At 36.7% G+C, this 72089-nt stretch overlaps 1 protein-coding gene and 2 pseudogenes across 6 annotated transcripts; 2 read left to right on the forward strand and 1 right to left on the reverse strand.

Annotated features, from left to right (window-relative positions):
• Nucleotides 1-4430: 4430 nt before the first annotated feature.
• Nucleotides 4431-12777, forward strand: LOC145805387 (expansin-like B1 pseudogene; annotated as a pseudogene).
• Nucleotides 12778-26804: 14027 nt separating this feature from the next.
• On the reverse strand, nucleotides 26805-28569 carry LOC145789271 (histone-lysine N-methyltransferase, H3 lysine-9 specific SUVH5 pseudogene; annotated as a pseudogene).
• Nucleotides 28570-36974: 8405 nt separating this feature from the next.
• LOC114272436 (homeobox-leucine zipper protein ATHB-15-like) lies at nucleotides 36975-43623 on the forward strand. Of its 6 annotated transcripts, none has more exons than XR_014348869.1 (9): nucleotides 36975-38250; nucleotides 38541-38669; nucleotides 39396-39494; nucleotides 40253-40432; nucleotides 40528-40553; nucleotides 41001-41096; nucleotides 41186-41299; nucleotides 41396-41479; nucleotides 43376-43623. XR_014348869.1 is itself a non-coding variant. In XM_082902238.1 (9 exons), the coding sequence occupies exons 5-9, from the start codon at nucleotides 40531-40533 to the stop codon at nucleotides 43406-43408; spliced, it is 354 nt and encodes a 117-aa protein (XP_082758364.1). In that variant the 5' UTR covers nucleotides 36975-38250; nucleotides 38541-38669; nucleotides 39396-39494; nucleotides 40253-40432; nucleotides 40528-40530; the 3' UTR covers nucleotides 43409-43623. The 6 variants fall into 6 exon arrangements, 3 of the variants coding, with proteins under 3 accessions (XP_082758364.1, XP_082758365.1, XP_082758366.1); XM_082902238.1 differs by having other exon boundaries at nucleotides 40528-40557; XR_014348867.1 differs by having other exon boundaries at nucleotides 39396-40432.
• Nucleotides 43624-72089: the final 28466 nt, after the last annotated feature.

Consider the following 72089-nt stretch of genomic DNA (forward strand, 5'->3'; position numbering starts at 1 on the left):
AGTATATGTATAAACATAATTATTTTATTGAACATAATTTATGTAAAATAAACTATTTACTACCAAAATAAAAAAAAAAGACCACTTTTGGCGACTAAAAATATTTTTTAGTCGTCAATTCTATACTTTTGGCTACTAATTATTTTTTAGTTACTAAAAAACTTAACTTTTGTCGACCAAAATCGAATTTGGTCGCCGAAGATGCACTTTCAGCTACTAAAATTTTGGTCACCAAAAAATTTTATTCCCGCCTTAGGATTTTAGTTCTCCCGCGCTAAAAATGACCACTTTTGGTGACTAAACTTATTTTTTAGTCGCCAATTGTAGACTTTTGGCTACTAAATTTTTTTTTGGCACCAAAAAGCTTTACTTTTGGCTACTAAAATTTTTTTAGTTGGTAAAATCCATATAATCAGCGACCAAACTTATTTTTAGTCGCCAATTGTAGACTTTTGGCTACTAAATTTTTTTAGTCGCCAAAAAGCTTTACTTTGGGCTACTAAAAATTTTTTTCACTAAAACCCATATAATCAGCGACCAAACTTAGTTTTAGTCGCCAATTGTAGACTTTTGGCTACTAAAATTGTTTAGTCACCAAAAAGCTTTACTTTTGGTGACTAATGCTGTTTTGGTCGCTGAAAGCTATACTTTCAGCGATCAAGTTTTTTTGGTCAGAAAATTTAGTCGCCGAATATGCTTTTTCCTGTAGTGTATATTGAGTTTAATTCATTTATTTTTAATCATTTACTGCATTTTAAAAATTTAGAAAATATATTGGCATTTTTTGTTTTTTGAAAAATGTCATTATAAGCTTGGAAAGTTTTTGGCTTAGTGCCATTTCTCAAAATGTCATAAAATATTTGTTTATGACACTTCTCACCTAAGTGCCATAAAAAGTAATTTGCACCTACCTAGTGTCCTGACATTTTTTAAAAAATGTCATTGCAACTAAAGTTTAGTGGCATCTGTTGGTAAATGTCACGAACATAATTTTTTGTGTCATTATTTTATAAAATGTCATAAAATTGATGTGACATTTCTTTATTAAAATGTCACTAGAGCCTTATATGTTTTGTGGTTCTATGGCATTTTTCTAAAACATTTAATGCCAATTTTTATTTTTGTGGCATTTTCTAAAAACATTCTACTAGTGTAGTGTCACTAAAGCGTAAATTTGTTGTAGTGACATTTTTGTTGTAGTGAAGTGACACTTTTTTTTAATTGAAATGCCACTAGAACCTTGTATGTTTGTGGCTCTATGACATTTTTCTAAAAAATGCCACCAAATATTCTTTTTGTGACATTTTTTAAGAACATGCCACTAGTATGGTGTCACTAAAATATGTTTTTGTTGTAGTGTTGTGACACTTGTTCATTAAAATGTCACTAGAGCCTTTTATGTTTGTCGTTTTGTGGCATTTTTCAAAAATGTGCCACTAAATATCATTTTTGTGGCATTTTCTAAAAATATGCCACTAGTGTAGTGCCACTAAAGTATGTTTTTGTTGTACTTTTGTGACATTTGTTCATTGAAATGTCACTGGAGCCTTTTATGTTTGTCGTTTTGTGGCATTTTTCAAAAACGTGCCACTAAATATCATTTTTTGTGGCATTTTCTGAAAATATGCCACTAGTGTAGTGCCACTAAAGTATGTTTTTGTTGTAGTGAAGCTAATAATAAAAAAAATAATAAATTAAAAAGGGTAAGCTATCATTAGATCCTGATAGTTAGACTTAATTCCTTTCATGTCCTATCGAAAATAAGTCTTGCTAAAATTGTCGCTAAAAATAATTTTTGTGACAATTTTTTACATATGTCGCTAAAAATTGACAATTAGTGACTTTTTTTTGTTATGATTTTTATAAATTATCGCTAAAAATTATAATTAATGACTTTTTATGACAAATTTTTCCTATAGGATCTATTAGATAATAAGTCCACTTATTAGGACTTACATGTAAATATCCCAATTAAAAACACCTCATTTTACTTCTCAATAATGAGAAGATACTGAGAAGATATATAAGCAAAAACTACATCAAAAAAATATATATATATCATAACTTGTATCAAATAGCCCAATGAACTGCATTAAACAAGCTTTGTATTAAATGGCTAATACACTTGATATTTTTCCTAATTTGAATACACCACCTGCCGACGGCTAGTTAATAGTAAATTACAAATTCTTGGAATTGATAACACCAGACAACTTTGGATATCATTATGTGTGTGTGTGTGTGTGTGTGTGTGTTTACAATAGTCAAATGGAGGGCTTAAAATCAACCTAGTTAATTATATATGAAAAGATGAAAAGTTAATCCTATTGTTTAACAATTTTACATAGAACCTGCATAACAAACTATTGTTTAACGATTTTACATAGGACCTGCATAACAATTAACAGGACTTCAGTCCAAAAGGAGAGGCAAAGATAAAATTTGCAAAGTGGGCCATTCCAGTAAAAAAAAAAAAATAAAAATAAATAAAATAAAGCAATCGCCCTTCAGTGCCATTCCCACCACACATTATGCAAACTCCAAATGAGACGTCCATAGAAAGTTGGAAGATAAAATCATATCATACACATATATTAGAGAGAGAGAGAGAGAGAGAGAGAGGAGGTTGATATATATATATATATATGTATATATCGATGAAATATTTTATTAGAATTATTCACACTAAAACATATAAGAGTTTTAGAAATCAAATATTTGTTGGGTATACCTCCTTATTAACGTGTGGGACCCAATGGTTTGGAAAAAGAGTTTAATTTAATTTAGTATTAATTGTAATATATTTTTATATATTATATTTAATTTGTGGAGAGCCAATCTAATTTGGAAACAACTAAAGTTTTGATAAAAAAAACCCTAGATTTACAATATAATTTTTGGTGTATTGTTTTTTCCAAGAGACAAGTACGACAGCAGCATATACTTTTTCTTGGTGAGATAGTGCTTTGGGTCGATTGATTTGTGTAGCAGAAACAAATTGATTTGGTGCATCTTTGTTTGGGTGTTTTGGTGAAGCTGATTTGGGTTGTTATTTTGGGTCTTCTACAACTTTGGTTCTGAAGATTTTGTTCATCTATTTGGTGAGGTCTTTCCTCTTATTTATTTGTGATTCACCTAAGGGTGGTTTTGTGAGACCATTAGTGTCTCGTTTGTAATCGTTTGGAACTTCTTTGGTTGATAGTGGAATCGGATTTCGACCCCGTGAACGTACCTTACATTGAGGGAACCACGTAAAAATTCTTGTGTTGCCTTTGATTTAATTTTTCCGCATTAGTTTTTATTCTCATTGATTGATTTACTTGTGGGAAATCACATATTTTCCATAACAATATTTTGGTCTCTAAAAGTGAAATTTTGTTGCAAAAGACATTTAGGAATCAATTTCTATCGTCATGAGGATAGTCGCTAAAAAGTCGTTCTAAAAAGTCAAAAATAAGGCTTTTAGCGACAAAATATTGAAAATGTCATTAATAAATAGACTTTTAGGGACAAAATAATTTGGCCTAAAAAAAAATTTTTTGAGACAAAATTTGATCCCAAAATGATAATAATTCATTACTAATATCTAATTTTTGTTGCTAAAAAAATAATAATGACACTTTTCGCTACAAAATTTTTTAGTCTCTAACAAATAATTTTATCTCTAAATTTTAATTTTTAAAATCTTAATTTTTTTTTTTTTTTGTAGTGTCACATCCTACTTGGCTTTTTATGGGGCATGCCTAGTCCTCTTTTTTTTTTTAAATATTACAGGTCCTATACATAGATATGACACTATTATATAGTACATAAGGAAAATGCATAAGACCCCAGTGGGTGCTGGGGTCCCTTCTGATTGATTCAAAAAATACAAAAACTGTTTTTTTTTTTTTTTTCATTAACAGCCCCCACGTGGAGGTGGTGGTGTTGGGGGTCACCCCCACTGGGGTTCCCCAGCATTACCGAGTACATAAATAAGGGAATCCATCTCTTGGAAATACAGAGAATTTGGACACACAATGATTCAAGCATCTTTTGTGCCATCCGACAATGTCAATTGTTAATGGGTTCGCTAGCCATTAATCTGCTGTCACACCAATTTATTTTAGGTTTGCGTTTAAATTTTATGATTTGGATAGAAATTGAGGAAAAAGTGAGAAATAAAGAAAAAAATTTGAATTCATATTTCATTCATATTATTCTTACCCTTTACTTATCTCTTCACAAATCTCAATCTAAATGTCAAATCCAACACAATCTTAACATCACCATGCTAAAAATAAAATAAATGCTCAATTTTTTATCAAAAATATACCATTAAAAAAGGTACAACATTTTAAATATGTGATTTCATATGTGAGCTTCCCATCCCCAAAATCTTTCCCTTATTCATCATCTTCTGAAATAATAGATCTTATTAAGAATAAGAAATGGGTTTTGCAGCTAAGAGCTATTGCTCTCTTCTGTGTGTCATGGTGCTTTTGCCTCTAGTTTGTTACTCCCAAGATGCTTATGTGTGCTCTAGAGCAACCTATTATGGTAGCCCTGATTGCTTAGGGACTCCAAGTATGTATTCTCTCCTATATATACACACATGGTACTGATGCATATGTGTATTAGCAAATATATATATATATATGTACATTTCTACATTGATGATTTATCTTCGATGATTAAAATGTGTTTAATGATGTTAAATTAGCTGGAGCCTGCGGGTTTGGTGAATATGGAAGAACCGTCTATGATGGAGGCGTGAGCGGGGTTTCTAGGCTGTACAGGAATGGAACTAGCTGTGGTGCATGCTATCAGGTAATTCAATTAAAAAACAACTTAATCTTTTTGAGTTTATTTGAGCTTGAAAGTAACAAAAAATTAAGTGTTGGGACACTTCTAAAGTATATTGGAAGGATATGCATAAATACTCTTAGGTTCCTACGTATAATTGTTGGAAAATTGGTTTATATATAAGGCATATTTTGGGCCAACTTTGAGTCCAAAATTGAGTGGGCCCCAAACGTCTTTTGGGGTGGGTCCGAAGAGGTGACGTGTTCCTTGCCGCGTAGCAAGCCACACGGTGAAGACGGAACGTCAAAACCATTTATGAGTGAATGGGAAGTTGACGTCGTTTTCGGGTCTAACATTAATTTTTATTTAGATAAAATTCTTTTGAATTTTTTCAATAAAAATTATTGTGGGAATTTAATTTAATTCTAAAATTCAAATTTTGAGTTCCTAAGTGGTTTCCTAAAATTTGTAATTGTGAGAATTTAATTTAATTCTAAATTTAAATTTTAGGTTCCTTAGAAGTTTCCTAAAGTTTGTACCTCTTTATTTATTTATTTATTTATTTAATTATTTCAATAGTTTAATATATATATATATATATTTAGTTTAATATATATATATATATATATTTATATTTATATTTGAAATAATTTAAATAATAAATGAACCTATAGTTCCAAACTGTGCGTTTGACCAACGGACATTTTTTGAATTTTGGTTCAACCGCTATAATTAATTGAATACAACTTTTGCACCTATTCTGCTTTGTCTAAAGGCATCTGTTCATTTAATTTGGTTGCACCTGTTCGGAGACTTGGTTTGCCTATAAATATAAATCCTTTTCTAGCAGTCCGAGAGGATCAAAAAAAATTCAGTCTGAAACTGTCTCATTTTGCTGTCCAAATTATTTTTGTTTGCATTATTCTACATTCTAGTTTTAGAATAAATTAAAAGAGAGTATAGATCACAGGTTTGGTTCACCAAACAAATTTATTTGAAGTGCTTCTATAAATTTGTGAAGATCATTGTATCTTGGGAGATAGACGAGATAGACGCCATTCAACCGTAAGCACCATAGCGGAGCGAATTTGTCTTAAGGGCAGAGTGTCACACACTCGTTTTGGTCTTAATTTTAATTCGGTTCGATAAATAAATCCGGTATGTTATTTATTTATTTTGTTTGAATTTATTTCAAGTTATTTTATTTACACAGAAGATTGTTCCAACAATCTTAAGACAAATCAATTATTCTGTTTACAGAATTTTTTGTTTGTTTCCCTTTTTCATTCTTCGTAAATAATTTCGGAAGAAAAATTATTTTCTGTGAATTTACAAAATAATATTCTGGTTGGAAAAACAAATAGTGATTATATGCTATTTGACAGATAGTAGTAATATACTGTCTCTTTTCTTTGACAACAACTAGTAGTACGATACTGGTGTCATTAACAATTCAGAATATATTTTTGTGGAATTTTGTCAGAAAACTAATATTGGTTTTTAGAAATTATTTTCTGAGTTTTCTTTAATTAAAATTCTGTTTCAGTATTTTAATTATTGAAGTGTTACAGAAATTTAATTTTCTGTGTGGAATTAATTTGGTTAAATAAAATTTTATTTTATTTCCAAATTAATTGAAAAATAAAAGTTATAATTTTTATTTCTTTTATTTTACAGAATTTACTTTCTATGTGGAATTAATTTGTTTAAATAAATTTTATTTTATTTTCAAATTAATTGGAAAATAAAAGTTACATTCTTATTTCTTTTATTTTTACAGAATTTAATTCTGTGAATTTGGTTTAATTTTCTGTGTAGTATAAATTCTAATTATAATTTTGTTTTATATATTAGAATTGATGGCTACTGAAACAAATACCCAAACAAGTACTACTGTGGTGGCTGCAATGACGCCAACCCCCTCTCCTGTTGTAACAGTACCGATAAATAACGGTGAAAAGCCAGAGAAGTTCTTAGGAACTGACTTTAAAAGATGGTAACAGAAAATGTTGTTCTATCTTACAACTCTGAACCTGGCTCGTTTCCTCCGTGAAGATGCTCCTATCCTGAAAGAGGATGAAACCGACCGACAAGTGGTTACTGCGGTTGATGCCTGGAAACATGCCGATTTCCTTTGCCGGAATTACGTCTTGAACGGACTTGACAACACATTATACAACGTCTACAGTCCAATCAAGACAGCAAAGGAACTTTGGGAATCGTTGGAGAAAAAGTACAAAACGGAAGATGCCGGCTCAAAGAAATTTGTGGTTGGCAGATTCTTGGATTTTGTAATGGTTGATTCAAAAACTGTGATCAGCCAAGCTCAAGATTTCCAACTCATTCTGCATGACATTCACGCAGAAGGTATGTCTCTCAGTGAATCCTTTCAAGTTGCAGCCTTAATTGAAAAATTACCAAAAGGCTGGAAGGAATTCAAGAACTACCTCAAACACAAGCGCAAAGAAATTTCTATGGACGAGTTAATTGTGCGTTTGAGGATTGAGGAGGACAACCGCAATTCTGAAAAGCGGGCTGGAAAGCTTCCTATGGAGTCTAAGGCAAATGTGGTGGAACATGCTTCAAAAACCAAGAAACGAAAGTCTTTTGGAGAAAGTTCATCATAAGGCTCTAAAGGGGGGGGGGGGGAAAATAAAAAGTACAAGTTTAATGGCAAATGTTACATCTGTGACAAAGAGGGACATCGGGCCAAAGATTGCCGTAGCAAAGGCAAAAGCAAAAGAAGAACAAGCAAGAAGCCTGCTCAAGCCCACATGACTGAAGTGGACAATATTTCCAATGGTGTCGATGACATCAATCTTTCTGCAGTTGTTTCCGAGGTAAATCTTGTCGGAAATCTTAAAGAATGGTGGGTGGACACTGGTGCTACTCGCCATATTTGTGCCGACAAAAAGATATTCACATCTTATTCTTCAGTGGACAATGGTGAACAACTTTTTATGGGCAACTCCTCAACTTCCAAAGTTGAAGGACAAGGAAAGATTATACTCAAAATGACATCTAGAAAGGAACTCACTCTCAACAATGTGTTGCATGTACCAGACATTCGCAAGAATTTAATTTCCGGATCTTTGTTGAGTAAGAATGGGTTTAGTCTAGTTTTTGAAAGTAATAAATTTGTACTTACTAAGAATGGGATGCATGTAGGAAAAGGTTACATGTCTGATGGCCTTTTCAAGTTAAATGTAATGACCGTTGTACCCTCAGTTATTAATAATACTACATCTTCTTCTTACTTGCTTAAGTTTTCAAATTTATGGCATGGTAGACTAGGACATGTTAATTATGGATCTTTACGTAGATTAATTAATATGAAATGTTTACCTAAATTTAACATTGATTCAAATCATAAATGTGAAATTTGCGTTGAGGCAAAATTATCTAAAACTCCTTTTCATTCAATTGAAAGAAGTACAGAACCACTTGAATTAATTCATAGTGACATTTGTGATTTTAAATCAATTCAAACTAGAGGTGGGAAAAAGTATTTTATCACTTTTATAGATGACTATACTAGATATAGTTATGTTTATTTAATTCGAACCAATGATGAAGCTTTGGAAACTTTCATTCAATATAAGAATGAAGTTGAAAATCAACTTGGTAAGAAAATCAAGAAATTTAGAAGTGATAGAGGTGGTGAATATGAATCACCTTTTGGTGAATTTTGTACAAAACATGGAATAATTCATCAAACCACCGCTCCTTTCTCACCTCAGCAAAATGGAATTGCTGAAAGGAAAAATAGGACATTAAAAGAAATGATGAATGCCATGTTAATTAGTTCTGGATTACCTCGGAACTTGTGGGGGGAAGCAATACTTTCTGCTAATTATATACTTAATAAAGTACCCCGAAAGAAAGTGAATCAAACACCTTATGAATTGTGGCATGGAAGAGTACCATCCTACAAATACGTAAAAGTGTGGGGGTGTTTGGCTAAAGTGGCTATTCCTAGTCCTAAAAAGACTAAGATAGGTCCTAAGACCATTGATTGCATTTTCATTGGTTATGCCAAGAATAGTAGTGCATATCGGTTTTTGATTCATAAATCTGAACATTCCGAAATGCATGTAAATACTATTATTGAATCTCGGAATGCATCTTTCTTTGAACATGTATTTCCAAATAAGACTGGACAAGAGACTAGTAATAATAAGAGATCTTTTGATGCTATTACTAGTAATGATCAAGAACATGATCAAGAGCAAGAGTTAGATCAAAATGAGAAAGAGGAACCTAGGCGTAGTAAACGTGCTAGAACTTCAAAATCTTTTGGTCCGGATTTCCTAACATTTTTGTTAGAAAATGAGCCTTTAACTTTTAAAGAGGCTATGTCCAGTCCTGAAGCTCCTTTATGGAAAGAAGCTGTCAACAGTGAAGTTGAATCCATCTTGCAAAATCATACTTGGGAATTAGTGGACTTACCACCAGGTTGTAAACCTCTTGGATATAAGTGGATTTTCAAAAGGAAAATGAAAGCGGATGGATCAATTGACAAATACAAGGCAAGCCTTGTAGTCAAAGGATTTAGACAAAAAGAAGGTCTTGATTACTTTGACACGTACTCACCGATTACTAGAATAACATCCATTAGAATGCTAATTGCCATTGCATCTCTATACAATCTAGAAATTCATCAAATGGATGTTAAAACCGCTTTCTTAAATGGTGAGTTAAATGAAGAAATTTACATGGAACAACCATAAGGGTTTTCTGTTCCAGGGAAAGAAAAGAAAGTGTGTAAATTGGTTAAATCATTATATGGTTTAAAATAAGCGCCAAAGCAATGGCATGAGAAATTTGACAAGGCAATGATGTCAAATGGATTTAAAATTAATGAGTGTGACAAATGTGTTTATATTAAAAACACAGATAAAGGTTATGTCATTGTATGTCTTTATGTAGATGATATGCTCATCATAGGTAGTAATAATGATATGATTAAAACTACCAAGAAAATGTTGAATAAACATTTTGACATGAAGGACATGGGCATTGCTGATGTAATTCTTGGTATGAAAATTACCAAAACATCAGAAGGATATGCTTTGTCACAATCTCATTACATTGAGAAAATACTTGACAAATTCAGCAAAGATGATGATCATCTAGCTAGAACACCTGTAGATGTTAATTTGTATCTTTCTAAAAATGAACAGGAAAGTATTTCTCAATTAGAGTATGCCCAAATTATTGGAAGCTTAATGTACTTGATGAACTGCACTCGCCCATATATAGCTTATGCAGTAAGTAAATTAAGTAGATATACGAGAAATCCGAGAGTAGAACACTGGAAAGCAATTATAAGGGTTCTAAGATATCTCCGATTTACTCGTAACATTGGGCTGAATTATACTAGATATCCAGCAGTACTTGAAGGATACTGTGATGCAAATTGGATATCGGATACAAGAGACTCGAAGTCCACCAGTGGGTATGTCTTTACTCTTGGTGGGGCGGCTGTATCTTGGAAATCTTCCAAACAGACTTGTATTGCTAGGTCTACTATGGAATCTGAATTCATAGCTTTAGACAAAGCTGGGGAAGAGGCAGAATGGCTTCGCCACTTCCTTGAAGATATTCCAATTTGGCCAAAACCGGTGCCTGCTATATGCATACATTGTGATAGTCAATCAGCAATAGGTAGAGCACAGAGTCATATGTATAACGGTAAGTCTCGACACATTCGTCGTCGACATAATACCGTAAGACAACTACTTTCTAATGGAATTATTTCCATAGAATATGTTAAGTCTAAAGACAACATAGCGGATCCACTAACCAAAGGGTTAGCAAGAGAGTTAGTTGAGAATTCATCGAGGGGAATGGGACTTAAGCCTATGAAATAAGAGTTACCACAACGGCAACCCAACCTAGTTGACTGGAGATCCCAAGATCTAGGTTCAAAGGGACAACCGAGTTGTGATTGACTCAGAAGGATCACTGTGGAGTCCAACTCCTACCCATTTCTATGATGAAATAAGTGATGTCTGCAGCGATTTAGGTTAAGTAATACTTTTAATGATTCTTATATCTAGGTAAACCTAGTGGAGTATGGCAAGATACTCTTCATAAGAATCACCTATGTGAATGTGAACTAGGCCGGTTCTATAAGATTTGTGAAGGGCTACAAGTCTTTAGAGCACTCATGAAGACCAGGTTGTTCAGGGCCAAAATGAACACAATAGTGAGAACTAAACTGTGTCTGGCGATATACTGTGTGAGTTCTATTGTCTTGGTTTACACAAACGGCTGAACAGTTCAAGACATCATGTTCACTGTTTAGCTAGTAAATCCGATAGTGTCTCACAAGGGAAGGTTCAAAGCCAAAAGCTACCTATCCTTTGCAGAATATTTCCAATTTCTGTACTCTCTGTAATAGATCATGTTGTTGCATTTTCTCTCCGTCAAATTCCATTCATGTGGGGGATTGTTGGAAAATTGGTTTATATATAAGGCATATTTTGGGCCAACTTTGAGCCCAAAATTGAGTAGACCCCAAACGTCTTTTGGGGTGGGTCCGAAGAGGTGACGTATTCCTTGCCGCGTAGCAAGTCACACAATGAAGACGGAACGTCAAAACCATTTATGAGTGAATGGGAAGTTGACGTCGTTTTCGGGTCTAACATTAATTTTTATTTAAATAAAATTCTTTTGAATTTTTTCAATAAAAATTATTGTGGGAATTTAATTTAATTCTAAAATTCAAATTTTGAGTTCCTAAGTGGTTTCCTAAAATTTGTAATTGTGAGAATTTAATTTAATTCTAAATTTAAATTTTAGGTTCCTTAGAAGTTTCCTAAAGTTTGTACCTCTTTATTTATTTATTTATTTATTTAATTATTTCAATAGTTTAATATATATATATATATATATTTATTTAGTTTAATATATATATATATATTTATATTTATATTTGAAATAATTTAAATAATAAATGAACCTATAGTTCCATACTGTGCGTTTGACCAACGGACATTTTTTGAATTTTGGTTCAACCGCTAGAATTAATTGAATACAACTTTTGCACCTATTCTGCTTTGTCTAAAGGCATCTGTTCATTTAATTTGGTTGCACCTGTTCGGAGACTTGGTTTGCCTATAAATATAAATCCTTTTCTAGCAGTCCGAGAGGATCAAAAAAAATTCAGTCTGAAACTGTCTCATTTTGCTGTCCAAATTATTTTTGTTTGCATTATTCTACATTCTAGTTTTAGAATAAATTAAAAGAGAGTATAGATCACAGGTTTGGTTCACCGAACAAATTTATTTGAGTGCTTCTTTAAATTTGTGAAGATCATTGTATCCTGGGAGATAGACGTCATTCAACCGTAAGCACCATAGCGGGGCGAATTTGTCTTAAAGACAGAGTGTCACACACTCGACTTGGTCTTAATTTTAATTCAGTTCGATAAATAAATCTGGTATGTTATTTATTTATTTTGTTTGAATTTATTTCAAGTTATTTTATTTACACAGAAGATTGTTCCAACAATAATTTCAAATAAAACAAAAAAATATTTGATTGTGAGGCTTGTGACTACGTTGAAGTGCTACAACTTTAAACTATATGCCTTTCTTGAAGGCAAGAAATAGGCAGCCAATTGAAGTTGCTTCAGAACAAATAAAAAAAGTAGCTCTCTTATTTTTGTGTCTACAATGGAAGTTATTTGTTTATTGACAACTAAAGGTTAGGTGCAAAGTACCACAACTTTGCACTGAAGATGGAGTGAGGGTAGTGGTGACAGACTATGGTGAAGGGGACAAGACTGACTTCATCCTAAGCACTCGGGCCTACTCGAGATTGGCTCGTCCCAACGTAGCCTTGGATTTGTTTGCCTATGGCATAGTTGACATAGAATACCAGAGAATTCCTTGCCAGTATCCAGGTTACAACCTCATGGTCAAGGTTCATGACGGCGTTTTTCGTCATCGACAGCAATGCGAAGTACAATGCTTTACTTGGTAGAGATTGGATCCACACTAATAAATGTGTGCCTTCCTCTTTGCGTCAGAAAATGATAATAGCTTTAGGCAATGGGGAGACGGAGGAAATTAATGCAGATCCTCAACCTTTCATAGCCTGTGCAGATTTCGCAGAAGCCAAGTTGTATATTGATGGCGTGGCACCGCTCAGTATACTGATGGAATTCGATGGCTCAGCCGAAGTACCGGCTGATGAGGAAGTAGCACACCTGAAGCATTTAGTCCAGGAGAGTGCTGATGAAGAGCTAGTTGTTAAAGATGACAATGATGTCTGGTTATAGGCGGCAAGATTAAGCACCAGAAGCCAGGTCTTTGGCTTTAATTAAGTTTTCAATATTGGATATAAAGTCAATAGTCCAGAAAGTACGAGAGCAAGAGAAAGAAGTCATGACAATTGGCTGCAAGCGGGAGCAACAACAAGCCAGAGTTTTGACCCTTGATAAATACTGTGCATTGGACATAGAAACGAAAGTCCAAGAAATACAGGAAGAAGAAACCTTGTGGACAGACTTTGTCTATGAGGAGGAGAATAAAGAGGAGGAATCAAAGAGCCTGGAAACAGAACACAGCAAGGAGACTTCTTCGAAGTCAGAAAGGATCAAAGAAGGAGTTCCAGTAAGTACTCAGATACAAGACCCCTTAGAAGAAATAAATTTAGGGGAGGATTCTGTACAACAACCCATTTATATAAGTGCTTGGTTGAATTCTCTTGATAGGGACCAGTTGTTGGTTATCCTGAGAAGATATAAAGATTGCTTTGCATGGTCATACAATGAACTACCAGGATTGGATAGGTCATTAGTGGAACATAGGCTTCCCATGAAGCCTAACTTCAAGCCATACAAACAAAAACCAAGAAGAATGGGTTCGTAAGTGATCCAGAAAGTTAAGGAAGAAATTCTTAGACTACTCAAGGCAGGCTTTATCAAGACAGCCAGGTATGTTGAGTGGCTATCTAATATTGTACCTGTAGTTAAGAAGAACGGCAAAATGAGGGTATGCATCGATTTTAGAAACCTAAATCTGGCGACTCCAAAAGATGAATATCCTATGCCTATAGTAGATTTGCTGGTGGATAGCTCAGCAGGACATCAGATTTTATCAATGATGGATGGGCACTCTAGTTATAACCAAATCTGCATTGCAGAGGAGGATGTTCACAAGACAGCATTCAGATGCCCTGGGAATATTGGGACCTTCGAATGGGTTAAAATGCCGTTTGGCCTAAAGAATGCCGGGGCCACGTATCAGAGGGCTATGAACACTATCTTTCATGACCTTATTGGTGGGTATTTAGAGTGTTATATTGACGACATTGTGGTCAAATCCCAATCCATGGAGGAACATCTGTTTCACCTAGAGGCAGCCTTTGAAAGAATGAGAAGGTTCAAATTGAAGCTTAATCCTCTTAAGTGTGCTTTTGGCGTATCATCTGGAAACTTCTTGGGCTATGTAGTACACAAGAAAGGAATACAGATCGACCAGAATAAAGCCAAAGCCATCATTGAAACCAGACCTCCATCAAGTAAGAAAGAATTACAAAAGTTCCTTGGACAGGTCAATTTTCTTCGAGGATTCATTTCTAACACTGTAGGGAAAACTGAAGTTTTTTCTTCCTTATTAAAGCTAAAAGATGAAGAGGAATTTGTGTAGACAACGGAGCATCAAAGTGCTTTCGATGGAATCAAAGCCTACTTGGCCAACCCTCCAGTACTGATGCCACCAAATGGCGTTAAGCCTTTGAAGTTGTACATAGCTGCAGTAGAAGATTCATTGGGAGCTTTCTTAGCCCAAGACAATGAGGAAGGCAGGGAGCAAGCTGTTTATTACCTTAGTAGGTTTTTAAATTCTTGTGAATGTAAATATTCAGCTGTAGAAAAGCTTTGCCTTGCGCTGTATTTTGCTGTAATGAAATTAAGATATTACCTTTTGCCTACGACTGTCTTGGTAATTGCAACCACAGATTTGGTTAAATATATGTTATCTAGACCTATGTTGAGGGGAAGAATTGGCAAATGGGTATTAGTCTTGTCAGAATTTCACTTAGAATATGTGCCCCAAAGGGCAGTGAAAGGACAAGTTTTAGCCAATTTTTTGGCAGACCATCCATCTCAAACAGAGAGTCAAGAGATAATGGAACTCAGTATGGCTAGTGTTGAGCCATGGCAAATGTGGTTCGATGGATCGAAAGCCAATGGCCTAACTGGAATTGGTATAGTGATCAAGTCACCGCAAGGAATAGAAACCACACATGGTTTCAGAGTGGATGAAACTGCTTGTTCTAATAATCAAGCTGAATATGAAGCTTTGATAGTGGGATTGGAAATTCTTATTGGATTACAAGTACATGCAGTTGACATATTTGGAGATTCCCAATTGGTCGTTAACCAAGTAAAAGGGATTTTCAAGTGTCAAAGTATAAGTATGCTGCCATATTATGTCGTCGCATTGCATTTGCTCTCTCAATTTGAAATAGCAAATGTAACTTATGTTCCGAGATTCTTGAATAATAAAGCTAATGATGTGGCTCAGAAAGCTTTGAATTTCAAGAGAAATGATGGTACCCAATGGAATGTAAGCCAAACAACATACCAAAAATCTATACCACCCTTAAATAAAAGGAACATGGTCCTGGAAATCAATCATAATGATCTACAGGAACAAGATTGGAGACATCCAATAATATGATACTTGGCTGGCCCATCCTCAAAAGCCAGCAAAAGAGTTAAATTGCAATCTGTGCAATACATCATATATAACAATGATCTCTACAAAAGAGGGGGAGATGGTCTATTGTTGGAATGTTTAGGGCCAAAAGAAGCATTAATAGCTATGGCTGAAGTTCACGAAGGCATCTGTGGTGCACATCAGCCTGGTGTAAAAATGAGATGGCTGCTTCGAAGACATTCCTATTATTGGCCAACTATCCTTAAAGACTGCATAGAATATGCAAAGGGCTGCCAGGCATGTCAAAAGCATGGTACAATAAGGCATGTGCCCATAACTGATCTACATGCAGTAGTAAAGCCTTGGTCGTTCAGAGGATGGGCCATGGATATGATGGGGAAAATACACCCTCCCTCTTCGAAGCATCATTGTTTCATTTTGGTAGCTACTGATTATTTCACCAAATGGGTTGAAGCTAAGCCATACAAAGCTGTAGATCAAACGGAGGTTATTGGGTTCATTAAAGATTTGATCCATAGATTTGGCATCCCACAAACGATAACGGTTGATAATGGGACTGTTTTTGATGGGAAGATGGTAAAGTCTTTTGTGGCTGAGTTTGGGATTAGCCTTGTTAATTCCACCCCATATTACGCACAAGCCAATGGTCAAGCTGAGTCATCTAACAAGTCCTTAAAAAAGGGAATATAAAAGGTTGTGGAAGATAATCCTAGAGATTGGCATAACTTATTGTTAGATGTATTGTGGGCTTATAGAACTTCCCCAAGGTCAAGCACATGAGTCACTCCTTATGCCTTAGTATATGGGCATGATGCAGTATTACCTGTGGAGATCAATGTTAAATCCTTAAAGGTAAGATGCCAAGACCAGTTGGATCCTGAGCAGTACTATCAGAGTATGTGCTTGGAGTTAGAAGACATAGATGAAGCTAGAATTTTGGCATTAAATAGCATTCTCTTTCAGAAGAAGAAAGCAGCCAAAAATTATAATAAGAAAGTCAAACACGTTGGCTTTGATGAAGGTGATTTGGTGTGGAAGACAATACTTCCAATAGGAATTAAAAGCCATAGACTTGGCAAATGGTCACCTAACTGGGAAGGACCATATCAAATTCATAGAGTTTTGCCTTTTGGAGCATACCATTTGAAAAATTTGAATGGTTATATGCATCCCAAAAAGATTAATGACAGATATTTAAAGCCTTATTTTCCAACTATTTGGGAAACACAAGGAATAAAATAAACACTGAGTACAAGAACATAAGATGATAAACGAGGAAATGTTTTATAAAGAGTCAAGTACATCGTGCCACAAATTGGCCCAAAAATCATTACAATGTTTTAGTTGTTTTTGTACAACAGATTTCCTATTGGTAAACGATGAAAATAGTTGAATAGCTGCAGCCATGTCTCTCTTTTGATCGGTCAGCCCTTGATTGGTGATTTGCAGTTTGATGTCAGTTCGGAGTAAGGCCTGATTCACTACAGAAAGCTCCTCTTCGAGTTGAGCTTTCCTCTCCAGTAGTTGAGTTCGAAAGTGAGAGGCAAAGGAGTGTTGTTCCTTAAGCTTCGATACTTCAGTATGCACTTGAGAAACAAAACTCTAGTCTCTAACCAATTTCTCATTTGCAGCCTTGGCAGCATGACAGATGCGGATGTAAAATTCGATAGTAGCTGCTGCCTGGGATAGGTGATTTGAGACATCCATACCAGACTGCTCAGCAAGTTTGCAGCATTGAAGAAACCCATTTTTAATTATAGGCCTTTGTAGAGCCTCGAAGGGAGTCCTCGAAAAAGAGATTAACAGGTCCAGACAGGCGTCTAAGTCTATCAAAGGCACAGAAGGCTGGCTGCTGGAGGAAGGAAAGCTATCAAAAATTTCCAGCAAAGAATCAGCCAAAACTAATGGCTCAGCCTCCTCATCGAATGTCGGAGAAGTAGAGGTGATGTCAAAAAGACTAGCTAATCTTGCTTCAAAGACATCAATCTCATCATTAGACATGGGGGGCGCAGAGAGAGTTGCCATGGGAGATACAGAAGATTGCATAGGGATAAGAGAGATGGGTGGAGCATCTTTAATGGTCTCCATGGTCCTAGCCACCAATGAATCAAGTGAAGGAGGGCTGGAGCTAGGTAAAAGTGATAAGTCACGAGTTGGAGAGCTGCCAGCACCCATCAGAGATAAGGTAGCAGTTGGAATCTCTTTGGAAGGAGAAAGAGGAGCAAGACTCGGCAAAGGAGTAAATTGAGGAAAGTCAAGAGTCAAGTAAGAAAGACGTGGAGTCAAACCAAGAGAAAGAAGTCCAGGAATGCTTGGCCTCAAGAAAAGTGCAGGAATTGTAGACCCTGGAAGTGGAAGTATGGTCTGAATCGTCCTTACATCCTGCATCTGATCAACCTCGAGTGAAACTGAGAGAGGTCTCATTGGAAAGATGAACTCAGAAGTTATTGCTGCAAGAGGAAGAAATGTAAGGCGATGTTAAACCTCAATACCAAAGACTGACAGAGGAAAAATCGCAGAAGCTTAAAAAATTACCTGCTCCAGAAGTGTCGGCAATAATGGGAGAACTACGAAGGGTGTAATATCTGGCAGTTTGTTCCCTTCTTGCGGTTTCCCTTTGTAGTATGTCAGCAGCGGCAGCTTTATCTCTCAGAAATTGTTGCTGCCGTCTCTTCTCAGCTCTCTCGAAGACAATCATGGCTTTAGAATGTTCTTGTTCTACTGTCTTGATGGCTGCTTCATGGATGGTATCTTCAACCAAGATAGGAGCGGAAGCAGACATCTTTTTTCTCTTTTCTATTGCTTTGGCAATTGTCTCAGAATCAGAGTCTTCGACCATATCAGAAGAAGAGACAGTCACCTTTCTTTTCTTTTTCCTCTGTATTGGCAGGGTCTGCTCCTTCTCAATTTCCTTCTCAACTTCTTCAAGCTGCGATCTGGATTCCGAAGAGATGAATTCATCTTCCATCTCTCTGGCAGTTGTCTCATCCCTAACCAAGTCAGATGAAAAGACAATCGCTTTCTTCTTTCTTTTCAAGGGTAACTCTTCCTCTTGATCTATTTCTTCTTTTTCTTCTCCTTGAATATCGGATGTTTCCTTCTCAAGTTCAAAGAACCTCCTTTTCTTTTGTGATTGGCCACCTCCACAAAAGAAGAATTAAAGATAAGGCAAAATGCATTATAAAAGACAAAAGGAGAAGGGACAAGGGTATACCTTTCTTCGAGGTAGCCCGAGTAACTCTAGGAGAAATTGAAGCAGCAGGAGCAGATTGTGTTGTAGCATGTGCTATATCTGAAACAGTGGAAGAAGTGACAACCCCAGCTTCTTTGCTCTTGGTCACATCTAACACCGTTAGTAGGTTTAAAGGTGAAATGGCCAAATAAATCTCCATGTTAGTCACCCACCAGTTTTGGTACCTCTTCAATACAGGTACCTTGAGGAATGAAAGGGGTATACTTGAAATTGGCCAAGTCATCTATAAATTTAAAAGTTGCCTCTTCTAGCCTGGACTTCCAAACTTTCAGATCCCTTCTAGTAAGGCTGAGATTTGTGTTGCTACAGAGAGGTATTGGGACCCCTTGTGTGAGGCCAAATTGTCTAGCAAATTGAGCAGGACAGTAAGGTTCAGCAATGCATTTGTAGGCCTTCGGGTTCAAAGTCCCAATAAATAACTCTCTGGGAATCAGAATGGAAGCCCATATATCTTTGTGAATAGGTGAAGTACACGACTGGTCACTTAGGAAATTCCTCAACCAAGATGGACCAATGGAGGGTTCGAAGGGACGAAAACGGTAAGTAGGAAGGGAGGCTGGGAGTTGGTGGAAGAAAGAGAAGTAAAAAGCAAAGGTAGAGGGGTAAAGTGAAGCATTGGCCAACCTTATGCCATGAGTAGGAGGGTTTGGCTCGGAAAATTTAAGGCATTTGGATTGTAACTCAGTAAAATAGGCGAAAAGCCAAAACTGAAGAATCCAGAATGGCCCCCCTTGATTAGCATCTAAGGGTTTCTCACAGAAAAGGGAGCAGACTCTATATACGTGACCTAGAACATGTGGGGCTAAGGCCACCTTTTTCTGTAAAACAAAGGCTTTGGCAAGAGGGGCAAATTCAGGCATGATTCTCTGAGATGAGGTGCAGAAAAGGAATTTGCAAAGCCAATACAATAAGAAAGAAAAGAATTCCCTATCAGTCACAGGGCCCTCTCTTTTTTTCTTAGCCCTAGCGAAATCACTATAAGATGAGTTAAGGGAGGGGAGAGAGAAAGGGACTGCTAAATCAGGATAATCCGGTCCAAAAGGGGTACCAATGGGGGATAGTCCCAGTAAATGGCAAATATCAAGAACAGTAGGGGCCATCATCCCACATCTAAATTGGAAAAAGTTAAAGACAGGATTCCAAAAACATAAGGCAGCAGGAATAAGGAAAGGGTCCTCTGAGATAGTTACCCTAGATAGTCTGAGAGCATCGAGAAAGCAGAGTTCTTGAAGGTCCAGAGTCCTAGCAGGAATAACCCGATCATACCATTCTTGCCACTCTGGTCTCACCATGGGCCAGCATCGGTGAGGGCGATTTATTCTCCAGTTCCTCCAGTCAAGACCACCTTCGTAAAGGAGACATTGGTTTTCCAGACGGGGATACAGGGCTGGGAGCTCAGTAAGGATCTCTTTGAATATGGGCCCGAGCACGTAGTCTAGCTGCACATGGTGACGAGGGACAAAGATGCGTCCATCAATAGCGCTTTTCTCTCCAACTTTGTACTTTTCACATTCTGCATCAATAATCCTCTTCAGGGCCACAGATGGGCTCGTACGCTCTACGACTGATACTAAAGGAGAAGCCATTGACAGTATGCTTTTCTTGAAAGTGGAACCGAGAAAGGAAGTAGAGAGAAGCCGAAGATCGGTAGAAAGAGGGGTTTGTGCGTTAGAAGAGCAAGTGATTTCAGAGCACAAAACAAAAGGGTTTTTAAAGCCCTCGTATCTGAAAATATATTACATGAGCTGTTAAGTATTAGAAGTGTGAATACAAAAGCTTCCTTCAATATTGATGCTTTTGGAGGGAAAAACAAAGCCCAGTTGTTGAGGCCAGCTTCGAAGTAAGATATTTTGCCTCGAAGCCAAGTCAAATGACTTCGAAACAGAGAAGCCGGTTTCGAAGCAGGTTGCCATACCCAAAATATAAAAATACTCGAATGTTTATTTCACTTAAAAGAGTTTAAAGACCTGTTTTTAGGTTTTTAACAAAGGTAATGTCCTTCGAGGCAAAACTTGAGATTCTTTAAACATGGGATTTGGTGTTTGAAACATCAAAAGCAATAATGACAATGACTAGATGTTGACTATGGTCAAAACAGACTTTAAGTATAAGATTACTAGATTCGAAGCACTGTTTCTAATTGAAAACCAGCTAAAACTGTCAACTTTTTTCCACAAATTGGAAAGGTTTATAATTGGCTCATTTAGTGTTTCATTTAAAACGATTAAGTCCAGATTCAAAGGATGAAATTGTTCGAAGTTCGAAGCTTTGAGTTGACTTTTAAAACACAAGTGAAAGCAGGGTCAAACAATGACAAATGAAGAAAGAATTTTGTTTATATTAAAACCAAAGCGATTACATTAGATGACCCTATCTCGGTATGAACTCGAGCTCATAAAAATAAGGAATGGAATAAATAACAAGATCATGAAATTTAGTCCAACAATGATCAATAAACTTTTGTTCTTTCCTTATTCTATCTCCCAAATTTTCTAGCATTGGCTGCATAAGTTGATGTGCTCTCACTTCATAGTAGAGCTCTTCAGCCTTTATTTCGAAAGCCACCTCTCTTAATCCTTGTTCCAATTCGTCAATGTCTAAGTCATCCCAATACGTAGAATCTTTATTCTTGAAATCACTGAATTCTTCAATGAAGTTCTCTGCTTCGTACTGAGCATGAATTCGAAGAGACGAAAGTTGGTCTAAAGATTGTGTAGTAGCCACATAATTTCGATGCCAGTAAAGGAGCAATGGAAGTTGGTCCGGAAACATATGAAGTTCTACCTGAGCAAGGGAATTAAGGACATGGCCCCTAATCAGAATATCACAAGCCCATCGAAGGTTCTTGAGAGGGACTTCGTCCTCAAGAACATTAAAAGGCAAGTGAGAGAAAGCTGCAAGCAGAAGTTGAGCTTGTTTCCGCTCAGCTGGAGTAGGAGAAGGTAGAGGTTTATAAGGTGGGAAGACATTTTCAATTTCGGATAGGTAGAGGTTTATAGGGCAAGCTTCAGTTTCTTTATCCAAGAAAGAATTGGTGGGGGAGAAGGTATGAATACTTCAATTTCGGAGACGAAGAAGAAGGTATGGACGCTTCTATTTTCGGAGATGACACGGGAGCAGAAGGAACAAAGGTATTAATATAATCAAGCCAGTCAGAAGAACAAATCTTCGCCTTCTGGGCTAAGAATGATGGGTTATACCCTTGTGCTTCTTCTGGGCGGGAGGCAGCGTGCACTATCTTTGTAGGCATGGAGGATGTATACCATGCTACAAGAAGATTCTCCTCCAGACTACGCCGATGGTCAATGGGCACATAGGGATAGACAACTGAACTTCGAGCATAGGAAGGAAACTCTAAAGGGTCAGTGAACTCAACAAAATGGTGGTTGATTCGTTCCTTCAAATCACAGGTCTCAGGTATTGACCAGCTTGTCCAGTCAGAACCCCCAGAAGAGGAAGAAGTTGCTTTATCCCATACAGAGATTTGTGAAGAAGAGTTTCTCAAGTCCATATTTGCAATTTTCCGAATCAAAGGTTTGAGAGAAGTTTGTTCGAACTGTAAAGGTAGGTCAGGGGAAGAACTTCTTATGTCTATATTTGTAGCTTTCTGAATCGAAGGATTAAGAGAAATGTGTTCGTAATCCAAAGGTTGGTAATTTGCAAAGGCATCCATGACCTGAATATAGAAAGGTGGGTAAAGGTGGCTAATAAATGCATTCTTTCGATGAGGAACAGCATCGACATATGACTCTTCGTGTGCTTGATCGCTGGAGGAAAGAATTAATTTGGCCATGAAATGTATCAAACTGTTCGAATACTAAGACAGTGAAAATACTTAAAGGATCAAAACGAGAGTATTAATACAGATGGTGAGTGACAGTTGCATTTCTGGGAAGATGCAAAACCCATGCACGTTCTAAGACGTGGGAAAAAGGACCCTGATCCACTAATATCACCAAGTCTTGGGCATATTAGTGCGGGGGGTAATGTTGGCTACATATTTTGTGCTAGCCAGTGACAATTCGATGCGTGGCAAAGTAAGGGTAATATGGGGAGACCAGTCAGGTCTTCGATCCTGATCATACACGTGGCAGTTAATATTAGTTGTTATAAGATCTGAGTAGTAGCGGATCAACAAAGAGATGTACGGTGACGTGGCTTCAACGGTTGCTCACATTCAAATTCAAATATAGGAGGGAAGCCTAACTGCAAGTGAAGGCGTAGTGGAACTACTTATAAGGTAGCATGATCAGCGATCACAGAGGAGCAATTCGACAGTTTGAAGTGCAGTTCGATGGTTATCTTTGGAGAGTATAAATAGCAGGAAGGACTTCAGAGTGGGGGACGGAAAAAATCTAAAAGAAAACCAGTCTTACTTTACATATTCCAGTTTTATTTCCTATTCTTTACATTTCTGTACTTTGAGTTCCTGCACTGCACTTCATTTGTAGGAGTAGTTTTCGAGTATATTGCCGCTGTAAATTTCTACGAGGCTGAGATCATTGTAAGTTTTTCATACTAATGAAATGCTTCAATTTATTTAACTGTTATTATGCTCAAATTCTCTTAAGTCAAGCTACCAGTAAGCCACCAGTAAAAGTCCTCTTTATTCGACGCGTGGTTATTGGTTGGTGGTTATTCATTCGATCCAAAAAGGATACTGCCCACCTTTCCATTGTGTTTATTAATTGCTGTCCCATAGCATCTACTAAGCCGCCCCACGGATTGACTGGCTGAGTAGATGGGACACTGGATGGTCCAATTCCTTGGTCTCGTCCACTATTACGAACAAATGGTATTTGCTCTGAAGTATTGGTCTGTTCGACCATGGGTTCCGATAAGATAGGAGTCTCCACAGGATGTGTTATCACATTATCCTCTGGATTGGATATCTCCACCTCTCCTTCCACGCCTTCTTCCAAAAGTTCATTTTCTCCTTGTCTCCTACGTCTAGCCATTTTTTAAAGTGTCCCACTGGGCGTGCCAAAAATATATGTTGGCTTTTTGGCTTTCGAAGGTTATTTTTGTAATTATGAGCATGCCAGCAAGGATCAATCAGTCCTTACAGAATTGTAATTGCCAACCAATTATTCAAACGATTGTGTTGTGGTTCTTTTGGCCACAATAAAGAGGACTTTTACTGGTGGCTTACTGGTAGCTTGACTTAAGAGAATTTGAGCATAAGAACAGTTAAATAAATTGAAGCATTTCATTAGTATGAAAAACTTACAATGATCTCAGCCTCGTAGAAATTTACAGCGGCAATATACTTGAAAACTACTCCTACAAATGAAGTGCAGTGCAGGAACTCAAAGTATAGAAATGTAAAGAACAAGAAATAAAACTGGAATATGTAAAGTAAGACTGGTTTTCTTTTAGATTTTTTCCGTCCCCCACTCTAAAGTCCTTCCTGCTATTTATACTCTCCAAAGATAACCATCGAACTGCACTTCAAACCGTCGAACTGCTCCTCCGTGATCGCTGATCATGCTACCTTATAAGTAGTTCCACTACGCCTTCACTTGCAGTTAGGCTTCCCTCCTATATTTGAATTTGAATGTGAGCAACCGTTGAAGCCACGTCACCGTACATCTCTTTGTTGATTCGCTGCTACTCAGATCTTATAACAACCAATATTAATTGCCACGTGTATGATCAGGATCGAAGACCTGATTGGTCTCCCCATATTACCCTTACTTTGCCACGCGTTGAATTGTCACTGGCTAGCACAAAATATGTAGCCAACAGTATTGTAAGCAAGTTGTCTTGTGTACATATCATTTTAAGGGCAACGTAGTGACGAGGTTCTTGCTAAAGCAGGGTCCAGAAAGTCTAATAGTCATATATTTTCTTGATGCAGGCGGATTGCCAGCAATGGAGGGGTATGCGAAAGGCCTACAGTGCAGTATGGGACATGGCTAACCCACCAGCAGGGGCACTTAACTTCAGGGTCCAAGTAAGTGGCGGTGCAGGGTTGAAATGGGTGCAGCTGAGTAGTGTGATTCCTAGTGAATGGAAAGCTGGGGCTATTTATGACAACCATTCAGCTTACTTAAGCCCTATTAAACTCCTAATCCCAATGAAGACAAATATATCTTAGTATATGCAGAGTAGGCACTGCTTATTAATTATTTCCTAGTAGTTTTGATTAAGTGATTAAGGTAATGTTTGTCTACGGTGTTAAAGCTAGTGCTCTTCACCTTTCTTAATAAAGAATCGGATTGTGTACTACGTTTATTTCACATGCAAATAATGCAGCTAAAAGAATGCGGACCCAACTAACTCTCAACCCTATCCAAACTCTTGGTGACAGTCTGAACACTACGATTTTATGGTTAAAAAATAAGAATTAACAACCTTTTAAATAAAAAGTTTCAAAGGCCAGCTCACAATCAAGCTAATTTGCAAAAGAAACTAAACAAAACGCCGATCGCGTGTAAGAGTAAAGGGTATTGATATTGCAAGCAATTTGTCACTCCTAAGTAACCATCACATTAAACAAATATGAGAAACATAAAGTTGCAATGCAGAAACACTACAAAAAAAAGTCACTTACGTCATAACTCTTCCACAAAATTCACATGTACAAATTCCAAATCATGCAAAATCAGAAAAACATGAAAAAAGTGTCATCATTCCAAACTACAGAAGGTTACCAGGTTAGTGCTTTAGAATTTTCTTCCCAAAATCACTAATTCAGCATGTGTTATCAGAAAACAACTTGACTACTTGAGAAACCACAGTCAAAAAATTGATGTACAGACTAACGTTTGAGCTGCCACTACCTCAGAATATGATACGAATGAACCAACCATTTTATCCTTCTTTCAATTCTCCTCTTGTCTGCTTCCATCAAAAGCAAGGTTTGCCCATCTAAACAAGAACCATAAACAAATCCCTAAAAATTAAGGGATGAGATGTAAAGTTTTTGCATTCATGAATTAGATTCTATATTACTTTAAGCACGAAGAAATTTTATGATTTGTGAGGGCAGCCAGTTCAAGCAAATAGAGCTGAAGTTATTTCTGTACCATGTCCTCCCCAGAGGTTTACGCCACTTTGTGAATTGGCCAGAAGTAATATCATTTTATATCTATAAAGTATGATCATAAATAAAAACCAGTGACAACATGATTTTGGGAAACTATCATAATGATAATGACATAGTTAGATAACTGTTCAAAGTGTTTACATCAAGAAAACATGATCACAGATGAGAGACAAAAATGTTGGAAGAAAGACCCTCAAAGTTACAACATGCAAAAATCAAGACATAATCATATGTTTTAGTTTGATTGAAATAACTAATAATTTCAGAAACAAGAAAGAGGAAGATGATGCACACAGCCAAGCCCCATGGCAAAGTTACAATGCTGCAGGTGTACAGTAGCCTGTAGCCAGTGACAAACACCCATAGTAACCTCTCTGTCAAGGTTGCCTCCAACCCAAATGACAATTTGGAGGTGCAAAGTATTGAGTTACATGTAACTCAATCACAGCTCACATACATACCAACAAGCACAAGGAGATATTGTAAAACATTGTATATTGTAATCTGTTAAGGTCCTGCAATCTTTGTTTATGTAACTGTATGTCATCTTGAAAAGTTTAGTAGTGTTGGGGTGTGTTTCAGTTCATGAAAATGATATTTGTCTGTATGTGTGCATCCATATCTTCTTGTTTCTGTTGAGGCATCCCAAGTACATGCTGAAACTAATTCAATATACAGCCTAGCACAGAGAGTAGATAATAAATCAAGTTCCACAACAAAGTGCCTATTTGGCAGAAATTATAATCAGCTTATTTCAACTTTTAGCTTAATTTAAGCTATTTTGATGTGTTTGGTTTAGCTTATAGCTTATAGCTTATAGCTTTTTGGAAGTCAGAAGTCAGAAATCAGCTTATTCTTTGAGTAGGGCAGGAGATGCTTTAAGAATAAGTCAGAAATCAGCTTATGTTCATAGTTATAAGCTATAAGCTGTTTAGGCATAAGCTATAAGCACTTTCCCACAGCTCTACCAAACAGGGCTAAAGTAGTCAATGAGAACTTACATTCAGACACAAGGAATCTGTACTTCTGGAAAACCCCAAACTTTGTTCCCTGTATCAATACATCCTGCCAATGCACTCTGCAGCACCACAATAGCAGCTCTTCATCTTAATATTTGCATTCAAATCTCGAACCTGATCGACAAAGTAATTATAGTGGTAAGTCAGCTCCTTCAAGGGAGGAATATTTTCTACAGCAAAGAGCATTATGTGGGGTTTACTCTTGTCCCCGTGATCATAGAGGGCATTCTGAGCATAAAGGTTAGGGGAACAACTATGGTTGATGAACCTCCCCACATTCCCACACTGTGCTGCATCGATTGTGAAACGCTCATCCTCCACAACTTCACTAGAACTTAACTGTACAACAAGCTTGAGAGTCAAACGTCCACCAATGAGAGAACAATCACTGAAATTGTGTCCAATATCAAACAAGTATTCTTCATTTTGTCTTTTTTCAGCTTCCTTGTCTTCAAGAAGCTCCCAAATATACTCGCATATAAAACTTCCTGAAGGAATAGAAGTTAGGGATCTAACACCCCAGCCCCTTGACTTCCTTTTAAAGATTTCAAGCTGTATTTTCATGCCATGCTGGCTGACTTTATTATAGCAACAAGGAGGGCATTTGCAAGAAGGACCACACTCATATACCAGAGGCTTTGCTTCAACGATAGCCCCATTGCAGTTGTATGGAATCTTTCCTCCATTATTGAACATACATCAGCATTTTTTAGAGTCCAAGCATCCATCGATACAATCACAACCCTTGGGGAGCAGTAGGGCAGTACCAATCAGCATATTTCATCTCAGTTATATAATTGAATTTGGGTGGTCTCTTATTGTCTATGGTGTTCACAGCACAAATGGGAAGTAACTCTTTCCCTCCTGATATATCACCAACACAAAGACCCTCCTGAATTTTAAATCTTTTTGATTTCTTCACTTATTTCCAAGCAAGCTCTGGTTGGCCTGGAATTCTCTTCAACTTGAACTTAAAAACCAGCTTACCATGTGGCCCTACATCATGCATGTATCTCTCCACTGTATACAAGCCATCATAAGTATATGTTAGAACAATCTTGGCTCTTGCATCTAAGGTAGATAATTTTGTCTCTTTAGAACCACGGATTACCCGAACAAGATTCTTTGCTGATATACTATTTTTCAGAGCCAAGTTCCTCTTTCAAGTTTCTGGTCTTCAGGTTGTTGTTTATCCCAACCAATTATATTTCCTCCATGACCAGTGTATATTAAAACATCAGGGTTGTCCAAATCATCTGCATAACCACCTGAGGCAACAATGCTTGTTGCAATGATCATCCCGTCATGTTTCATATAATCAATACCAGCCTGATAGAGACGATGAATGCCAACAAGAGCAAGCTCCACCTTGTATTGAAACTCATCACCTACATCGACTCCCGGCACTGATCCTATTATCTGTTTGCCTGTGTTTCCTTTAGCCCTGATAATCTGTGTTGCTTTCAAATCAGGCATTCTGCTCAAGTATCCTTGTTTCTTCAAATTTGTTTCTTCTCCTTGAAAGAGCTTCCTACAAATAGCTTGGAATAGATGTTGTGTTTCCCTCACTTTGTTACGAACATTACCATGACTCAAGCTATCAGGACCAAAAGGAGGCAGGCTCACCTGAAAATCATGTGGTCTCTGACCTGCAGGAGAATCTTCATCTTGCTCACATATGGAAAAATCTCCCTTATCCTTGACAACCCGTGCACTTTTATTTTCATATGAACCCTTTCCAGAAGGAAGCAATTTCTTCTTCATATCCCTCTTTTTGGCATTTGTATCTCAAACATCCCTGTCCAATTCTCCAATGCCAATCCTTGCTGTCTTTCTCACCAGACTGCATTCCTCTGTAGTCCTCACTGTCTCTCTTGACAGTGTACCTTGCACAACAGCCTCAACTGGAGCAACTGAAGTCTTGTTTCCCAAGACAATTCTCAAGCACTTTTCCTCAGTCGGACAAATAGCATTCATTCCACAAAAAAGAGGGAATTCACGAATAGTTCTAACCCTTCTCCTAAAATATTTAGCTTTCAGGTTAGTCTCCTTCGAAACATTGCCATCACTAATAGGCCACTCTAGAGGAAACCATGTTTTTGCACCACCTGATGGAACCACTCCATCATCCATAGAAACAATCTCCAACACAATTTTGCTTTCTGGTGCACCCTCACTCTTCACCACAGCCTGAACTTCCACTTCGTGCAACTCCTTTGACAATTCTAGTGCATTATTTTCTAAAGCTTTTGGCAAGCCACTTCCTAGAGGCACAACAACAGGGGACAATTCAGCCCCATTGACCTTCCCAACCGTAACCACTACCTTCCCCAACAAATCATTCAATATGTTGGGCAATTCCAACTTCACCGGACTTTCCACCAATTGATGAGATGATGATTCATTCCCAATTTCAGAAGCTTTGACACAATCACCCTCTGCAACTTTCACCATCTTTTCATCAGCCACCAAAGTCTCTTTATGACCTAATGATGCTACTACCTCAATATCCTGGGGCATCAGATTGATAAATGAAGCATTTTGTCCACACCCAGGTGGAAAATGGCGAACAGCATAAACCTTTCGCTTCTTGTACTTAAGAGAAACACCAGAAGAGGTGCAATAACCATTGTACAATGACCAATTGTTAGAACTCCCATAAAAAAAATCACCATTTGATAAGGAACCCATCCTCCTCAATAACTAGCAAGCAAACTGGCTCTTTGTTGTCGTCAAGAAAAAATGCAGCAAATAGAAGAATATGTGACGAAAAAAATACAACAAATGGAAATCAGTGCAGACAAGCCAATGAATATGGACAGATATGAACGGGAAAGAGAAAATAGACAAAATTCATGAGATGTATCTATACATTAAAGGTACGAGAAGCTGTGAAACTAAACAAATTAGAGTTGAAATGTAACCAACAATAAATTTAGAACACCTAATATGTTAGAAGTTGCAGTTCTGGTCAAGAGAACACTTAGAAAGGACACCAATCAACACAAACTGATTTGTCTTCATGACGGTACTTGAATGGAAAGAGTTCTTGCATACCCATTATTTTTGGTAATAGTGGAAATTTCAAATTTGCCTCGTGGTTTTCCTCTCGTTCATTGAAGGTTTTCCACATAATGTTTGGTGTTCTATGTGGTTATGTGTTTTTTCTTGTCTCCTTAATCCATTGTTGCATTCTTCAGTTCACACTTGATAGTGGTTGGAAGCGTATTTTCCTTAGAGCTAGCCAAACCCAGAACCGAACTGATCTTGGTTGGTTCTCAGTTTTAGACCCAAAACCGAACCAACCCAACCCGAGGAAATTCCAGTTGGATCGGATTGGCCTCGTACGTCTAATTGTGTTGTATAAAGCTTGACCTATTCATTGTTTTATTTTGTTACTATAATGCAAAACAATAGAGACCTATCTAGTATCCACATGAGACTTAGCGATAACCAATAACATTCTATTATATAAAGCATACAACTCATTTGGTGTGAACTTTTGTCATACAATTTTGATTACCAAAAAACTATAACCCTATATTTCGTTCCAAATATTTACTTTTTCCTAGCGGTTATTGTATCGACTAAAAAGTAAAATCAATTACTACCCACTACACAAACACAGACTCTCTCTTCACTCTTACCCACCCATAATCTCCATATTGACAGTTTCAAGTGCATGCGGTGTGCCCAACTAAACTATAAAACTTAAAAAAATTTGTAAAAGCTTTTCAAGGATCGGTTCACGGGTTAGTTCGGGTTACTAGTCACCAACCCCACATAGAGCCAAACCGAATTGGCTGAATTTGAAATTTTCTTGTATATAACTGAACAGAAACCAATGCTAGAATTGTAGAACTAAATCAAGCCAACCAGGCAGGACAGGTTCGGTTCACAGTTTATTTGGTTCTTTTGTGCATCCTTACTTTTCCCAAATGTGAAATAAAACCAATTAGGGTTCAAATGCAACAAAATAAATTACGCTTGGAATTTACCAAACAATAAAAAGATGCCTACCCATTCTGAGAAACAGTTGAAATGCTTTCTAAGGAGAATAAAATACTGTCAGCTAAAATACCATTTGACATTGACAGCATTCCCAACAATTAAAGACAGAAAATTGATTGTTTGGGTAGGGGTGTAAATGAGTCGAGTGGAGCCAAACAATAAGTTGTTCAAGTTTGACTTGAACTTAAAAATTTTCAAAAATTGTTCTAACTTGACTTGCTTACCTTCGAGCTTTTAATTGAATTGGTAATGAGCTAAGTATGAATAGCTTGGGTTTTGTAGTATATAACTAAGGCATCGTTTAGGAAGTTGGCTATTTTAGTTGGCTAGAATACTTGCGTTTGGAAAGATGATTAAAATTTTTTTAGTTGGATGTCATGTTTGTAAGAGAAAAAGTGAAATGGCTATAGATTTGATGTAACATTTTGTCTTATTGGTTATTTTAGCCTATTTTATCTTTTTGTAGATTTTAGCCCAAAAAGCAAAAAATAGCATTTGCCAAACAAAGCCTAAGCCAAGACTGTTAGTAAGTAATTCAAGCTCGATTTAAAAACTTGATGAGTTTTAAAATATATTCCAAATAGACTTGCTTCCGTAAGGAGTCAATCTGAAATGGCATTTGACAAACCGAATATGAGTCGAGCTCAGAGTAGCTTGATTCATATTATGGCCTACGTTTTGGTGGCTAAAAAACGTGTGTAAATTATTATTTTTTTAAATGAAAATGGAAATTTATATATAAAAATTATATTTTTTAAAAAATAAATAAATAAAAGAAGGAAAATGGTGCTGAGAAACAAGTGATTTACGTGAAAACAACAATGGCAAAGAGAACCGAGACAATTCATGCCCAGTATTGATGCATCCTAAGTAAGCGAAGACACAAATTTAACAATATCCAGTTCCAACCTAATTTGAAATGACTCATAACCCATCAAATAGACCACCAATCAACAATAAACATGAGAAATTAATTGTTTGGAAGCTGAGAAAGTAAAGAAAGCTTAAACTACACTACAAAAATCTGCACTTTTAGCGATCACTTTCCGCGACCAATATAAAAGTTGGTAGCTAAAAGTTACCTTTTGGCGACCAAATATTTGTTAGTCGCGAATGATCATTATTTTTAGCGACCAATATGAGTTGGTCGCAGAAGGTCATATTTTGGCGACCAAAAAATGAGTTGGTTGCAGAAAGTGATATGCTTTTGGCGACCAACTATAAATTTGGTCGCGGAAGGTCACATTTTGGCGACCAAAAAATAAGTTGGTCACGGAAGATCAAAAATACGTTGGTTGTGGAATTGGCGACCAAAATTTTAATCCCCAAAAACTTATTTTCACAAACCAAAAAATACTTAGTTGCCGTTTATTGAGTTTTGGCTACTAAAATAATTTAGTCGCTGAATGGAAAATAAAAAAAAAAATAAAAAAATTTCTTTGGCGACCAAAGCCAAAAACTTATTTCAGCAACTAAAAACAATCAGTCGCCAAATTAATACTTTTAGCGACTAATATTTTAGTCGCCGTTGATTGAGATTTGGCGACTAAAAAGGTTTGTTGGCGAAGGTACCTTTTCTGTGACTAATCTAGTCTTTTCGTTGCCAAATATTAATGAAATTCTTTTACTTTTGATCTTTGCCGACCAAAAATGTGGTCGGCAAATACTTATTTTTAGTGACCAAAAAACAGTTAGTCAACAATAAAGTTAAACAATTTCAAAAGACACAGATTTATTTTTTTTTTGTGGGAATACTCTCACATCACCGCCCAATTTATTAGTTATGATTTATTTTATTTTTTTCATATATTCTATCAATATGTACATACACCCAAACAAGTTCAGTCTCTTGCTCTCTCTGTCTCTCTCTCTCTTCACAAACTCACCATCGTTGATTCACCGTTCACAGTCACCGTCGGTCTTCCACCATCGTTCACCCTCGAGCTTCCACTGTCGCGCATTATTACATCGCCACTGCCGCTCGCATTGCTTCGCTTCAACATTGAGGTTTTTCTCTTCCTCTCTCTATTTCTCTTCTTTTCTTTATCTTTGTCCCTCTCTCTCTCTGTTTCTCTATTTCCCCATTTCCCTCCACCTTATTTTCAGTGAAACTGGGCTGAAGCCCGTCTGGACGCTCAGCAAGATTCAACTTAGCCAACTCTAAACCTCTCAACTCACACACATTCACCTCGTTCACCATATATATTTATCATCTTCTCCAAAACAGCTCTCACAGGTCTGGGGTTTCTTGCAGCTATGCAACAATGGTAATCTCTCTCTCTCTCTCTCTCTCTCTCTCTCTCTATCTCTATCTCTATCTCTATCTCTATCTCTATCTCTATCTCTATATATACAAATATATGTGTAGGGGCTTATAGAAATGGATGAATGGAAACAGGGGAAGGGAACATGGAGTTTTGGTAAGAGAAGGAACAAGATCCACATCCTCTATGTGAGGTGTGGCCGCCGTAGCTTTCATCTCCGGAAGAGCCGATGCTCTACTTGTGCTTTCCCTGTTGCCCGTAAGAGGACATGTAAGCCCTTTCTATCTCTTTCTCTCTCTCTCTCTCTCTATATATATATATATATATACTCCACTACAAGAAAATACACAATTGGCGACCACTTTTTCCGACTAAAAATATTTTGGTTGCCAAAAGTAGTGGAATTGGCGACCAAAAATTATGTTAGTCGGTAAAAGTACAATATTTAGCTACTAAATTTTTTTAGTCGGGGTATATTAATTTTTGGCGACTAAAAAAAAAATAGTTGCTAAAAATCTCACAATTGGCGACTAAAAAAAATTTAGTCGCTAAATTTGTCACAATTGGCGACTAAAAAAATATTTTGGTCGCGGTATATATAGTTTTGGCAACTAAAATATTTTAGTCGCTGAAAGAAAAATAAAAAATTATTTTTTATCTTTCGCGACCAAAAGTTTGGTCGGCAAAACTTTAATTTCAGCGACTAAAAATTATTTTGGTCGCGGTATATATAGTTTTGGCAACTAAAATATTTTAGTCGCTGAAAGAAAAATAAAAAACTATTTTTTATCTTTCGTGACCAAAAGTTTGGTCGGCAAAACTTTAATTTCAGCCACTAAAAATTATTTTGGTCGCGGTATATATAGTTTTGGCAACTAAAATATTTTAGTCGCTGAAAGAAAAATAAAAAACTATTTTTTATCTTTCGCGACCAAAAGTTTGGTCGGCAAAACTTTAATTTCAGCGACTAAAAATTATTTTGGTCGCGGTATATATAGTTTTTGCAACTAAAATATTTTAGTTGCTGAAAGAAAAATAAAAAACTATTTTTTATCTTTCGCGACCAAAAGTTTGGTCGGCAAAACTTTAATTTCAGCGACTAAAAATTATTTTGGTCGCGGTATATATAGTTTTTGCAACTAAAATATTTTAGTCGCTGAAAGAAAAATAAAAAATTATTTTTTATCTTTCGCGACCAAAAGTTTTGTCGGCAAAACTTTAATTTCAGCGACTAAAAATTATTTTGGTCGCGGTATATATAGTTTTTGCAACTAAAATATTTTAGTCGCTGAAAGAAAAATAAAAAACTATTTTTTATCTTTCGCGACCAAAAGTTTGGTCGGCAAAACCTTAATTTCAGCGACTAAAAATTATTTTGGTCGCGGTATATATAGTTTTGGCAACTAAAATATTTTAGTCGCAGAAAGAAAAATAAAAAATTATTTTTTATCTTTCGCAACCAAAAGTTTGATCAGCAAAACCTTAATTTCAGTGACTAAAAATTATTTTGGTCGCGATATATATAGTTTTGGCAACTAAAATATTTTCGTCGCTGAAAGAAATATAAAAAATTATTTTTTATCTTTCGCGACCAAAAGTTTGGTCGGCAAAACCTTAATTTCAGCGACTAAAAATTATTTTGGTCGCGGTATATATAGTTTTGACATAAAAAATATTTTCCTCTCTGAAAGAAAAATAAAAATTTACTTTCACTCGTCACTCTTTCTCTCTCTTTCTATCTATCGTCTCTCTTTTTCTCTCTGTGTCTCTATCTCTGTCTCTCTTCTCTTTCTCTCTCTTTCACTCATCACTTTTCTCGGTCTGTCTGTCTCTCTCTGTGTCTCTATTTTTGTCTCTGTCTCTCTCTCTCTCTCTCTGTGTCTCTCGCTCATCTCTCTTTTCTCTATCTCTCTCATCTCTCGTCTCTCTTCTCTTTATCTCTCTCGCTCATCTCTCCCTGTATCTCTCTCGTTTATCTTTTTCACTTTTTTTTCTCTCTCTCTCTTTGTCTGTCTCTTTTCACCCATTTTTTCATCTTCCTCTCTCTATTCTCTTTCTCTCTCTTACTCATCACTCTTCTCTCTCTGTCTGTTTGTCTATCTGTCTGTCTCTCTCTTTCTGTGTCTCTCACCCATCTATCTCTTGTCTCCTTTCTGTATCTCTCTCTGTCTCTTTCGTTCATCTCTCTTGTCTCTATCTCTCTTGTTCTTCTCTCTTCTCTCGCTCTCTCTCATCTCTCTTTTCTCTCTGTCTCTACTGCTCATCTCTCTCTTATTTCTATCTCTCTCTCGTTCATCTCTCTTCTCTCTATGTCTCTCTCACTCATCTCTCTTATCTCTATCTCTCTCTCTGTCTATCTCGTTCATCTCTCCTCTCTCTCTGTCTCTTTTTATGACTCTCACTCTCTATCCCTTTCTCTCTTTGTCTCTCTCTCTTTATCTCTCTTCTTTTTCTCTCTCTCACTCATCTCTCTTCTCTATCTGTCTGTCTTTGTCTCTTTTTCTCTCTGTCTCTCGCTCATCTCTCTTCTCTCTATCTCCCTCATCTTTTTTCTTTCTTTATCTCTCTCACTCATCTCCCTTCTCTTTATCTCTCTCTCTGTCTCTCTCACTCATCTTTTTTCTCTCTCTATCTCTCTCTTTTTCTATGTTTTTCTCTCGATCATCTGTTTTCGCTCTCCTTCTCTTTCTTTCTTTGTCTATTTGTTACTCATCTTTTGTTTCTCTCTGTCTCTGTCTCTATCTCTTTCTTTCCATGTCTCTCTCTCTCTCTCTCTCTCTCTCTTTCTCTCTATGTCTCTCTCTCACTCATCACTCTTCTCTATCTCTTTCTCTCTCTATTATTTATTATTATAATTTTACTTTTTATTTATTATCATTTTGGAGGGATTTTTAAATTAATTTGGCGAGGAACTCTAGAGGGATTTCAAACACACTAAAATGAGTTAGGGCTTAAACACGTCTCTCTCTCTACCATCGATTCTCTCGCGCCTCTGTCTCTCTCATTCCATCACTCTCTCTTTCTTTTCACCCATTTTGTCATCTTCCTCTCTCTCTTCTATTTCTCTCTCTTACTCATCACTCTTCTCTGTCTGTCTGTCTCTCTCTCTCTCTCTCTCCCTGTGTCTCTCACTTATCTATGTCTTTTCTCATATATTTTCTCTCTCTGTCTGTTTTGTTCATCTCTCTTCTCTCTATCTCTCTTGTTCATCTCTCTCCTCTCGCTTTCTCTTATCTCTCTTTCTCTCTCTGTCTCTCTCGCTCATCTCACTTCTCTCTATCTCTCTCTCTCTGTCTCTCTCGTTCATCTCTCTTCTTTCTATGTCTCTCTCGCTCATCTCTCTTCTCTCTATCTCTCTATCTGTCTCTCTCGTTCATCTCTCATCTCTCTATGTCTCTCTCGCTCATCTCTCTTCTCTCGGTCTCTCTCTCTGTCTCTCTCATTCATCTCTCCTCTCTCTTTGTCTCTTTTTCTGTCTCTCACTCTCTATCTCTTTCTCTCTTTGTCTCTCTATCTCTCTCTCACTATCTACTACTACTATTACCTCTCATCTACCATCGCCACTCTATCTCCTTTACCACTACCACAACTTTACCACTAATCTCCTTCGCCATCACCACCACCACCACCACCACCAGCACCTCATATCCACCACATTCACCACTACTGTCGCTTCCTCTCATCTACTACAAAAAATTAGTTCTTGATTTTTAGTATAAAAAAAAAATCGGCCACAAAAAAATATTTTTAATTGACCATAAAAAATAATTTTATTTTAACAAAAAATATTTTTCATTGAAATATTACCCCTACTTCTACCAAATAAAAAAAAATTCATTAAAAAAAATGAAAAAAAATTTCCCCATTTTTTTCACTGACCCGCCTGCCCAAACTAATTTCCCCCCCTTTTACCGTCTTTCCCCCCCTCCCCTTTTTCATTTCCTTTCAGGTTTGCAGAGCCCCTATTTCGAAATAACACGTCTCTCTCTCTCTCTCTCACGGAGGCGAGCGACGAGCGGCGAATTTTGGTTCGAGTTATGAGCTCCGAAGCTGCTTCTTCAAAGCTTCTTCACCAATTGCTGGGACCAGAAAATGTGCAGCGTTGATGTCTGGGTTGTCCTCTGTTACTTCACCAACGATTTCATCGTTCAACAAGGTTCCAATCAGCTCAATCTCTGTTTTTCTTTGTTAAAAAATGGTTTTGATTTTTCGGTTTTTGTTTTTTTGTGCGATTCTAATTTCTATCTATGTGGGTTTTGACTGTTACTTTGTTGGGTATGGTTGGGTTTGGCTGATCATCACTGGCCGAGCTCCTGCTTTGCCTTTGTGGGCTGTGAGTATCATCATCCATTCGATTCGGTTCTATCTTTGCATCTATCTTCTTTCTTTTTTGATGACTTTTTTTTTTGTTCTTCTTTTCACTTTTCACTTCACTTTTCCTATTTGTCTTCTTTCAGATCATGTTAGGTAGAATAGCGATTTGGGTTGTTGCTAGTCTTGCAAGATTCAATATTGTTATTTGTTTTTTTATCTGAATCTTCAAAGCACGTTTTGTGATTACTGTGTGGAATATTCATGTTCATGATTCCTAGTTATCCCAACTATTTGGAATTGATCATGGTCTAGTGATCTGTTCTGAATTGAATCAGATTCTGTAATTGATCTTAATTTTTGAATCTATGCATCTGTTGCACAAGTTGCTGTATTTATTGATTCAGATTCCTAGTTATCCCAAAATTGTAATATTGTAGAGAGTTTCACAAATGATTCAACATTAGGGTGAAAAGGGTTTAACAATTTATTGGTAAACTTTTTTCTGTATTTTCTGAGGTGAGCTAGCTTGCCATATCATGAACCTATTGGTTGTTCTGTTGGCTTGTCTATTCATCATGATCTGAACTTGCTGATTGCAAGACTAAGTGAGTTTAATTTGCAGGACCACGTGATTCTGCTATATCAATGTGTTCCACATGTATATGTATCTTTTCTACCTCTTTTGTATTTTTGTGTTAATTCAATATATATATGTAATATGCACCTCAATTAGGAGAACAGATGCGCAAGCTTTTTTTTGTGTGTGTGTGATAGTATTGTACTTACTGTTTTGGATTTTCACTATCAAAAACTCAGATTTTTCCCAAGAGTACTGGATGCAAATATGATATCACAGGTTTGTTTGTTATCTCTCTTGACATTTTGTTCTCATTTTTTTTTTTTCGTGCTGGACGAAACTAAAATATTATATATATATATATATATATATTTCCTTCTCTCTAGGTCCTAGAAACCCTTCTCACATTGCTTTTACCCTTCCATTGTGTTATGAGAGTGTTTAATTAGGCACTTCATTCTTAATTTTCTTAACATACAGAATCATTCTTGTAATGGTATGATACAAGAGTACTGCAGCTCCCTTGAGATGTTTTTCCGTTAAATAATCCTTTGAATTTGTTATGTCAGTGTGCATCTGCAGTTGATAATTTGGCTACTTATTATTTCAAGCACATAACGGTTGGAGAGCCCCCCACTACACCAGCTGCTCTTAATCTTGCTCGGCATGTTGCAGGTCGCCCTGGTGTGTTTCCTGAAGTAAGTTGCTTCTTCTTTTTCTTCTTTTTTTATAAGTAGTTAATTGATTTCTCTTCATTTGAAATGCATATTATCAGCTTAAATATTCTAATGACAATTGAGAACCATAGGGTTTGGTTTGTCATAATGCCGACAGTGAATGGTGTCATATCAAATATAATTATGATAAATGATAATAAATTGGAGGTGATGCAATATTGTTTACATTGGTGACATTTTATTTATAATTTTCAATACTTTTGTATAATGTGCTTGGCTCACTTTATGCGAGATGATCCTTTGTGAAATGAGAAATTGTTCTTATTTTTCCTTCTCTTTTTCTTGGCACAATAATTTTCAGAACAATATCATGAGGGATTACACACATCAGTTTGACCTTTGGTAGAATGCATTAGATGGGCATTCTTTATGGAGGAACGATATTTTATGGTTTTTAAATGTAACAAAAAACCATTGATTCATCTCATCTGATCACACAAATTTCTTTCATAAATGTGTGATTTGGATCCAAATTTCCTTTGATACATCTCATCTGATCACACAAAAATTTAGAAGCACTTCATTTTGTTCACTGATGAGTGAAAAATTGTATGTGTCTTGCTTTTAATATTTTTTGTTCTTCTTTGTTAATATTCATGCCATATTTATCTAAATTCTTGATATACATGCCATCTCTCTCTCTCTCCTTTTTGTTATTGCTGATTATTTATTTTGTTACTTAACTAGATATTGAATACCCTCTTTGAGATTGTCCTATTTGAGGACTGTGGCAACCAGTGGAGCCTTAGCAGACCAATGTTGAGCTTGATACTTATAAGTGAAGAGGTAATAGTTGAAACTGCAAATTTTGAACAAACTAAACAGTAGTCTTAAAAGGGGTTGGAATCTAAATTGTGGGATTTGTCAAACTGCAAATTTTGGAGCTGATTTTATGTGAGTTTGAAATATAGAATGAGATCATGTAGAAGCAAGATGAACCTGACATCATCAATTGAGTATATTGGAAGCACACCCATTTGACTGGCACAGCAACTATGTGTGACTAAATATATGCTCTCATGTGCACAAAAACTTGTGGAAAGGTTACCTACTTTTGCTGCTAAAAAGTGTATAATTGATGTGTGAAGCCATAATGAACATTGAATTTAAATTATGCTTTGAACATAACCTCACGCCTCTATCATCAGTCGTGCATGAAGTGTTTATGTTCATAGTGCAATGAACCATTTGGTTTGGACGAGAATCAACGTGTAACCTTTCCTCTAGTGATTTGACTGGGGAAATAGCTCCTGCTCTGTTTGGTCTCAAATCATTGAAGTATTTGTAAGTATTTTCTTCTTCACCAATGCAACTCTAACTATCTAAGCATTTTAAAATTACATGTTCCAGTTTTGGCAACAACAGGAGGAAAACTTATGGCATTCCCTAAAAGAAAAAATAAATTAACTTATACTTTATTTCTCATTTCTCTTTCATTTTCTTTGCCCTCTACAAAAACATCCCAATAGGAACAAAAAGATTTATATGGGAAGGATTCCCTCTCATGATATTGGTAACCAGCAATATAGCTTGTTTGTTTGTAGGGATTTATCATACAAGACCTCAAACAAGTCATTCTTGGAAACAAATGCTAATGGGGGCGATGAGGCCGGAACAGAGGAAGAGCAAGCAGCATTCATGAAGGAGCTGGAAACTTTCCACAAAGTGAGGTGCTTGGAATTCAAACCCCCAAGATTTTATGGAGAGCCATTAAATTGCCTCAAGTGAGTTATGAGTGACCCTAATTGTCAAATTTGCTTGCTTTAATTTTTTGGGTGCTTCCTAATTTGCACTAATGTTTCTTGTATATGTGAGTTAGGTTATGGAGAGCAGTCATCAGACTTGGTGGGTATGATACCGCTATATATCAATATATAGGTTGATAGTATTTGGTATTAATTGATATATAACCGTATCACCGATATTGATATATATTTCAATACTGTTATTTAAAACCATGCTCTTGTCTGGTTTTACAAGAAAATTTGATTTGCCCTTTTTAATTTTGTATTCAATAATATTACAAACCCAGATTTAACTATCCAAAAATTACCCATAATTATCAGTTTGTGGTTGAAATTTATTCTATACATGAACCCTACCCTAAAAAAATTTAATTTCCCCCACACAATCACTCATTCATAATTTTCTAGGTGGATATATCTGGGTCCCTAGCTTTTTTGTTTTGTATTTACTCATGGTATTGACAGGGTTAATAATGCCATTTGTTATGTTAAAAACCGAGTTGATGATTGGTCTCTTTCTGAACAAACTGCTTTCTCTTATGCTTAGCCTGGTCCGGATTCCATTGGAATCGTTGCTATTTCTCATGGTTGCACTGGTGTGGCAGCGCGTGCTTGCGACCTGGTGGGTTTAGAGCCTACAAGGGTACGATAGTCTCCCCCTTTTTTCTTCTTTTTTGTAGTAGTTGTGGAGTTTATGTGAAGCATTTATCGGTTATGCTTCGCTACTTCCAGGTTGCAGAAATCCTTAAGGATCGGCCTTCGTGGTATCGCGATTGCCGAGCTGTGGATGTTCTAAATGTGCTGCCTACCGCTAATGGTGGAACCATTGAGCTGCTTTACATGCAGGTAGTATTAATTGTTCTATTCTCATATTGTATGATGGAGTACTTGTGTTATGATATAACTGCTTAATGGAATTTGAAATATTTGCTGATTTCTTAGCTCTACGCGCCAACAACTTTGGCACCTGCTCGTGATTTCTGCTTGTTACGCTATACTTCTGTTATGGAGGATGGCAGTCTCGTGGTAAGTGGTTCTTCAAGTTTATTAATTCAATGTTTATTCAATTGTAGTCCATCTAGCTATTGTTCCTAGTCTGCTGCTTGGGTCTCCAACCAATCACCTTTTTGTTGTTGAATGGCCCTAATGAAATACTCAGGTGTGTGAAAGATCACTTAGTATGGTTTGGTCTATCCCTTGTAGTTTGACGAAACAGGTTTCCCAGAAATTTTAGTTTGACGAACTTATTTCCATTTTATCATGTGCACTATCTTTTACTATGGTCTGGTCTATCCCTTGTAGTTTATCTACTAGTTACATACATTAACCCTGATGCTGAATGGAATCTTAGAATATTATAACTACTGGCTCCATTTCATAAATTTATTGGGAAAAATTCCAAGTACTTGGATTTGTGCACTTATTTTTGATGGGGGGAATAAACTATTATTTTATTGACACATTTTGCCTATAGTATCAAGTTTGATGAAGTCAATAATATTAACAACTTTCATTTTATCATTTTCATTATCTTTTACCATGGTGTGGAATGAGAGTAGTTTTTGTTTTATTACATCAATTGATTGGTCCATGGACATGAGCAGTATAATTTTGTCATCTAAGCTTCTCCACTATCAAAAATTTATTTGTAAATGATATGGAGCATGATTTGTTGTCATCTGGCCTGCTTTGGTATCGCACACTTGTTGAGATATTTCTCTCAATATCAAATCTGTGACAATCTAAATTGAACTGATGGTAAAAACAATAGTAACCAATGTTTTATTGGTCAATACTTCAAGTAAGGATATTGTGGTGCATGGTAAACTAGGAAATCTGCTAATATGCAGTAGCGAGATGGTGCATTTAACACTAAAATTTGCTTCATCAATTTCTGTAAGTCAATGGATAAGTGTGCTTTTGTGACCTAATTTGATGGCAAAATCTTTTTAGGTTGACATTTTTATAGGACCTGCAGATGTGCATGTGATAGCATATTTTTAATAGAAAAAAATTGTATGATAGAACAAATCCACATATACATGGCATAAATATGATTGTCCAACCAACTTTCTTTTTGTTCTGTGCTCAGGGTCAAATATTTTGGATTCTATTGTTAATTCAATAGTAACTTTGCTTTTTATTTATTTATTTATTTATTATTAATTTTTAATACACTCTTCCCCACTGCATGCACACACAACATATAAAAAAGGACAAAAGTCAGCAATCCTAATTGTTGAGAAGGAACTAAAAGGACAGAGTAACATATTAGGGCTTGTTTTTTGTTGGTAAATATGCAATATATTGTTTGAGAAGGAACTAAAAGGACAGAGTAACGTAAAAGGACAGAGTAACGAATCATGTATATTAATTAGGTGGTAGTAAACATATATTGTTGACAAGAAACACATTGAAAACATAATGAGAAACAAGATCTTGAAAACTATATATGTTTCTCATTATGTTTTCAATGTGTTTCTGAATTTGAAGGCAATCACCTAATTAACTGTGATGATTCAAATTTGTTCATTTCAGCTTTAGCTTTCTTTTTATTCCCACTTATTTTTTCCTACTTTTCTTAGGTGTTATATCTTTGTTGGAGGTTATAATAGTAAAGTGATGATATTGTTTTAAGTTGTGTGTAATGTTGGTTATCTCACCAAACAAATCGATGTTCAGTGTCCACAGCATTAAGGGAACAATATGGCGAAGGGTCATGTTGTGCATTTATTTTATATATAGGATCTGAATTGCCTCTAGTTTAGATTTGAATTGGAGGATATTAATTGTGGTATAGTCATCATCAAATGTTTGTAATGTAATCATATAAATTTTTTGCCATATGGTTAATTTTTTTTTATGAGAATACTTCATTTTGGATATGTTTCTAGATTCTAACTTTTCTTATTTTATTTGTAGGTGACTTCCAAAAACGATCAAGCACAAGGCTGATGCTTCAAAACCATATATATTCCTTCCTGTTGTAGAATTTTTTTTGGATTCCTTCATTGATTTTCCTTTTAATTTTTGTTCAATTACTTACTGGTTTTCAATGGGTCGATGTTTAAAACTTGTCTCAATTAATGTTTTGAATGGAATGATTGTAAAGTTTGGGATTGAGTAGGAAAATATGATGAATTTTAATGTTATATTTAGGTTGGGTTGAATGAATTTTGTTCAATATTGGATTGAATGTTTATAAACAAAAATTGATTGTTCAAAAAAAAAAATTTGGATTGAATGTTGGATTGTGTCGAATGTTAATGAATTATGTATTGTGTCGAATGTTAATGATTCAGTTGATTTGTATGATGCTTTAAAATTATAGGTTTATTATGGATTGAATGAATTATTAGGAATTACAGGTGTATTGTTTTCTTGCTTTTGGCGACCAATTTATTAATCGCGACAAATAAATAATTTTTTTTCGTAAAAAATGACAATTGCCGACCAAGAGTTTTGGTCGCAAAAAATACATCTATTGCCGACCAAAACAACACTTGGTCGTGGAATCTCACTTTTGCCAACCAAAAGTTTTGGTCACGAAAAGTAACAAATAGCGACCAAATTTTTTGGTCGTAGAAACTATTATTTAGCGACGAAGAAGTTTTGGTCGTGGAATGTAATTTTTGCCGACCAATTTTGTTGGTCGTTGAAAGTAATTTTTGCCGACCAATTTTGTTGGTAGTTGAAAGTAATTTTTGCCGACCAAATTAGCGACTAACATGTATGGTCGTTGAATGTAATTTTTGCCGACCAAAGTCTTTTCACGACTAAATAGGTTAGTCGCGATAATTATATGTTTAGCGACCAACAATTTAGTCGCCAAATAGAACGTTTTGCGGACTAAAAATCTTTTTAGTCGCTAATTACTTTCCGCGACCCTCAATTGCCGACCAACTTGGTGACCAAAAAAATTGGTCGGGAATATGTTTTGCCGACCAAAAATGGACTTTTAGCGACCAATTTTTTGGTCGGCAAATGTGTTAATTCTTGTAGTTCTCGTTGGTTGTATTGATCTAATGTGGGCATATTTTCAGATCACCGGAGTATGAAGGCGATCCAAAGGAAGACGCCTGGGATAGGTCAGATGAGGTACCTCCGTAACGTACCTCGCAGATTCAAGAGTAGGTTCAGAGAAGGTGATACCTCCCACCCCCTTACATTTTTCAATAGGGTTAATTTCATTTTTATATGTATGGTGTGGTTAATTTTTGTATTCATCTTTAAACTATTAATTAATTTCATTCATTTTGTTCTTAAAGTTTCTAATTTTAGATAATATGATCAATTCGAGATTGTTGATACTGTTTTCTAAATGTTATTGTTTCTTTTCTCTTTGTTTTCAATTTCTAAGTAGCTAATTTCGAATTAGATTTCGATTTCGATTTAGATTTCTTTCAATCTTGTTTCAATTCTCTTGTTTTGTTTTCATCAATAACTTCCATTCATTTCAATGGAATCTTCGTCGTCAAATATAATCATATCTCCTTCTGTTTGCTTCATGATCCAGGAATCATGGTTTTTGTTTTGCTACAGTTTTGGCTCTTGAGGCTACAAGTTTCCAATTATGTAGTGAGGTGTTTGTGGCAAGGTCTTAGAAAAGGATTTTGGGGTATCATTTTGTTTTGTGTGTGCTTACCTTTGGAAGTGTTAAATAGATTGTCCTTTTAAAGCTGCTATGTTGTGTCATTTTGTATTATGTTATTTACATTTTCCTGTGTGTGTTGCATTTTTTTATATCAATTTTTTAGTTAATTTTGATGATTGAACATATGATTAAGCTTGTGCTTGTTGAAAACCCTAATGAGTGAATGTTTGAAGGGATGGCCTTAAATCATGCTCTCCAGACAATGAAAAAAATGAAAACTGATATACATATATATATATATATTGTTGTTTGTTCTGTGTGGATGATGGAAAAGTTGTAACCATTTGAAGGAGAATTTTGGTTGGATGCGTGCTTTAAATTTTTCTTGGAGGCAATTAGATATGGGGTATGGGGAAAGTTGAAGGACACAATGTTGATGGACCAGCGTTTGTGTCCATTGATGGTATTGTTAGTGTTGAGCATCACAATTACTCTGTCTGGTGTTTGGGGAGGAGGTAGGATGTAACCTTGTCGGGCCTTGACCTTTACGCTTTGATTCACCTTGGCTTCTACATCGTTTCAAAGAGGGCCGGTGGGTGGAATTGTTGGGAGAGATCTTTTAGGATGGTTAGGGTAGTAATTGAGAATGGCTAAACCATTTGGAGTTCTGCTATTCTGGCTAACCACTTTTGAACTTGCCCAGTAATTTCTTAAAGGGTCTTGATCGGCTTTTATTAAAACAGAGTATTAAGAATATAATCTGATTTTTCAAATTTAATCAGCAAAAGAATATTAAGAATATAATCTGACGTTCTCTGTCCTTCCTAGCTAAAATGCTTCCATTTGTCATTTGATTCTCCTGTATTCTTGTTCAATATCATGGGATTTTATTGAACCTGACTTCTGTGTATTAGAACCTGTTGTTGAATAAGGGATTGAGATCTCCTTGAATGGTTGTTGACTGGCTGATTCTATTCATGGTTTTTATGTTTTTGTGTGCAACAAATGGAAACGATTCTTCTCTCAAATTTTCATAAACAGTGTGCCTCTTCTAATTTGATAGTTTCTTAGTTTCTTTTCCCCATGGTAAGCAATAAATTAGATTTTGACATTAACTTTTATAAATGTTATAATTTCTCATTCCAATTGGACCAAATTTTGACATTAACTTATATATATAAAGAAAGCCCGGTAATCCAAGAAGACATTCGGCCCAAACTCCACATATAAAATTTGATGAAACTCCTTTAATTTGATAAAAAATTTAACTCTCCGTTCATTTGATATCGATTTGCCGAAATGGTTGGAGCTGGGTATAAGGTAATATACCCACTTGTCTGCTTTTTGTTATGGGTATAAGGTAATATATTGGAAAGCTTTCAAGGAGCTACATTGCTTTATATTTTTTTAACATGCTCATACCACAAAGATTAGCAGAAGAATGTAATCTATTATTGTGCTCCTATTGGAAGAATTGCAGTGGATGGCATGGAAAAGATTTCTAGCATTCAAAAAGTAAGAACCATAACCAATCTCCCTTTTATTGGCATAATATTACACTTGAACTAGATGAATTTTAGGCTTTGAATATATTTGGAGGTAATGCCTTTCACTCATGCATTATCTAGTAAGAGTTCTTGAAATTAAGAAAGTTGTATCCCTCAGAAATAAGGGGGTTCTTGGAAAGTTTGGTGGGGAAAATTTTCATATTAAGCGATTTTTTCTTTCAATGCATTTTTCTTTTTGGGCACTTACAAATCAATCCCATTAATTAGATTTATTTATTTACAAGTCCTAACTGATAAATTTATTACTGTAAATTTATTCATAAAAATAAGAGAAACTGATAAATTTATCAATAAAACTTAATGGGTAATAAGTTCTAAAAGTAGGACATATTGGTAATTTATCCTTTTTTATTAAGAATTGGGGAAATTATTTTAGATCTTGCCAGAATATATGTTTCCTATAAAAAAGTGGGAATGAAAAAATGTTTAGCGACTAAAATATTTTGATCACAAATAATAACATATACCGACCAAAAATTAATTTTGTCGCCAAAGGGGTGAAAATTTTAGAGGGAAGAGCCATGATAGAAACCCCTCCATTCACCACCCCCACAACCCCCCCCCACAGACACGTGGCGGGTGGTGATTGGAGGAGTAGGAAAAAAAGAAAAAAAAAGAAAAAGAAAATGTAACCAATAAGAGAGAGAGGGGGGGTCAAAGGGGGTGGGAGAAAAAGGGGGCATGAAACATTTTTGAACCATTTAATTGCCCCCACATGTTCTATGTTTAAACCAGTCAGATTGTTCTCTCTCATACAGATTCTCCTTCACCACCAAACCTCACCCCATCTCACCTCACTCTGTGACTTAGGGCTTAAAAACATGTTCGTCTCTCTCTTGCTCTGTGACTTTCTCAGTCGGCGACTGTCTCTGTCTCTCGCATCTACCCAGCTCCGATTCTCTCTCTCTCTCTCTCTCTCTCGCTTTTGTCTCCATCGCTGTTGGTACAGGAGCACCATCGGCATCGACGCCCGTCGCACATGAGGACCATCGCAAACCAACAGCCTATATCATCTTATCTCATTGTCAAGATCCATCATTGGGGCACTAGCCAAGGTATGTCCTCTCGGTTTCTCTCTCTCTCTCTCTCTATATATATATATATATATATATCTCTATATCTCTATCTTTGTTCCCCTAATTTCGGCCTCTAGGGTTTTTTTTCTTCTTTCATCTGCATACCTTCTTCACGCAAACCTACCCCTAAATCAACCCAGCCACCGCCATTCATATAGTGGGCAAATGGTTTCCTTCACTCTTCCCGTCTTTACCTCCATATCTGCAAAATCCATTCTTGAAACCCCTCCTCAAACCTTCATTTCCTAAACAATTGAAAGCACCAAATATTTATTTTAAATGTGGTATTAAAAGCATGATCTGAGATTAAACATTTTGATTTAATTGCCTTGTATTTGTATGAAGTTGGGTTTGCTTTGAAACTGTGTAACAAAGCTGATGCTAAGATTTAGAGCCCTCAGAGTCAATAATTAAGCTAAGCATGTTAACCTTAATTTTCCCAAATGGTGATGGTTTCCTAACAATCAGAGTCAATAATTAAGCTAAGCACTTGTCTTGTGAACAACTTAACATTGCTTGCTTTGTTTCATCTATTTATGTTTTGGAAACAGGGCTGTGAACTGGCCCAAGTAAAAAAAGGAAAAAAAAAAGAAAAAGAAAAAAAAGAGAGAAGAAAGTAATGAAACATTCTAACATTAACTACCTAAATCTTGTAGGGTTCTTGCACTGTATCCGTTTCAACGCACCAATACTATAGCGATCCCGGATTTACCCTTGTTGTATAGTGATCCGGACATGTGTCCGTGGATGTTGGTAGTTGTTCATTATCTTGTTTACATCCTTTCTTACGTTGTATTTGAGTTATAGGATGTGTTGAGCGGGTTTGTTACAGGTTGGTTGAGTTTAGAAACCAAAACTAGTTGCCCAGATTTTTGGCCTGTACGCTCGAGCGGAGGTGTTGGCGCTCGAGCGTAGATTACGTCCATCCAGTATCTTGTTGTGCAGTGTTGTGAGCTCGAGCGTAGGGTTGGGAGCTCGAGCGGAGTCCTGGTTCTGCAAAAGTGCTGGGCGAGTGCATTCTGCGCTCGAGCGGGAGGTTGGCCGCTCGAGCGGACGTCTGTGAGTGGACGCTCGAGCGGGGTGTTTTACGCTCGAGCGGAAGACTGGGTTTAAGTCCCGAAATTGTGACTTTTCAAATCACTTTTGCTTTCTCTTCTCTCTCTTACTTTTCCAAAATCACCATTGTTGAGCCTCTCACTCTAGATACTACCTTCTCTCTAGGTTTTGATCTAGTAGGAGTGATTTACTCACCTTTGGCCTTTACAAAAAGGTTGTTGATCGTCGAGGGCTTCTTTTTAATCTGAAAATCTCGGGTTTTGGAGCACGTTGGGTTTTGTCGTCTTCTCCTTTGGGACTCCGAATTTGAGGTAGGGATATCCTACTCCTCTCTATGGGTTTTGTCTTTAAATTTTGGTATTTTGAGATGTTGGGCTTGGTGTGGTAATTTTGTGAAAGTTTGGGGCTTTTGTGCAATTACCCAAAAGTTGGGGTTTCATTCATAATAAACCTAGATGCATGTTTGGCATAGAAAAATGGAATGATTGTTGAATCATTGATGAAAATGGGACCTAAGGGTTGAAATAGTAATTATGGAAAATGGCCTAATTACATTGTTTAATTAATTGAGATAATTAATTGGTGAGAAATGAGGAAATGAAATGTTGATTGAATATCCATTTGTGCATTTATTTTCTGTTTTAGAAATAACTGCTTTGGGCTATCGGTGGAGGATAGTCGTGATTGTTGTAGACAATGTATGTTGATTAGGCAAACTGAAACTAATCAATGGAATGTGTTATGGAACTTGACAGTTGCTAGAATACATTAATTGTTTGTATTGTGTGATTGTATATAGAACCAATGTGTTTATATACGTTATGTGTAGAGGAGGAGATAGGGGATGTACTCCGCGGTTTAGGGGAAGATAGGGGATGTACCTCTAAACCGGATAGGTATTTGGAGGAGATAGGGGATGTACTCCGTAGACAGAGCTCATATGCTTGTCTAGAGAAGTGAAGATAGAGCTCATATGCTTATCTTTGTGAAGTGAAGTGTGGATACAGCTTGTATGCTTATCTGTGGATATTGTTGATATACATATCTGTTGAGATTGTGGATATAGCTTTTATGCTTATCTGAATGTGAGATATAGTTTTTATACATATCTGTGGAAATGATGATAGAGCTAGCATGCTTATCTGTTGAAAAAGGGAAAATGAAGAGTAATTGGGACTTGTAAGTCGTTGACATAAATATGTAATTTATGTGATTGTATCAGTGTTGACCAACTATCAATTGCTAATGTTTTAGTCATTGTCCATGGTTGGTTTAGTATATTTCTACTGGGCTGTGGCTCACCCTATATGGGAATATCATTTTCAGGTACAGGAAGCATGCCACCTCCAAGGACATAGCTGGGAGGCTAGTGGCGGGCATAGTTTTGTCGTTTTACTTTTGATGTATTATATGTAATTTCAAGCCAAGGGCTTAATGTGTAACGAGTTAGAACTCTTTGTTGTAACCAAGTGTTAACTTGGAAAGCTGTAAGCCCGTAGGGCATTTTGTTATGATGTTAACATGTAATACTTATGTCTTGGAATTCTAATGAATGAAAGGAATGAGGTTAGTTTACATGTAGATGCGTGTCTTATCTGATAGGTTTAATGTTATTATTTTGAGGGCGTTACAACTTGGTATCAGAGCGTACCGGGTTCGAATACTTTGGGTACGTGGGAAGTGATTTAGTATCACAATGGGTTTGTCTCGCTTGGTAGAGACTTAGATGTAATATCATATGCTATGTGCTTAAATGCTAACATGCTTATGTGACTATGTGGGTATGGGATTTAATTTCTGGGATATTGATTGGATCCTTGAGTTTCTGGGAGTCTTGTTGGAAAAGCACTTGATCAACGCTGTTTCTAACCGGAACTCTAGTAACGTCTCGGGACTATTATTATCCGGAAATGAAGTTCGTAAGTGCTTATGTGTTTATGTGCTTATGTGGAGTGAATTACACTTGTCCATGCATTAGGACGTGAGTGTTTAGTTTCGGCACATTTATGAATGTGCTAACGTTCTGTGTTGCCTTTATTAGGATGTCAGGACGAGGAAGAGGTGCTAGGCGTGGTAGACCTGCGAGGCAGGAAGTACCGTTACAGGGTGAGATTCCGGCAGTGCAGGAGGGAGTTGGGCAGGCCAATGTGGCTGAGCCAGTAGGTCAGCAGGCTATGGGTGCCTTGGCCAGAGAGATAGCAGGAGCTTTAGGTATTCTTAGAGCTGGGAATCAGGCAGCTGAGACAGGGCCTTCCTTCTTGAAGAGGGAGTTCTTCCGGTGTAATCCGGACGAGTTTATCGGGGATCCTAAAGAGCCGCTTAAGGCAGATGAATGGCTCGAACAGACAACGAAGACGTTTGAGATGCTTGGCATCGAGGACGGAGCACTGAAAGTGACCTTGGCATCTTTCCAACTGAAGGGAGATGCGGGTCAATGGTGGAAATACGAGAAAGCTCGTGTTGGTGGTACTTGGGAGGCGTTTGTGAATGCTTTTCAGGAGAGGTTTTTATCAGCAGCAGCTAGGGAGAAGCTGAGGGATCAGTTTAGCCGGCTTAATCAGCAGGGCTTGTCAGTGGCCGAGTTTGAGGCTACTTTTACCAGTCTGTCCAGGTTTGCACCTGAACTGGTGGCGTCTGAGGAACGCCGTTGTTATGAGTTTGAGCGGAAGTTGAGGCGGGGCCTCAAGTTGAGAATTGGTGGGTCTTACATTCGAGAGTATAGACACCTAGTGGATGCTGCAGCTCATATGGAGCTTATGATGCAGGAGGAGGATGAGGGTCAGAGAGGCTCCAAGAGGAGCCAGGATAGTCAGAGTGATGGCAGGAGGCAGAGGAGTTATAACCCTCAGCAGTCTCAGGGTGCAGTCTCTAGATCGACCTTTCCAGTGCCTAGTGTAGGCTCGGGGAGAGGCAGTCAGGGAGAATTCACTTGTTACAAGTGTGGCCAGCTGGGTCACAAGGTTTCGGTTTGCCCGCAGAAGGGTGGGAGTCAGAAAGCTGCTTCTTCTTCAGCTAGACCGCCGAGTCAGAGTTTGGGCAGGGGGCAGCTCTTGACTTGTTATCAGTGTGGACAACCTGGGCACATGAAGAGGTTTTGCCCACAGTTGAGTGCCACTTCGGGAGCGTCTGGTTCTAGGCAGACGCAGGGTTTTCAGCCAGCTCAGTCTGTGCAGGCCTCGAGGGCCAATCCGGGAGCTTCGTCATCCCAGTCTGTGCAGCAGTCTTTTGCTCCGAGAGGTGAGCAGGTAGACCAGGGGCCTACGGGGCGCGTGTATGCTGTTACCGCGCAGGATTTAGTACCGGCTCCATCAGTAGTGAGAGGTACTTTTCTGTTTTGCAACTCAGTTGCTAATGTGTTGATAGACACGGGTGCATCTCATTCTTTTGTATCTGCTGCATTTGCATCTGTTTTGGAATTGGAGTTAGCACAGTTAGCATCTCCTATTTGTGTGGTATCACCTTTGGGTGGTGAGTTGATTCTGAAACAGGGTGTTAGAGGATGTGATATAGAGGTCGCCGACTATAGGCTTCCTTTTCCGTTTGTTGTCATGCCCATGAAGGGTTTTGATGTTATTTTGGGTATGGACTGGTTATCGTCATACCGGGCTGTTATTGATTGCTACCGCCAGAGGGTTACATTGTGTACCTTGAGCGGGGAGTGGTTCCATTTCTTGGGAGACCGGGTTGGTAGTGTTTTGCCACCGGGGTATGATTCGCGAGGGCGAAGTGAGCTTAGTAGTCTACTTGCTAGCTTTGAGAGTGGTGAGAGTGGTGAGACCCAGCATGTATTGCCGAGGGTGGTTTGTGAGTATTCGGATGTCTTTCCCGAAGATCTTGTTAGTTTGCCACCTCACCGAGAGATAGAGTTCTCTATTGATTTAGTGCCTGGTACGGCGCCGATTTCTATGGCACCTTACCGTTTTGCTCCAGCAGAGTTGGTTGAGTTGAAAGTTCAGCTCCAGGAATTGCTAGATAAGGGCTTTGTTCGCCCTAGTGTTTCACCGTGGGGAGCACCGGCCCTCTTTGTTAAAAAGAAAGATGGTGCCTTGAGATTGTGTATTGACTACCGGAAGTTGAATCGGACTACGGTTAAGAATAAGTATCCTATGCCCCGTATAGATGATTTGTTTGACCAGTTGAAGGGTTCCCGTTGTTTCTCTAAGATAGACTTGAGATCGGGTTACCATCAGTTGAGGGTCAGGGAGGAAGATATTCCGAAGACGGCATTCCGTACGCGGTATGGCCATTATGAGTTTCTGGTGATGCCATTTGGGCTTACCAATGCACCGGCAGTCTTTATGGACTTGATGAACCGGATTTTCCGGGAGTTCTTAGACCGCTTTGTGGTTGTTTTTGTGGACGATATCCTTATCTATTCGTCATCTAAGGAGGAGCACGAGGAACACTTGAGAGTGGTGCTTGAGTTACTTAGAGCCCATAGGCTGTATGCCAAGTTTGGGAAGTGTGAGTTCTGGCTGGGGAAAGTCAAGTTCTTAGGCCATGTGGTATCCGGGGAAGGGGTGTCTGTTGATACATCCAAGGTTGAGGCAGTGCAAGATTGGGCACAGCCTAAGAGTGTGTTTGAGATCCGCAGTTTTCTGGGATTAGCTGGGTATTACCGTCGGTTTGTGAAGGATTTCTCCAGGTTAGCGTCACCGTTGACTAGGCTGACTCAGAAGGGAGTCAAGTTTGTGTGGAGTAAGACTTGTGAAAAGTCGTTCCAAGAGTTGAAAGTTAGATTGACCACCGCTCCGGTGTTGATTATTCCGGAGAGAGGGTTGGGTTATGCGGTTTATTGTGATGCCTCACGAGAGGGTTTGGGTTGTGTGTTGATGCAAGAGGGGAAAGTGGTAGCTTATGGCTCACGTCAGTTGAAAATACACGAGAAGAATTACCCCACACATGACCTAGAGTTAGCAGCTGTAATCTTTGCCTTGAAAATCTGGAGGCACTACCTTTATGGTGAGAGGTTCGAGGTATTCTCGGATCATAAGAGTTTGAAGTATCTGTTTACACAGAGAGACTTGAATCTGAGGCAGAGGAGGTGGATGGAGTTCATCGAGGATTATGATTTTGAGTTGCATTATCATCCGGGAAAGGCCAATGTTGTGGCCGATGCCCTTAGTAGGAAGACCATTAGTGATGTAGCTTGTATAGCCATCCGGGAATGGGTGATGTTGGGAGCACTTGGCGAGTTTGATTTGCTACTGGGCGAATCTGTCGAGGCTGCGGCCTTGTTTTCTGTTGTTGCGCAGCCTACACTTATGATTAGAGTGTTAGAGGCACAGAGAGGTGACCTTGAGGTAGAATCCCTCCGAGAGAAGATCTCCAGTGGGAAAGTTGAGAAGGGTTTGACGGTGTATCCCGACCTGAGTGTGAGATACCGAGACCGTTTGTTTGTACCGGAGGCTTGCCGTGAGGAAGTACTCCGAGAGTTTCACCATTCGCGCCTTGCGGTGCATCCGGGAGGTACTAAGATGTATCAGGATTTGGGTCGCCAGTTTTGGTGGCGGGGTATGAAAAGAGATGTGGCTGTTTTCGTATCGAAGTGCCTTACTTGCCAGCAAGTGAAGGCCGAGCATCAGAGGCCAGCGGGTTTGTTGCAACCCTTGCCTATTGCCGAGTGGAAGTGGGAGCATGTCACTATGGACTTCGTTGTAGGTCTTCCGAGGACTCAGCGGGGTAGTGATGCTATTTGGGTGGTTGTAGACCGGTTGACTAAGTCGGCGCACTTTATTCCTATGCGCGTGAGAGATTCGGTAGATCATCTTGCCGATTTGTATATTCGGGACGTAGTGAGATTGCACGGGGTCCCAGTGACGATTGTCTCAGATAGAGATCCTCGTTTTACTGCTAGGTTGTGGCAGAGTTTGCAGAGTGCCTTGGGCACTAAGTTGACCTTTAGTACGGCTTATCATCCTCAGACTGACGGGCAGTCCGAGCGTACTATTCAGATCCTCGAGGATATGCTTCGGGGTTGTGTCCTGGACTTCAGTGGGACGTGGGAGAGGCACTTACCCTTGGTAGAGTTTGCCTACAACAACAGTTTTCAGTCTAGCATCGGTTTGGCACCGTTTGAGGCCTTGTATGGCCGACCGTGTAGGTCTCCAGTTTGTTGGGCCGAGGTGGGTGATGCACCTTTGTAGGGTCCGGAGTTGGTTAGGGAGACGACGGAGAAAGTTGAGCTTATCCGTAGGAGACTTGTTACAGCCCAGAGTCGACAAAAGAGTTATGCCGACCGTAGGAGGAGGCCTTTGGCGTTTGAGGTAGGTGATCATGTCTTTCTGAAGATATCACCTAGGCGAGGCCTGATGAGGTTTGGGAAGAGTGGGAAGTTGTCCCCTCGGTTTATTGGTCCTTTTGAGATCCTTGAGAGGATAGGTGAGGTTGCTTATCGGTTAGCCTTACCGCCGCAGTTGTCCGGGGTGCATGACGTGTTTCATGTGAGTATGCTTCGGAAGTATGAGCCAGATCCATCACATGTGCTGGATTGGAGCGATTTAGAGGTAGATGAGGATGCCTCGTATGAGGAGAGACCGGTTCGGGTCTTGGATAGGCGGGATCAGGTCCTGCGTGGCAAGACCATTCCTTTGGTGAAAGTCTGGTGGAAACATCACGGAGTGGAGGAAGCCACTTGGGAACGTGAGTTGGAAGTCCGTGAGAAATATCCGGACTTGTTTATTGATATGTAATCTTGTATTTGAATTTTACATTTTGTTGAACTTAAGAGCTTTTATATATGTCTTAAGTTGTGAAACATTGAGAATGTTTGGTTTATTGAAAGTATGTTTTGGAACTTGCCTCATATGGAAGTTGAATGTAACATTATATCTGTTGAATATATTGTTGAAATTGGAAGGATAGTGCATAATGTTGATGCATGTTGAAAGTACATATGTTGTTTACATATTGTGATATGTCTCTTGTTAAAGGGATGGGATGACCGGTAATGGGTCGAATTGTTGAATGTTAAAATATAACATTGTTTAAAATGGAGGAAAACTTGTTTTTGAAAACTTGTGTTTAATTTCGGGGACGAAATTCTTTAAGGGGGGGAGGTTATAGCGATCCCGGATTTACCCTTGTTGTATAGTGATCCGGACATGTGTCCGTGGATGTTGGTAGTTGTTCATTATCTTGTTTACATCCTTTCTTACGTTGTATTTGAGTTATAGGATGTGTTGAGCGGGTTTGTTACAGGTTGGTTGAGTTTAGAAACCAAAACTAGTTGCCCAGATTTTTGGCCTGTACGCTCGAGCGGAGGTGTTGGCGCTCGAGCGTAGATTACGTCCATCCAGTATCTTGTTGTGCAGTGTTGTGAGCTCGAGCGTAGGGTTGGGAGCTCGAGCGGAGTCCTGGTTCTGCAAAAGTGCTGGGCGAGTGCATTCTGCGCTCGAGCGGGAGGTTGGCCGCTCGAGCGGACGTCTGTGAGTGGACGCTCGAGCGGGGTGTTTTACGCTCGAGCGGAAGACTGGGTTTAAGTCCCGAAATTGTGACTTTTCAAATCACTTTTGCTTTCTCTTCTCTCTCTTACTTTTCCAAAATCACCATTGTTGAGCCTCTCACTCTAGATACTACCTTCTCTCTAGGTTTTGATCTAGTAGGAGTGATTTACTCACCTTTGGCCTTTACAAAAAGGTTGTTGATCGTCGAGGGCTTCTTTTTAATCTGAAAATCTCGGGTTTTGGAGCACGTTGGGTTTTGTCGTCTTCTCCTTTGGGACTCCGAATTTGAGGTAGGGATATCCTACTCCTCTCTATGGGTTTTGTCTTTAAATTTTGGTATTTTGAGATGTTGGGCTTGGTGTGGTAATTTTGTGAAAGTTTGGGGCTTTTGTGCAATTACCCAAAAGTTGGGGTTTCATTCATAATAAACCTAGATGCATGTTTGGCATAGAAAAATGGAATGATTGTTGAATCATTGATGAAAATGGGACCTAAGGGTTGAAATAGTAATTATGGAAAATGGCCTAATTACATTGTTTAATTAATTGAGATAATTAATTGGTGAGAAATGAGGAAATGAAATGTTGATTGAATATCCATTTGTGCATTTATTTTCTGTTTTAGAAATAACTGCTTTGGGCTATCGGTGGAGGATAGTCGTGATTGTTGTAGACAATGTATGTTGATTAGGCAAACTGAAACTAATCAATGGAATGTGTTATGGAACTTGACAGTTGCTAGAATACATTAATTGTTTGTATTGTGTGATTGTATATAGAACCAATGTGTTTATATACGTTATGTGTAGAGGAGGAGATAGGGGATGTACTCCGCGGTTTAGGGGAAGATAGGGGATGTACCTCTAAACCGGATAGGTATTTGGAGGAGATAGGGGATGTACTCCGTAGACAGAGCTCATATGCTTGTCTAGAGAAGTGAAGATAGAGCTCATATGCTTATCTTTGTGAAGTGAAGTGTGGATACAGCTTGTATGCTTATCTGTGGATATTGTTGATATACATATCTGTTGAGATTGTGGATATAGCTTTTATGCTTATCTGAATGTGAGATATAGTTTTTATACATATCTGTGGAAATGATGATAGAGCTAGCATGCTTATCTGTTGAAAAAGGGAAAATGAAGAGTAATTGGGACTTGTAAGTCGTTGACATAAATATGTAATTTATGTGATTGTATCAGTGTTGACCAACTATCAATTGCTAATGTTTTAGTCATTGTCCATGGTTGGTTTAGTATATTTCTACTGGGCTGTGGCTCACCCTATATGGGAATATCATTTTCAGGTACAGGAAGCATGCCACCTCCAAGGACATAGCTGGGAGGCTAGTGGCGGGCATAGTTTTGTCGTTTTACTTTTGATGTATTATATGTAATTTCAAGCCAAGGGCTTAATGTGTAACGAGTTAGAACTCTTTGTTGTAACCAAGTGTTAACTTGGAAAGCTGTAAGCCCGTAGGGCATTTTGTTATGATGTTAACATGTAATACTTATGTCTTGGAATTCTAATGAATGAAAGGAATGAGGTTAGTTTACATGTAGATGCGTGTCTTATCTGATAGGTTTAATGTTATTATTTTGAGGGCGTTACAAATACTCAACAGATATGTGCTCAGTTTTTTGATTGGCCTCCTGAGAAAACAGGTTTTGTAATTCACAATCTTAATTATGTATTCTAGAGTAACTTGCAAGCATGCACATGCTCACATCATTTGGATTCATGAGCTTTTTCGAGTTAGGTATATGTACTTCCATCATCTAGTTGGTTCACTGGTTCATTTACAAGACAATATCAATTAGCTCCTTATTGGGCTATTCCTCAGCTTATAGATTTTTGTTACACCATGGGCAACCAGTATTGGAACCTTTCTTTCGGACTTTTAGTAACACTGCCAGCTGATCATAACTATTGTTTTCACATTTTTCTGTTGATCAAGGTGAGAAGGAATGGCTAGGCTACCAATGAGAATTTTATTTATTATTTTGTGGTTGAAATTGGGATTTTTTTTTTTTCTCTGATGTTCAAAATTTAGAAATTTGAAATGGTCAAATAGCGTTCGACTACTATTATTCAAAAACTTGAAATTGCGGAGAGGAAGTATGATATTTTTTAATCAGTGAGAATCACAAAGGAAACTGTCAAACTAACTCTTGTAGTGGGATAAGTCAATTGTTACACTAAACTGTCAAACTAACATTTGTTTTAACATCAGAGAAATCTTTCTATAATAAGGTGTCTGTAGTAATCACATCTTTCCACTGGAATAAAATTTTCCTTTTTAGATTTCAATCTTTTGACCACCCTTTTAAGTAAGAATGTGAAAAGTTGAATCTATCTTAGTTTGTAACTCAAAATTGTTAGGCACAAAGAATTTGTCCATTGCCTATAAAAAAAAAAAAAAAAAAGGGCAATGGCATAAACTTCTCCTTCCATTCCTAAACAAAAGGTTTGTTTCCTTTTTAACCTTTGAATTTTCAGGCATTGATTAAGATCTCTTGAATCGAGGTCTTGTTCCTCTACAATTAATGTCTTCTTCTAACTCTAAACTCAAAAATTGGGTCAAACAATGTATCATGGATGTTTGAGTAGGACTATAAATAAGTTGAATTGAGTCAAATAGTGAATTGTTTAAGACTAGTTTTAACAAGTTTAAAAAATGAGTTATGAGTTTTGTTTATTATGTTTCAAGCTGATCTCAAGAATAGATTCAAGTTTTTTATTTATTATTATTATTTTTTTAATGCAATTTTATAGTGAATATAAAATTATCGACCGAATTTAAGTTCAACTCACAAAATTAACAATCATTAAAATATGTTCAAGCTTAACTTTCAACCTAATAAATCAAAATTTCAAATGAATTTTTAGGTCTTATTTGATTAGTGAGATTAATAGTGAGAAGATTAATAATCCATATGATTAGTGTAGGAATAATTATCCAGTTGAATTAGTGGGATAAATAACTCCCTCTTGTCACATTTGTTTTGCAATAGATATAAAAATATATAATCCTAATTATATGTTTGTTTTGTGTTATTAATTGTATGATTAAAAAATTGTCAACTTTATTGAATGAAATTTTCATCGGAATCTAATTCAAATAATAGAAATTGAAATCAAATACTAAAATGTGAGTCTTATAATTTAATAATTTTAATTTTATATTATAATTTGCTCATTTAAATATGCTCTTAATGTATCAAATATGAGTCACGCTCAAATTACTTGATGTGTCCAACTCATTTGTGACGTCTCCGAGATAGTAGATTAAAACATGGGTGTGTCCAACTTATTTGTGATGTCTCCGAGATAGTAGATTAAAACATGGGTGTTGAAAGGTAGAGGATTCTGAAGATGAAGACAAAAATATACTACACTTTTCGACTAGTATGGACCCCAAAATGCACCTGATTATCCGTTTTTCACCATCAGATGCTGATATCTACAAAGGAATTAAGCTTTTTAGCAGTCTGCAACTTGTAAACTCGGTAACATTTGTACCTTAGAGGTCATAACTATTTGACATGTCACTCAATAAATACCCATCATAGTGAGAGACAAAAATAAAAAATATTAACAATGATTAGTATAGTTTTGTGTTGTCCTAACATCAATAGCAAAACTGGTAGAGCCTGGATACTCTCTCATCTTGGATTTTTTTTTTTTTTTTTTTGGGGGGGGGGGGTGTTTGTTAAAAGCTGGTTGTTTTTTTAAAACATTTTTTTTCTGAAGCAACTGGCCAACAACTTTGAAGTATTTTTCAAAAAATGGAAACATGCCAAACAAGAATATCTATATGATAGGGACTATCTTAAACTTTTGATTTCTAATTTTCTTATGAGGTAAAATTGAATATATATATATATATATATATATGTATATGTATATATTATAATGTAATTTTAACCTCTCTTTTGTAGCAATAAAAATTACAGTTCTGATGAAAGATCCTGTAAAACTCCATGCAACAATTTCTCAGAAAGAGAACACATTTTTCTGCTGAAAAGAAAGTTGCTTAGTGATTTTGATAATTCATATACGAGGCATCCTTCAATTCCTTTTGAAGGAAATCGGGATCTTAGTGTAAGTCTTTTTTTATAACTTCATGTTCAATGCATTGATTCATGTATGGTGTTTATTTATTTATTTACTACTAGCTATGTTTGGGTGCTGGGGAATTAATTTGGCATCTTTTTTATTTCATTTTCTTATGTTTTCTCTTTTCTTTTCCTTTACCTCCACAACCCATGATCCAAAAAAAGGGATTAATCTCATCCTGGTTATATGTATGTATACATGACAAGTTTGTCACAATTTGTATAATATTCTCAGCATGAGCATTTGAGGCAGTCTGCAGCTAGACCTGCTGGAGGTGTTTCAGTTACTTCTGGTAACTCTGGATCAGCCATTTCGAGTAAAACACGAATTCGATGGACTCAAGATCTTCATGACCGCTTTGTCGAGTGTGTAAACCACCTCGGTGGAGCAGAAAGTGAGTAGCTTTGACATGACCCCTTTGTGCAGGTATAGAAACAACTATTATTAATTGATCATTAACCCTTTTTTTCAATCAAAATTTTAGAGGCAACACCGATGGCGATACTGAAGCTAATGGACTTAGAGGGGTTGACCATCTTTCATGTGAAAAGCCATTTGCAGGTACTAATAACATTTTAAAGAACTTTGTTGTTTAAACCCTGTTTGGTATCTCTGATGTTCAAAATTCAGAAATTTGAAATGGTCAAATAGCGTTCGACTACTATTATTCAAAAACCTGGAATTGCGGAGAGGAAGTATGATATTTTTTAATCAGTGAGAATCACAAAGGAAAAAAAAGAGTTGCTCCTCATGCGATTAAGAGGGAGGCTTGTTCTGTCCATTTTCATATTTATCTTGTTTGGTATTTGTGTTTCAGATGAGTATATCCTACCTTGTTCTGTCTATTGCCTAGGCCTGTTGATCCTTTAAGCTTTATTTTCTTGATTGTTGCAAAATATTGATTGCACGTTTGGAGTATTAGAGGGAGACTTTCCACATAAAGGAAGGCGATTTTCTGACTTTTGACGCTTTGGTATTTTTTGTACTGCATGTTTGGCTGTGTGATAATTATGTTTTTTTTTTCTCTTTTGAAAAAATAACTATGAGCTTCAATAATGGGACTACATTTATTCAGAGACAAGCTGCTCAATGTGTGGGGCGAGTTATCCGTTCAAAGGCAAATTATGGGATGATGATTTTTGCCGACAAAAGGTATTCTTTTTATGGAATTATTAATACTTGTCCTACTTCATGTATTCAATCCTGGGGTTTTACCTATTAGTCAAAGATATTCTGTACCTCAGAAGTGTAACTAAATAATCAAAAGTTCATGACAATCAGATCCATGTTTGGCATTTGATTGCTAAAAGTAGATTCTGCACTTTTTGTTAATTTAGATTGGTCTGCTTATTAGCTTCATCTATCGATAAATAATTCTAAAGTACTAAATTTAGATAGCTTGCCGAGCTAAATGAAAGTTGTGAAATTATTTTGACTGAACAGTCTACCAGTGTCATTGTTGGCCATCCAGTCTGTGGGGAACCAACAAAAATGTTGGGAGGATATTATTAAGGACCATTTGATGGAAGAAACCTTAGTGCCAAATGCATGCAAGCTGTAATTTGCTATTCTTAAGTCTATTGCTATTTGCTAGTATGTAAGGTACTGTCTACCAAAAAATTAAGGCATCAAGTTTGTAAAGCATGTTAACTAGATTTTGTTTCATCGTGGCAATTCCTGGAGGATTCACAGTTAGCCATTTGTTTGGAAAATTAACTTGTCATTTTTGGGGAATTTTATTCCTTCTATGTTCTGATGACCATCTCTAATTTGTTAAGGTACAGCCGTCATGACAAACGTTCTAAATTGCCTGGATGGATACTGTCACATTTACGTGAAGCTCACCTAAACTTGAGTACTGATATGGCTATGCATATAGCACTAGAGGTGTGTGCTTATTACTATGCAGTTCTTATATTTTTCACGGGGAATGCTTGCAGGTCTATGTCAGTATACATAAGGAACAGTTCTAAATAACAAGGAAATGTGATTGGGTTCCCCTTGCAACTGATTCCTCTGTGGAACAACTTTAAATGCAGAAATAATGACTGCTATGAAAGCTAAAATTGAGGTCAGATGGGGTAACAGGACCAGTTTTGTATTTTGAAAAAGGACCAATTTAGGTGTTAGATTTCACTTTTTTCCTTTATTACATCTAAACTAGAACTTCAAATATTAGTTATTCTGAAATTCAGTGTTGGAAGCTTAAGATGGCTTTGACTGAAAGCAAACTGAAAATTTTAAATTCAGTAGTGTTGAACTTGAGTGTATTATTATTGTTTTATTCTTCCATATGTGCATTTTTTACAGAAGATGGCACAACCATATGATAAGAGTGGCGGTAGTGGTAAGAAACCCCTATTGTCACAAGAAGACTTGGAGAATATGGGCAATGGCGGTCTTGGGGAGATGTTGTTTTAAAAGAATTATTCTATCTTTGAGCAATATTTATGTGATGGCTATAGTCGATGGTTGGCCTTGCAGTTCTCATGTCAACAAAGAGGTCGTGATCAGCTAAGCAGTAGAAACTCTTTTTTGTTCTCAGGAATGCAAGGAGCATTTTTTTTCTAAAGAGGGAAAATATCCATTTTAAATATTAGGGTAGACTAGTAGTTATATTTTTGGATACACTAGTAGTTTTATTTTTGGATGGGTGTGTATGGAAAATATTTGGTAGACTACTAGTTATATTTTTGGGTTGATGCACATGGATAAAAATTTAAAACATAATAACAAGTACTTGTTATGTTTTAAATTTTTATGTTAGATGAATATGTAGTTTGGAATTACTTGTGGATGAAAACTTATAATAGTTGCTGACTTTAATTAAATAGGTTCAGAAATGGTTGATATATGTATTTTGTTGCATGTTCATGATTCAATTTATTTGTTGGTTTGAATGATTTTTGCAAATTACAGATTATATTGAATAAATTGGATGAATTATTATAAATTATAGGTTTATTTTGATGGATGTTGGCGACCAAATTTTGGTTTTGTTTTTCTAGTTTTGGCGACTAATTGATTAGTCGGGAAAGATAAGTTATACTTTTGCCGACTGAATAAAGTAGTCGGTGTATCACCAAGCACATTTGGCGACTAAATAATTAGTCGTTAAAATTATTAATTTTGGCAACCAAAGGATTTGGTCGCGAATAGGTCTATTGCTAACTAAAGTTTTAGCTAGGCAAACATTTCTTTTGGCGACAAACATGTTTGGTCGTGGAATATGACAATTGGCGACCGAACAATTGGTTGTGGAATGTGACAATTGGTGACTAATTATTTTGGTCGTGGAATGTGACAATTGGCGACCAAAATTTTTGGTCGTAGAATGTCACAATTGCCGATCAAAATTTTTTGGTCGTGGAATGTCACAATTAGTGACCAAACTTTTTTGTCGTTCAATGTGATAATTGGCGACTAAACTTTTTGGTCATGGAATGTGACAATTGGCGACTAAGATATTTGGTTGGGAAAATATCACTTTTCGCGACCAAAGTGTTTTAGCGACAAAATGGATTAGTCGCAGTAATGATATATTTAGCGATCAAAAATTTAGTCGGCAAATCCAACTTTTCCCGACCAACCAAAATTTTGGTCGCGAATTACTTTTGCCGACCCTCAATTGGCGACCAAAGTAACGACCAAAAAAATTGGTCACGGATAACTTTTTCCAATTAAAAATGGGCTTTTAGCGACCAATTTTTTGGTCGACAAAGGTATTATTTCTTGTAGTGCTAACGCTAAAAATCAGGTAAACCAAGTAGAAATGCGAAAGAAAACGAGAAACGTAAAGTGTTTGAAATTTAACAATATCCAGTTCCAACATAACTAAAAATGACTCATAACCCATCAGATAGACCTCCAATCAACAATAAACACAAGAAATTAACTGTTTGGCAGACAAGAAAATACTAACGAAAAAAGAAACTGGATGAGAAAGTAAAAAAAAAGCTGAAATTAGCACTAAAAATCAACAAATTATCTAGAAACGTGTAAGAAAACGAGAAATGTGAAGTGATTCAAACGAAGATTAAAATTAAAACAAATCACAGTTAGAAGTGTAAAAGAAATAAGGTTTAAATCAACCTGATTTTGCGAAGAAGACCAAGAGATTCTTCAAAGGACTTAATGATGATTCGTTGGTGGACTTGTGCAGAGAGTTGGGATCGAAAATTTAGGGTTTCTTGGTGGAAAATTTCTAAGCGTTTCTGGCAAGAACTCCATGACATAGTGAAGGAAAGGGGTCATGAAGGAAAAGTTTATGCTTTATATGGAAAATGAGTAGTGGAAGAAGTTAATTTTCATTTGACCATGTGGCACGAAATGAAAACGGGATTATTCTTGAAGCGGTTAGATGTGTGTAACTGAAAAAATGCTACGACGTTTCAGCAAGACGTCATCGATCAAACCCGATTACGCGACTGATTGGTTTTAATTAAGAATTTAATTAATTATAAATTATATTTTGTTTAGGACACTCAATTAGAACTTCTATTGGCATAGTCTTAGATACTTTTGGTTAAAAATATATTATTTGTCCAAAAGAGATGTCTATCCTTTCAAACAAAAATGTTTGAGGGCCCGAAATCCCGTTGGCTCGAATTGGCTCGAAACCCAAAACGACGTCGTTTTGGGTTTCTTTTTTTTTCTTTTCTTTCTTTTTCTTTCTTTCTGTTGTTGCTTTTGAATATAGAGGAAGAGAGGAGAGAGAGAGAGAGAGAGAGAGAGAGGAGAGAAGAGAAGAGAAGAGGAACAGAGAAGAAGGGGAAAAGACGGTGATGGCTTCGACGGTGATGGCGGTGATCGCCGATGGGTATCATCGATCGCCACTCGCCACTCTATTTTTTTTTTCTGGATCTGGACCTAAAAATGAAGGGGGGAAAAAAAAATTGTTGGCTGTTGGCTGTGTTGATGAAGATGTTAATGATGAAGATGTTGATTTTTATTTTTATTTTCCTACTGGATCTAAATCTGAAGATGAAAGGGAATAAAAATAAAAATTGTGATGATGATGATGATAATGATTTGTTGGTTATTGATGATGTTGATGCTGTGTTGATGGTGTTGGGTTTGATTTCTTCTCTTTTCTCTTCTGTTGATGGTGTTGGGTTTGCTGTGTTGATGGTGATGTGTTGCTGATTTCTTTTTCTTCTTTTTCTTCTTCTTCTTTTTCTTCTTCTTCTTCTTCTTCTTCTTCTTCTTCTTTCTTCTTTCTTCTCTTCTGTGATGATATTGTGTTGAGTCGGAAGAAGAGAAAGGAAGGAAGAAGGCAGGGGGAGGAAGAAGAAAGAAAAAAAAAATTTCAAAACGGCATCGTTTTGAAATTCGAGACAGTTGAGCCATGGGGAATTCGGGCTCTGTAGCGGGATTGCTTTTCAAAATCTACCCATCTATTTATCTATTCAAATGTTATATATTTGTATATATATCACATATTAACTCAATTATTTATTGAAATGTCAACGATCTACATACATGTCACTTATCTATTTATATATTTGTTTAATATCATCAATCTATCCTCCTGATTATCACCAGCTGTCACCGACCACCAACACCATCAGCCATTAGTGACTTTCAAGCAACTTTTATAGCCAATTTTTCGATGATTTTTCTGACGTCAGTAAATTTTCGATACGTATTTTTACCACTAAAAAAAATTAAATCTTAAATCAAATAACATAGGACCCAATAAAAATGAACTTTTTACTAATTAATCCTTTTCTTTACTCACATTATAATGTTTGTTAACAAATTCATCTCTTCTCTTTCTTTTTCTTTTTCCTTTTCTTTTTTTATAATATTTTTAGTATTTTAGGAATGTATCACATTTAGCAACATTTTTAGATGAAAATTAAATAACCTTCTAAAGAGAGCTAAAATTTAACTCATTTGGACGTAGAGAAAAGCTCACCTCAGTTTACATAATATAATCACATTGGTTAATTTAACATGTGTCACATCACATGACATTAAAAAATGCTGAATATAATAAAAATAATAATTTATTTACATTGAAAAGAAATAATTTTAAAAATATTCTTGAAAGCTTCTAAACACTCTGGTTAATCTAATATGTGTCACGTGACATTAAAAAAATTATGAATATAATAAAAATAATAATTTATTTACATTGAAAAGAAATATTTTTACAAACATCCTTGGAAGCTTCTAGGCACTATTTCTTAGATAGAAGAAAAGCTTTATTAAACACACCTATACCTTCATAGATTAAAACATGCCTTGATTTAAGAAAATTTAAATTCAGCCCATTGAACTTAAAATATTTACAAAATAATGGAAGTGCAACTTTTTTGTGTGCAAAGAAAACACAGCAAGTTATACCACCAAAAGATTCTTGCGTTTTGTGTTATGTTTTATAGCGATCCCGGGTTTACCCTTGTTGTACAGTGATCCGGACATGTGTCCGTGGATGTTGGTGGTTGTTTATTATTTTGTTTACATCCTTTTTACTTCGTAATTGAGTTATAGGATGTGTTGGGCAGGTTTGTTACAGGTTGGTTGAGTTTAGAAACCAAAACTAGTTGCCCAGGTTTTGGCCTGTACGCTCGAGCGGGGGTTTTGGCGCTCGAGCGGAGATTACACCCATTCAGTATTTTCCTGTGCAGCGTTGTACGCTCGAGCGTGGTATTGGCCGCTCGAGCGGGGTTGTCTGAGTGCCGCTCGAGCGTAGAGTTGGAAGCTTGAGCGGAGGCCTGGTTCTGTATAAATGCTGGGAGAGTGCATCCGGCGCTCGAGCGGAAGTTTGGACGCTCAAGCGGGAGTCTGTGAGTGACGCTCGAGCGAGGTGTTTTACGCTCGAGCGGGAGACTGGGTTTAAGTCCCGAAATTGTGACTTTTCAAATCACTTTTTACTTTCTCTTCTCTCTCTTACTTTTCCAAAATCACCATTGTTGAGCCTCTCACTCTAGACTCTACCTTCTCTCTAGGTTTTGATCTAGTAGGAGTGATTTACTCACCTTTGGCCTTTACGAAAAAGTTGTTGATCGTCGAGGGCTTCATTTTAATATGAAAATCTCGGGTTTTGGAGCACGTTGGGTTTTGTCGTCTTCTCCTTTGGGACTCCGAATTTGAGGTAGGGATATCCTACTCCTCTCTATGGATTTTGTCTTTAAATTTTAGTATTTTGAGATGTTGGGCTTGGTTTGGTAATTTTGTGAAAGTTTGGGGCTTTTGTGTAATTTTACAAAAAGTTGGGGTTTTATTCATAATAAACCTAGATGCATGTTTGGCATAGAAAAATGGAATGATTGTTGAATCATTGATGAAAATGGGACCTAAGGGTTGAAATGTTAATTATGGGAATTGACCTAATTACATTGTTTAATTAATTGGGATAATTAATTGAGAAGAATGAAGAAATGAAATGTTGATTGAATATCCATTGTGCATTTATTTTCTGTTTAGAAATAACTGCTTTGGGCTATCGGTGGAGGATAGTCGTGATTGTTGTAGACAATGCATGATGATTAGGCAAACTGAAACTAATCAATGAAATGTGTCATGGAACTTGACGGTTGATAGAATACATTAACTGTATGTATTGGGTGATTGTATATAGAACCAATGTGTTTATATACGTTATGTGTAGAGGAGGAGATAGTGGATGTACTCCGCGGTTTAGGGGAAGATAGGGGATGTACCTCTAAACCGGATAGTGTTGGGAGAAGATAGGGGATGAACTCCGTAGATACAGCTCATATGCTTGTCTAAAGAAGTGAAGATAGAGCTTATATGCTTATCTTTGTGATATGTGGATATAGCTTATATGCTTATCTGTGAATGTGGGATATTGTTGTTGTACATATCTGTTGAGAATGTGGATATAGCTTTTATGCTTATCTGAATGTGAGATATAGTTTTTATACATATCTGTGGAAATGATGACAGAGCTAGCATGCTTATCTGTTGAAAAAGGGAAAAATGAAAGGTAACTTAGACTCATAAGTTGTATGACATAAATGTGTAATTTATGTGCATGTATCAGTGTTGACCATCTATCAATTGCTAATATGTTAGTCATTGTCCATGGTTGGTTTAGTGTATTTCTATTGGGCTGTGGCTCACCCTATATGGGAATATCATTTTCAGGTGCAGGAAGCATGCCACCTCCAAGGACATAGCTGGGAGGCTAGTGGCGGACATACTTTTGTCGCTTAACTTTTGATGTATTACATGTAACTTCAAGCCTAGGGCTTAATGTGTAAACGAGTTAGTACTCTTTTGTTGTAACCAAGTGTTAACTTGGAAAGCTGTAAGCCTGTAGGGCATTTTGTTATGATGTTAACATGTAATACTTATGTAATGAAACTCTAAGGAATAAAGGAATGTGGTTAGTTTATATGCAAATGCATGCCTTATTTGATGGGTTTAATGTTATATATTTGAGGGCGTTACATGTTTTCCCCACCTCCCATAGATTATAAGGGGTTTTATTACTTACGGGTGAAGTTGTATTAAAATTTTGCACCATATGAGCTAAACGGTTAGGTTCGGTAGGTTTTAATTTTAAAAATTGAAGCTAAAGCAAAATTAGTTTTTCTTATAAAATATAGCTCAAGCAACTTAAAGTCATAAGACCTTGTTTGGTCACTAAAACAATCAAAAAACCAACAACTTATACCAAAAAGTCAAAGATTCCCTTTTATCTTTATTTTTTGCACATCTTTCGTAAAAAATCAAAAAGTCATCACAAACATACACTACAAGAAATAACACTTTTGCCGACCAAAAAATTGGTTACTAAAAGCCTATTTTTAGTCGGCAAAAGTTATTCGCGACCAGTTTTTTTGGTCGCTACTTTGGTCGCCAATTGAGGGTCAGCAAAATTATTTCTCGACCAAAATTTTGGTCGGTCGGGAAAAGTTGGATTTGCCGACTAAATTTTTGGTCGCTAAATATGTCATTACTGCGAGTAATCCATTTTGTCGCTAAAACACTTTGGTCGCGAAAAGTGATATTTTCGCAACCAAATATCTTAGTCACCAATTGTCACATTCCACGACCAAAAAATTTGGTCACCAATTATCACATTGAACGACCAAAAAGTTTGGTCGCCAATTGTGGCATTCCACGACCAAAAAATTTTGGTCGCCAATTGCAACATTCTACGACCTCTTAGTTTGGTCACCAATTGTCACATTCCACAACCAAATTGTTTGGTCGCCAATTGTCACATTCCACGACCAAACATATTTGTCGCCAAAATAAATGTTTGCGCAACTAAAACTTTAGCCGGCAATAGACCTATTCGTGACCAAATCCTTTGGTTACCAAAATTAATAATTTTAACGACTAATTATTTAGTCGCCAAATGTGCTTAGTGATACACCGACTACTTTACTTAGTCAGCAAAAGTATAACTTTTCTTTCCTGACTAATCAATTAGTCGCCAAAACTAGAAAAACAAAACCAAAATTTGATCTCCAACATCCAGCAAAATAAACCTATAATTTATAATAATCCATCCAATTTATTCAATATAATCTGTAATTTGCAAAAATCATTCAAACCAACAAATAAATTGAATCATGAACATTCAACAAAATACATATATCAACCATTTATAAACCTGTTTAATTAAAGTCAGCAACTATTATATGTTTTCATCCACAAGTAATTTCAAACTACATATTTCATGTAACATAAAAATTTAAAACATAACAAGTGCTTATTATTATGTTTTAATTTTTTATCCATGTTCATCAACCCAAAAATATAACTAATAGTCTACCAAATATTTTTCATACACACCCATCCAAAAATATAACTACTAGTGTATCCAAAAATATAACTATTAGTCTACCCTAATATTTTCCATATACATCTATAAAAAAATATACAATCCTTCCAATAATACAAAAAATGTCAAATTGTCCTGTACAATTTAGCTTTGTGCACGGGTTCATCCATCTGTACCAAAGAAAAAGAGAAACAGTGTCAGGTAAAATTGGACAAATAATGAAAAATGTCCATGAAAAGTTAAGGTCACATTAGCAAATTAAATGACTACCATTATCAAATTGTAAATAAAACAACAGCATTCTTATGTCTATAGCATTACCACTTTAGTATTTCATTGTTTAGTTTTTTGAACAGACTTAAATGTAATTCAAAGAAGAACAAGTTAAAAATAATTAAATAAAACAAAAGTTCACAATAATATGCAATGGACTTCTCAACTAGCAAATATAAACTATACATATTGACATACGAGAGTGTCTAACCATACTGAAGGGGAAAATTGAAGCGGAATTCGAACGATTCGTCTACATGAGAATGTCTAACCATACTATAGCATAATAATAACAACAGTTTCATAACATGGATAAGGCAAAGTACAATATATAGATGTCCTGGGTAAGAGTCAAATCTACGACATCATCAAGAGCCATGATAATATCTACTCCAATTCTATTCTACAAAAGTTATAGACAAAAAACACAAACAGATGAGATGCTGATGATCCAATTCTATTCCACAAAAGTTATAGACAAAAAACACAAACAAATGAGATGTTGAAGAGTGAAGCTGAACAGATATAAAATAACAATGAACCGTTAAAATTCTCACACAGTGCTTATGATAATCACTGTTTAATGCAAACCCCACAGATGCCATGATTGATTAAAAACAGCAGCCATTTTGTAAAAACATTGGTGCATGAGAAATTTAATATAAATATAATGAACATAATTATTTTTTAAGGTGCTTAATTCACAAAAAATTAGAAAGCTTATTTTTAATGGCATAAGTCATGACTCGTGTATTATAGTCCCCCAAACTGGTAGAGTTACACATTTAAGGAAAAAAAATGAATCAATGTAATACATAAATCTAATCTACAGTCAAATCTGTGAGGTGATACATCAAAGTAGCACGTTAAGGAGGGTTTATCCATCAATCAATGGATTAAGAGAGCATCCATCACCCTCCCAGTAAATTAAGAATCCTGGGATGAGATTGCAGATAACTAAGTATTGCTAGCTGACTGTTCAATGTGAGGTGTATAAATTTGAACAGGGAGATGTTTCAAGTAATAATAAAAAAGAAGTGGTTTAAAAAATAAAAAAGACAATCTAGTTTTAGCCAGTAAATCGATGACGTTAGGAGGGGTGCAAAAGATACAAACGTAACCTTTGGCATTATTTGCATGCAATGGCTACTCTCACACAAACTTGTATTCCCATGATTGCCAGGCCAGGGATTTCACCATTGAACCAAGCAATGCTGAATTAGATTGGAAATTGTAATTTACATAAATGTTTTGAACACTTTAACAACAAACTGAATTTGAGGTGCATAAAAATGATTGGAAACATAAATTGAAATCCATAAAATGTATAAAAGTTTGATAATTGATTATTTAAAAATATTGAGATTTATATAGTTATTCACATAAAAGAATAAGTATAAAACTTTTAAAAAATAAAAAAATAAAAGTATTTTTACAAACCAAAAATTATTAAGTATTGTCAAATAACTCAATTTTATTAAAGACAAGTGTAAAGATTACTTCGGTCATATTGGATTAATTCGTCTTGCTCCTTCACGCGGTCCTCCAGAACTTGAGGATCAATCCTCCGCCTTTGCCTGTCAGGACTTTGTGAATAAGAGTGATGGGGCCTGTTAGTCCGCCTCCCCCTAGTATCCCTCATGGAGTTATGTCGTTGGGGCCACACAGAACATATAAAAGCTCACAAACATCACCTATGGAGAGGTAACACACAACTTTGATTCTTGAATACACAGA

The sequence above is a fragment of the Camellia sinensis genome, chromosome 13 (assembly GCF_055761805.1).
Source record: "Camellia sinensis isolate YWXY chromosome 13, ASM5576180v1, whole genome shotgun sequence".
NCBI lineage: Eukaryota > Viridiplantae > Streptophyta > Magnoliopsida > Ericales > Theaceae > Camellia > Camellia sinensis.

What these genes read in the sequence shown, in the direction of transcription:
- LOC114272436 (XM_082902239.1), top strand. Translation starts at nt 40,531, where the DNA reads ATGGAGAGCAGTCATCAGACTTGGTGG. An exon ending in TGGGTTTAGAGCCTACAAGG is followed by an intron (nt 41,097 to 41,185) that starts GTACGATAGTCT and finishes CGCTACTTCCAG; the next exon opens with GTTGCAGAAATCCTTAAGGA. An exon ending in TTGAGCTGCTTTACATGCAG is followed by an intron (nt 41,300 to 41,395) that starts GTAGTATTAATT and finishes CTGATTTCTTAG; the next exon opens with CTCTACGCGCCAACAACTTT.